At 41.6% G+C, this 72,089-nt stretch overlaps 3 long non-coding RNA genes and 1 pseudogene across 3 annotated transcripts; 2 read left to right on the top strand and 2 right to left on the bottom strand.

Annotated features, from left to right (window-relative positions):
- The first annotated feature begins 6,647 nt into the window (after nucleotides 1-6,647).
- Nucleotides 6,648-10,116, top strand: LOC125357579 (annotated as a pseudogene).
- An 18,767-nt stretch (nucleotides 10,117-28,883) lies between these two features.
- LOC125357223 lies at nucleotides 28,884-54,797 on the bottom strand. Its single transcript, XR_007212093.1, has 3 exons — nucleotides 54,485-54,797; nucleotides 30,464-30,473; nucleotides 28,884-28,898 (listed from the first exon to the last, which is right to left on the bottom strand). It is a non-coding gene; the product is annotated as an uncharacterized LOC125357223 (long non-coding RNA).
- LOC125357222 lies at nucleotides 40,839-53,927 on the bottom strand. The gene is made up of 3 exons (XR_007212092.1): nucleotides 53,775-53,927; nucleotides 43,098-43,100; nucleotides 40,839-40,849 (listed from the first exon to the last, which is right to left on the bottom strand). It is a non-coding gene; the product is annotated as an uncharacterized LOC125357222 (long non-coding RNA).
- LOC125357224 lies at nucleotides 40,893-56,778 on the top strand. Its single transcript, XR_007212094.1, has 3 exons — nucleotides 40,893-40,904; nucleotides 41,809-41,814; nucleotides 56,663-56,778. It is a non-coding gene; the product is annotated as an uncharacterized LOC125357224 (long non-coding RNA).
- The last annotated feature ends 15,311 nt before the right edge of the window (nucleotides 56,779-72,089 follow it).

Genomic DNA, 72,089 nt, shown 5'->3' with positions numbered 1-72,089 from the left:
AAATCAAAACAGACACCTTGAAAACACTAAAGGAAGGAGTAGGAGAAACACTTGGGCTCCTTGGCACAGGATGGAACTTCCTTAACAAAGACCCAGAAAGGCTACAAATCAAAGAAAGTTTGGACAAATGGGACTGCATCAAACTTCAGAGCTTCTGCATGGCAAAGGACATAGCTCACAAGATAAACAGAAAGCCCACAGACTGCAAGAAGATCTTTACTGGCCATTCAACGGACAAAGGCCTCATCTCTAAAATATATGCAGAAATAAAAAAATTACCTTCTTCCAAAACGAAACCACAAAGAACCATTAGCCCCCTCATCAAGTGGGCTAAAGACTTACAAAGAGACTTCTCTGATGAGGAAATGAGAATGGCCAAGAGACATATGAAAAAATGCTCTACATCACTGGCCATAAAAGAAATGCAAATCAAAACAACATTGAGATTCCATCTCACCCCAGTAAGAATGTCATATATCAAGAAAACCAACGATAACAATTGTTGGAGGGGATGTGGCCAAAAGGGAACCCTACTTCATTGTTGGTGGCAATGTAAACTGGTTCAGCCACTCTGGCAAGCAGTATGGAGATTCCTCAGAAGGCTAAATGTAGAACTCCCCTATAACCCAGCAGCCCCACTTTTGGGTATCTATCCAAAAGACCACAAACAAAATCACAGTAATGCCACCAGTACAACAATGTTCATCGCAGCACAATTTGTCATAGCTAGAATCTGGAACCAGCCCAGATGCCCCTCAGCAGACGAATGGATCAAGAAAATGTGGTACATATGCACAATGGAATTTTATGCCTCTATCAGAAAGAATGACATTGCCCCATTTGTAAGGAAATGGAAGGACTTAGAAAAAATTATACTAAGTGAAGTTAGCCAGACCCAAAGAAACATGGACTCTATGGTCTCCCTTATTGGGAATAATTAGTACAGGTTTAGGCAGGTCATAGCAGAGCATCACAAGAGCCCAATAGCTATATCCCTATGAACACATAAGATGATGCTAAGTGAAATGAACTCCATGTTACAGAAACGATTGTTGTATCACAGTTGTAACTACTTTCAACGTACCATCTGTATCTGTAGCTTCTATTATTGATGATATTCTTGAATCACCTTCCAGTGGTTGTACCTACACTATCTCTGTAATCTTATCTGAGTATATTGGAAACCGTGTATACTGGTAATAGAAGTAGGAAATTGAAAGGGAATACCAAAATTGAGAGACACAGGGTAAAAAACAACAACCAACTACAAAAGCAATACTTCCAAAACTGTTTGGTGAAAGTGAACTGAACACCTTGGGGGGGAAAGGGAAAGTGGGAGGAGGGAGGCGGGTATGAGGGACAAGGTAACCAACAGTACAAGAAATGTATTCAATGCTTATTGTATGAAAATGTAACCTCTCTGTACATCAGTTTGATAATAAAAATTTGAAAATTGTTTTTTTAAAGAATTGTATTCATTTCTGTACTTATGCAACAGCAACCCCTCTATACATCACCTTTATAATAAAAAGTAAAATTGCTATCACCATAAAGCAATTTAGTGTATATCCTACAAAATTAAGAAAAGTGAGTTAAGGGGTAGGTTGAGAGCAATACATAAAAATGTTGAAAGTGGTGACATTGATCACAATGCACTATATTCATAAGCTGTTGAATGAAAATTCCTTTGTACAACTACTTCAAAATTAAAAAAAAAATAGGAAATGCTGGCCAGATCCAACAATAGAATTTGAAAGTGAGGGACTCAGAACAGCATAGGCAAGGCATGTAGAGCGAATATATGTGGTCCTTAACTGGGTTTCATTAAAACAAAACAAAACTCCTGTCCTCATTTTCCTTGGCCTACATGAAGGAAGAGAATTTGGATCTACTGAATAGCAGTTGTTTTAGAAATAAGGGTCGTTATTTCATTTTCTAAAACAAACAAAATGTCTATGTTTATAGACACTTAATTCATTTATGTCTGTCTAGCATACGATACAAATAGATTTTTCCATGTGTCTCAGTTTGACAGAAAGTTGTTTCATATAATTTCATTGTAAATGCTGATTTATAATTGTAAACCCTTATGGGGCCCAAAATGATATTAAGATTTATTAATATAAAATACAATAATTACCTCAAGCTAATTAAAATATCTGTAAACTCAAACTTGTCTTGAGAGAACATGCATTCTCTTAGAAATATGCAATTCACTACAATTAACTATATCTACATCAGTGCACAATTAATAGATCTTTTAAAAATCCATGTATCTCCTGTCTAGAAGATATTTATACTCTAGTTTTAATTTACATTTCTAAACTGATCAGTGATATTGAATTTTTTTTTCATACATCCATTAGCCATTTCTCTTCTTTTGAGACATATCTGCTTAGATTACTTGCCTTGTTTGCTTGTTTGTTTGTTTGGTCCTAAAGATTGAATACAGGGCCTGGGCACTGTCCTTGAGCCTCACTGTGCTCAAGGCTAGCACTCTACCATGTGAGCCACAGCACTACTTACAGCTTTTTCTGAGTAGTTTATTGGAGATAAGAGTTTCATGGACTTTTTGCCCCAGCTGGCTTTGAACAGTGGTCCTTTGAACCAATGACTGTCTGGAATACCTTTTTTAAAAAATAGGTATAATGTGACTACTGTAATAGTGCAGAAAAGAAATTATATCTATACAAGCATATCTAGAGTGAACTACATTTGGATCTATTGGGTACACATCCAGAACTCATATAGCTGAATCATAGGGTAGATCTGCTTTTATATTTTAAGGAACTTCCATACTGATTTTCATAATGGCTGAATTCATTAACATTCATATCTACTTAAGCCACACTTTCAATTCTGGTTTCTTGCAGGATAATTAGAAATTAGATTCTCACAGACTGTCTCCTACCTGGGGCTGGCTTCAAGCTACCTTCCTTAGACCTTAACCTCCTGAGTAGCTAGGATTACAGGCCTCAGCCACTAGCTACTGGTTGTACTACCTATTTTTTTTTTATATCAGGTATACCACATGGTTTGAGAATAGACCACAAGTAACAGTCTTTTGTTGTTTTTCAGTGGTAGGGAAAAGAAAATAATATATTATTCCACACTAGGACCAGATTCTAGCTGTAAAGATTACCCACAGAAATTAAAATTTAAAAAAAAAATAGGCTAAAAAATGAATGACAGACAACTGTTATGTGTCTCTAGTTATGTTTTACTTCTCTTTGCTGGCATCCCTTTCTTAATTTATCTTTACAGTGTTGAAAATTGCTTACTTATACCTGATATGAACAAATCCAAACTTCTTATCACTAACCCAATAGTGCAGAAAACTGAAATCATGATGCATCTATTTCATTGCAAGTACTTATAGAAAGCAAGGTTCTGCTACCCATGGTGCTGCTTGGCTCCTGGGCTCCATGGATCCTTGGCTCCTTGGCTTCTTGGCTCCTTGATATCACTAAAATAATAGGGGAGAAAACTGGAATGATACATCTATTTCCTTACAAGTCCTTGATAGAAAGCAAGATTCTCCTACTCATGGTGCATCTTTAAAACTGGAACGATGTGCGTATTTCATTTTTTTCCACAAAACATTCTTATGTTTTAAGATGTCATGGAGTCTGGACTGGCAAGTCCTTGATAGAATGCAAAGATCTGCTATGCATTCTGCTCCTTGGCTCCTTGGCTTCTTGGCTCCTTCATATACCTAACACAATAGTGCAGAAAACTGGAATGATGCATCTATTTCATTAAAAGTCCTTGATAGAAACAAGATTCAGTTACACATGGTGCATCCTTAAAACTGGAATGATGTATCCATTTAATTACAAGACCTTGATAGAAAGCAAGGTCAGGCTACACATGGTGGTGCTCCTTGGCTCCTTGGCTCATTGACTTCTTGGCTCCTTCAAAGCACTAATGCAATAGTGCAGAAAACTGGAATGATGCATTTTTTCATTACAAGTCCTTGAAAGAAAGCAAGGTTCTGCTAACCATGGTCCATCCTTAAAGCTGGAATGATGCATCTATTTTAGTACAAGTCCTTGAGAGAAAGCAAGGTTATTCCACACATGGTGCTCCTTGACTACTTGGCTCCTTGGCTCCTTGACTACTTCATATAACTAACACAATAGTGCAGAAAACTGGAGTGATGCATTGATTTCATTTAAGTTCTTGATAGAGAGCAAGGTTCTACTAACCACGGTGCATCCTTAAAACTGGAATGATGCACCTATTTCCTTATAATTCCTTGATTGAAAGCAAGGTTCTGATACCCAGTATGTGCTCCATGGCTCCTTGGCACATTGGTTCCGTGGCTGCTTAGACCATTGGCACCTTGGCTCATTGGCTCCCTGGCTCCTTGGCTCCTTCACATCACTAACACAGTAGTGCATAAAACTGGAATGATGCACGTATTTCATTAAAATTCCATGATAGAAGCAAGGGTCAGCTATTAATGGTGCAGCCTTAAAACTGAAAAGATGCGTATATTTTATTACAAGACCTTGATAGAAAGCAAGGTTTTGCTACTGATGGTGCACTCCTTGGCTCCTGGGCTCCTTGGCTACTTGACATCTTGGGTCCTTGGCTCCTTCATATCACTAACACAATAGTGCAGAAAACTGGAATCTTGCATCTATTTCATTACAAGTCTTTAATAGAAAGCAAGGTTCTGCTACCCATGGTGCCTCCTTAAACCTGGAATGATGCATCTGTTTCATTGCAAGGCTTTGTAAGAAAGCAAGATTCTGCTACCCATGGTGCTTCTGGGATCCTTGAATCCTTGGCTCCTTGGCTTCTTCATATCACTAACCCAGTAGTGCACAAACCTGGAATGCTACATCTATATAATTAGAAGCCTTGGATAGAAAGCAGGGTTCTGCTAAGCACGGTATATCCTTAGAACAGGAATGATGTATCTATTTCATTATAAGTCCTTGATAGATAGCAAGGTTCTGCTACACTACATGCTCCTTGGCTCCTTAGCTGCTTGGCTCATTGACTCCTTGGCTCCATGTATCCTTGGATTGTTCATATCACTAACCCAATAGTTTAGAAAACTGGAATGATGCGTCTATTTCTTTACAAGTCCTTGATAGTACACAAGGTTCTGCTACCAATGGTTCACATTGACTCTTTGTCTTGTTTCTCCTTGGCTCCTGGGCTCCTTCATAACACTAAACCAATAGTGCAGAAAACTGGAATGATGCATCTATTTCATTACAAGTCCTTGATAGAAAACAAGGTTCTGCTATCCATGTTGCTCCTTGCTTCCTTGGCTCCTTAGGTTCCTCATTGCACTAAGCCAATAGTGCAGAAAACTGGAATGATGAATCTATTTCATTCCAAGTCTTTGATAGAAAGTTTCTGCTACCCATGGTGCACTTGGTGGCTCCTTGGCTTGTTGGCTCCTTGTCTCCATGGCTCCTTGTCTCCTTCATATCACTAAGACAATTGTGCAGAAATCCAGAATGATGCATCTATTTATTACAAGTCCTTGATAGAATGCAAGTTTCTGCTACCCATGGTGGTCCTTGGTTCCTTGCCTCCTTAGCCCCTTGGCTCCTGCATGTCACTGACCCGATAGTGCAGAAAACTGGAATGATGCATCTATTTCATTACAAATCCTTCTAGAAAACAAGATTCTGATACCCATGGTGCATCCTACAAATTGTAATGTTGCATCTATTTCATTACGAGTCCTTGAAAGAGTGCAAGGTGCAGCTAGCCATGGTGCTTCTCAGCTCCTTGGCTCCAAGACTCTTTGGCTCATTCATATCACTAACCCCATAGTGCAGAAAACTGGAATAATAGACCTATTTCATGACAAGTCCTTAGTAGAAAGCAAGGTTCTGCTAAAAAATGGTGCATCCTTAAACCTGGAATGATGAATCTATTTCATTACAAGTCCTTCATAGGAAGAAAGGTTCTGATACCCATTGCGTGCTCCTTGGTTTATTTGCTCCTACGCTCCTTGGATCCTGGGGTCCTTCATGTCAATAACGCAATAGTGCAGAAAACTGGAATGCTGCTGCTATATCATTACAAGTCATTGATAGAAAGCAGGGTTCTGCTCATCCTAGTGCATCCTTAAATCTGGAATGATGCATCTATTTCATTACAAGTCCTTGATAGAAAGTAAGTTTCTGCTACCCATGGTGCACTCCCTGGCTTCTTGTCTCCTTGGCACATTGGCTCCTTGGCTCCTTCATATAAGTAACACAATAATGCAGAAAACTGGAATGATTCATCTATTTCATTACAAGTACTTGATAGAAAGCATACTGTGCTACTCATGTTGCCCCATGGCTTCTTGGCTCGTTGGATCGTTGGCTCCTTGGTCCTTGGCTCCTTCATATCACTAACCCAATAGTGCATAAAATTGGAATGATGCATCTATTTCATACAAGTCCTTTATACTAATGAAGTTTCTGTACCCATGGTGCTCCTTGGATTCTTGGCTGCTTGGCTCCTTCATATGAGTAACACTATAATGCAGGACACTGGAATGATGCATCTATTTCATTACCATTACTTGATAGAAAGCAGGGTTCTGCTATCCATGGTGTATCCTTAAAACTGGAATGATTCATCTATTTCATTACAAGTACTAGATAGAAATGAAGGTTCTGTTACCCATGGCGCTCCTTGGCTCCTTGGCTTCTTGGCTCCTTCATAACACTAACCCAACAGTGCTAAAAATTCGAATGATGCATGTATTTCATTACAAGTCCTTGATAGAAAGTAAGGTTCTGCTACCCATTGTGAATACTTAAAACTGCAATGGTGCAAAGATTGCATTATAAGACCTTGATAGAAAGCAAGTTTCTGCTACCCCTGGTGCTCCTTGGCCCTTTGGGTTCTATGCTCCTTGGCTCCTGGGCTCCTTGGTTCTTTGGCTCCTTGGATCCTTCATAGCACTAACCCAATAGTGCAGAAAACTGTAATGATGCATGTATTTCATTACAAATCCCTGATAGAAAGCAAGGTTCTGTTACCCATGGTTCATTCTTCAAACTTGAATGATGCATCTCTTTCATTATAAGTCCTTGATAGAAAGCATGTTTCTGCTACCCATGGAGCTCCTTGGCTTTTTGGGTTCTAGGCTCCTTGGCTCCTGGGCTCCTTGGCTCCTTGGGTCTTTCATAGTACTAACCAAATAGTGCAGAAAACTGTAATGATGCATCTATTTTATTACAAGCCCTTGATGGGAAGCAAGGGTCTGCTACCCATAGTGCTCCTTGGCTCCTTGCCTATTTGGCTTCTCATTTCACTAACCCAATAGTGCAGAAAACTTAAACGATGCATCTATTTCGTTACAGTTCCTTGATAGAAACAAAGGTTTTGTTACCCATGGTGTTCCTTGACCCCTTGGCTCATTGGTTCGTTGGCTCCTTGGCTCGTTCATATCACTAACTCAATAGTGCTGAAAAGTGGACTATTTCAAGTCCTAGATAGAAACAAGGTTATGCTACCCATGGTTATCCTTAGTTCCTGGGCTCCAAGTCTCCTTGACTCATTGTCTCCTTCATATCACTAACCCAATAGTGTGGAAAACTGGAATGATGTAGCTATATCATCAAAAGTCCTCGATATAATGCAAGGTTCTTCTACCCATAGTCCATCCTAAACCTGGAATCATGCATCTGTTTCATTATAAGTCCTGTAAGAAAGCAAGATTCTGCTACCCAGGGTCCTCCTTGGCTCCTTCAATCCTTGGTTACTTGGCCCTTAATATCACTAACCCATTAGTGCAGAAAACTGGAATGATGCATCAGTATCATTACAAGTCTTGTAACAAAGCAAGATTCTGCTACTCATTGTGCTCCTTAACTCCTTGAATCCTTGGTTCCTTCATATCATTAACCCAATGGTGCAGAAAACTGGATTGATGCATCTATTTAATTAAAAGTCCTTGATATAAAGCAAGGTTCTGCTAAGCATGGTACATCCTTAAAACAGGAATGATGTATCTATTTCATTACAAATCCTTGATAGATAGCAAGGTTCTGCCACACTACATGCTCCTTGGCTCCTTAGCTGCTGTGCTCATTGACTCCTTGGCTCCATGTCTCCTTGGATCATTCATATCACTAACCCAGTAGTGCAGAAAACTGAAAAGATGCATCTATTTCATTACAAATCCTTCCTAGAAAACAAGGTTGTGATACCCATGGTGCATTCTTAAAACTGGAGTGATGCATCTATTTCATTACAAGTCCATCATAGAAAGCAAGGTTCTGCTACCCATGGTGTTCCTTGGCTCCTTGGCGTCTTCATATCACTAACCCAGTAGTGCAGAAAACTGGAAGGATGCATCTATTTCATTACAAGTCCTTGATAGAAAGCGTGGTTCGGTTACCCATGGTGCATATTTATAACTGTAATGATGCATCTATTCATTACAACTCCTTGATAGAAAGCAGGGTTCTGCTACCTATGGTGCTCCTTGGCTCCTTTGCTCCTAGGCTCCTTTCCCCCTTGGCTCCTTGGCTCCTTGGCTCCTCATATCTCTAACCCAATAGTGCAGAAAACTGGAATGATGCCTCTATTTCATTACAAGTCCTTGGTAGAAAGCAAGGTTCTGGTAACCATGGTGCATCCTTAAAATTGGAATGATGCATGTATTTCATTACAAGTCCTTGATAGAAAGCAAGGTTCTGCTACCCATGGTGCTCCTTGGCTCCTTGGCCCCATGGCTTGTTGGCTCCTTTCCTCCTTGTTTAATGTAATACATATGCAAATGGGACAATCATTTGTTGAATTTTTACTAGCTCAGATTCTTTCTCTAATGGACTTGCAAATTCATTTAATTTTTCATGCTCGTGGTCTACAATGCTTTCTTTGTTTTTAAAATAACTTATTTATTTATTGTCAAAATGCTGTACGAAGGGGTCACAGTGTCATATATAAGACAGTCTGTAGATTTCTTATCAAACTGGGTACCTCCTCCTTCATTTTTCTCCCACCTTCCCCTTTCCCCAGTTCCCTCCCCTCCCCTCTCTCAGTTGTACAGTTAGTTTATAGCATATTTTCTTCTGAGTATTGCTATTCCATTTATTCACCTTTGACCCTGTCTCTCCATTTTGATGTTCCTCTTCCCTTCCCTAGTTCTGATAAATATATATATATATATATATATATATATATATATATATATATATATATATATATATATATATATATATATATATATATATATATATACAATACCCAAGGTACCAAAATCAGTTACTGTGATATCAGGGGTAAAACCGTGGAGAAGAAAGGCAAAAGAAAAAGTCTGAGCCACTGCAGTACATTAAGCTCCATAGAGACAGCACAGGGGCAAGTGAGAGCCGGACGGGCACCGAGCGACTCTGTGCCTCGCGGAAGAAAAACTAAACACGGGCAAAGGAGATCCTAAAAAGCCTAGAGGCAAAATGTCATCATATGCATTCTTTGTGCAAACTTGCCGGGAGGAGCACAAGAAGAAGCACCTGGATGCCTCCGTCAACTTCTCAGAGTTTTCTAAGAAGTGCTCAGAGAGGTGGAAGACTATGTCTGCTAAAGAGAAAGGGAAATTTGAAGACATGGCCAAGACACGGCTCATTATGAAAGGGAAATGAAAACCTACATCCCCACTAAAGGGGAAACAAAAAAGAAGTTCAAAGATCCCAATGCGCCCACGAGGCCTCCTTCGGCCTCCTTCTTGTTCTGTTCTGAGTATCGCCCTAAAATCAAAGGGGAACACTCCGGCCTGTCTATTGGTGATGTTGCGAAAAAACTGGGAGAGATGTGGAACAACACTGCTGCAGATGAGAAGCAGCCTTATGAAAAGAAGGCTGCTAACCTGAAGGAAAAATATGAAAAGGATATTGCTGCCTGCCGAGCTAAAGGAAAACCTGATGCAGCCAAAAAGGGGGTTGTGAAGGCTGAAAGAGCAAGAAAAAGAAGGAAGAGGAGGAAGATGAGGAAGATGAAGAGGATGAGGATGAAGAGGATGATGATGAATAAGTTGGTTCTAGCGTAGTTTTTTCTTGTCTATAAAGCATTTAAACCCCCTGTACACAACTCACTCCTTTTAAAGAAAAAAAATTGAAATGTAAGGCTGTGTAAGATTTGTTTGTAAACTGTACAGTGTCTTTTTTTGTATAGTTAACACACTACCGAATGTGTCTTTACATAGCCCTGTCCTGATGGTATTTTCAATAGCCACTAACCTTGCCTGGTACAGTATGGGCGTTGTAAATTGGCATGGAAATTTAAAGCAGGTTCTTGTTGGTGCACAGCACAAATTAGTTATATATGGGGACGGTAGTTTTTTCATCTTCAGTTGTTTGACTCAGCTTATACGAAGTAATTGTTGTTCTGTTAACTGAATACCACTATGTAATTGCAAAAACAAGTTGCAGCTGTTTTGTTGACATTCTGAATGCTTCTAAGTAAATACAATTTTTTATTAGAAAAAAAAGAAAAATTCATAATTTTACATGGTATGTTGAAAATAACAACAACCATGATAAACCACTTATTTCAATAACTTGGATTTCATTTCTCTTAGAATCATCTTATGTCTACAATTCTTTAGTGGGTTACATATTGAAATACCTCCAGAAAACAGGTTATTGATTTGCAATTTATTTTTACCTTTTTTATTTATTAGTCACTTCTTACATGTTATTTGCTGTTTATTATTTTAAGAAGGTGGCTACTTGGAACCTCTGTGTGAGTAACATGTTTTTGTCAAAGCCACACTAGAAACTCTGTCAACATTATTGTTTGAGGTATTTGCAGTGTGTAGCTTGAGGAAAAAAGTTGAAAACTAAAGAAGCAATTAAGACAAATGAAAGTTTCAAGTTTCAGACTGAGAAGGAAGTTTTATTTGATCATGATATTGGAAAATACCATCTGAAAGTGCCTTGAGGAAATAGATGACCCAGTAAGATTTCACATAACAGATACCAGGTTCCCTTCTTGTATACTGGACCTTTGCTCTTGTTTTGAGTGCGCTTATTTCCTATCTGCTTAAGAGCCTACATCTCCTCTGTAGTCTCTCCTATGAACAAATGTCCAGGGTAATGCATTAAACCTCCAGCCTTGGTGGCTTGTAGAATGTAAGTATCACTTCTGGTTGGTGATTCTACAATTAAATTCTCAAGTTTCTTCACAAGCTTTGGATACATTTAAAAACATTGTATCTTTCTAATATCATTCTGTTGGATCTACAATATCAGCATGTTTATTATTATTTGATATAGTACTTTTTTTGCTGCAAGTCAACTTAAAAGTGACAATCTCCCTAGCTACTCAGGAGGCTGAGATCTGATGACTAAGGTTAAAAGTCCATCCAGGCAGAAAAGTCCATGAGACTCCTATGCAATAAATAAGCCAAACTAAAAAAAGACAAAAGTGGACCTGTGGCTCAAGTGATAGAGCACTAACCTTGAGCAACAAAGCTCAGGGACAGCGCTCAGGCCCTGAGGTCAAGCCCCAGAACTGCTTCCCTCAAAAAATAAAAATACTCTCTCTTCTTTGCTTTTTAATTCACTAACTGTGCTTTTTGTTTTATGATTATGAAAAGTCTCTCAGAAATTGAACCCAGTTGTAAAGTTTAAAAAAATATATTTTCATTCCTTGGTAATGTAGACTTTTACTCCCCTTTTATTCTCTTCTTTATAATGCTTCCCCACACCTACTTCTATGTCTCGTGCTTTTCTTTCATGGATATGTATTAATTTCAGGACTTTTGAGAAGCTTCATTAAGCAATGTTCAGGTTTGTTGGGATTTTAAAGGATTCCTATTCTAATGATGAATCATTTATACTTTATTTAAATTGATCATTCAGTATCATACAATTATTATTGCTGCTTTTTCAATATCATGTAGTTTTTGGTTCAGAGCAGCTGACTTTTCCAGTTCATGTTGCCAAGTGTCTAAGTGTGAAGCCATCCACAGAAATTCTGTTAGTTTCTTCTTTTAATTTTTTTTTCTATTTTTGGTGCCAATACTTGAGCTCTTTATTGACATTTTCTGCTTAAGGCTGGTGCTGTATCACTTGAGCTACAACTTCATTTCCGGTGTTTTGCTGATTCATTGGAGATAAGAGTCTCAGAGACTTTCTGCCTGAGATGGCTTTGAACAATGGTCCTCAGATCTCAGTCTCCTAAGGTTGCAGGCATGAGCCACTGCTGCCTGGCTTATTAGTTCTTTCTTTGTCCTGCAAGTTTCTTCTGGTATATATCTGTCTCCATTTCATGTGGCTCAATATTAGCTTCCTGTTTTTAATAATGTATAACTTTTCATGAGAATTTTTCACTCATCAAATTCCTTTGGTTTTCCTTATACCTTCAAAACTCTGCAATACCCATTATATTAATCTCTTGCATATTTCTTTCCATAGAAAACTTTAGGGGCAAAACTTCACACATGGACACGGGTATTTTTTATTATTAATTAACTAATTTTTTTGTGCCCATCCTGGGGACTGAACTCATGGCCTAGGAGCTTTCTTGAGCTTTTATTGTCCAAGCCTACTGCTCTTCCACTTGAGCCACAATTCCACTTCTGGCTTTTTTTTTTTTTTGCTGGTTAATTTGAGATAAGAATTTCACAGACTTTCCTGCCCCGGATGTTTTCAAACTATGATCCTCAGATCTCAGCCTCCACAGTAGCTAGATGCCTCCCGAAGGTGCCTGGCTGACAAAGATATTATTAAAGAAAGCATATCTGAAGAGAATAGGTATAATTATGATGACTATTAATATTAGAATAGATCATGTAAATGTTAAAAAAGAAAATCCCTTAAAAATAATATGTGTATGAACAGTAACTTTTGGTAAAGTGAATATAGCTGGGTATGTCTGCTTGCTAATTCATGTAGGATCATGCTACGATAAAAATTTAAAGTTCTGACTTGCAAGGAATAAATTATTTTTCCTACATCTATAGAAAAAGAATCATAGAATCTTAGTTGTATTATTCAGAAAGAAACGAGTAATAGGGAGGGCAATGGTTGAAACATTTATTAATATTTTTGCCTTTATTATTTCCTAAGGGAACAGAAATATCTTATGGAGGAAAACCAGAGAGATGCCACACTTTTATTTTCCTGCAAGCAAGCTAAAATACAATGACATTATTTTTTAAAGACTTTGTGTGTTCATGCTTGACATTATGAAGTTATGAAGAAAACTAAGCCTTTCGTTGTTTAAAAGTATAAGAAATGATGGTTAAGGAACCCCCAATATTTTCTAGTGCTGACTTTTATGAGCCTTTAGAAAAATACTTAATAAAAATGATAGAAATAAATTCTCTTTAGTGGTCTTTGTAACAACATATTTTTAGTTTGAAATGATAAATTTTATTTCTGTAAGGAATAGCAGTGCAGTACAAGTAACCAAAGAAAATCCTTGAGTGTTCCTCCTGAACCAAATTTTTCTCTGAGGATTTTTTAAATTTAATGATATAAAGACTGACTCCTTCAATAAATAGCTTTTTTCCCTTGGGTCCGGGCATTAAAAATGGGATATCCTATAAGTTGATGATGAGGTTCTAAAACTGAGATTTAATGGTTGAAAAGCACATGTTTCTTTTTTTTCTACAGGAATTCATTATGAATTTGTGGTGTGTGTGTGTGTATGTGTGTGTGTGTGTGTGCGCGCGCGCGTGCATGTATGCAGGCTCTGTGGCATGATTTCAGGGCTGTCCCTTATCTTTTATGCTCAAGACTGGCACTCTGGCATTCTAACCACAGCTCTACTTCTGGATTTTTCATGGTTAATTGGAAATAAGAGTCTCATGAGATTTTCTACCTGGATGGGCTTTGAACCTAAGTCCTCAGATCTCATTCTTCAGAGTAGCTAGGATTACAGGCATGAGTCACCAACACCTATCAATTTCTGTGATTTTTATCTACAAAAATGTCTGCCAACACATCAACTAAATCAACCCTATCAATAAAACCTGCAAAATAAAGAAAACTTGGAGTTTAAACCCATATTTATTGATTCAATAAAACCTTACTAGGGAGAAAGATGGAAGAAGATGGTGGAGGAGCAGCAGAGCCCTATCTAAGCTAGCTCCAAGAACCCAGTTTTTCTTCTATAGGGAAACTTCTAACCCTAAAGACATTGCCCAAGCCAGGCATAACAGTACACAGATTCAAGTTAGGAAGGAAATAAACAAGAGAGCAGATCCAAGAATCCAGATTTCAGCTGCAGGCAGTGGCGCCATTGCCAGCCGGCCTCTTTTTTATTTTTTTTGCCAGTCCTAGGCCTTGGACTCAGGGACTGAGCACTGTCCCTGGCTTCTTTTTGCTCAAGGCTAGCACTCTGCCACTTGAGCCACAGTGCCACTTCTGGCAGTTTTCTGTATATGTGGTGCTGGGGAATCGAACCCAGGGTTTCATGTATTAGAGGCAAGCACTCTTGACACTAGGCCATATCCCCAGCCCAGCCAGCCCTCCTCTTACTCTGAGGAATCAAATCCACTCCCACCTCCGGCATGCACCAGCAACAAGGAAAGAAATCCGCCAGATGGCAGCAGACAGACGCAGTCCACAAGCAGAGCAGGAAAGGTCTGGAGAACCAGAGGAAGTGTGAGTACTCCACAAAAGACAAGTCTCACTTGAGTCTGCACACGCAGAATGCCATTAAGAAAGGAGCCCTTCCCCCCCATCCAGCATAGTGAATCTCCGTGTTTGTCCCTGGCATAGACAACCAGAGCAAACCTTAAATAAAGCATGCCAGGGGAAAGTAAGGTCAAAGGGGCCATCTTTGAAAAGGGCAAAGGTGCTGGAGTATCAAACCTAGGCTCCACCCAGGGGAAGTTCCTGCCAAGGGGTTGAGCAGTCCTCCAAGTGGCCCTGCAACACCAGTAAACACAACAAGAGGCCCATCTCCAGGCCACCATCACTGCTGCTATTGCTGAGACAGCAAAAGACTGGTTTCCCAGGCCAAACATTGTCCACCATTATCTGGGGACAGCCAGCCTCTTCCAGAAAACCCCAGTGAACAACACAGCCAGCCCCTACCAGGAGGGAGGAACTTCGCTGCAGGCAGATACATCCTCCTAACCAGAGCCCGCTGCCTTGCCCTTCAGCAGTCCTAAGGTACCACCCAGAGCCTGCCACAGGCAGTCTAGGAGTCACAGCACTGGCTTGGCAGGTGCAATTCAGGAGTTGCAGCCTGGCCTTGGCAGGCAATTCAGAAATTGAAGCCCCTGTGCCACAGGCAATTCGGAAGTAGCATCCTGGGTGCCACAGGCAATTCAGGAGTTGCAGCTCCTGCACTGCAGGCAATTCTGGAGCCACAGCCTGGCCTTAGAAGCCAATTCAGGAGCCACAGCCTGGGTGCCACAAGCAATTCGAGAGTAGCAGCCCCTGCACCACAGCCAATAGGGAGCCACAGGCTGAGTGCCACAGGGAATTCTGGAGTCACATCCTAGGTGCCACAGGCAATTTTGGAGTCACAGCCCCCATTCCGCAGGCAATTCAGGAGCAGCAGCCCCGCCTTGGCAGGCAATTAGGGAGTCGCTGCCTGGGTGCCACAGGCAATTTGGGAATTGCAACCGGCTTTGGCAGGCAATTCAGGAGTCACAGCCCTGGTGCCACAGGCAATTCAGGAGTTGCAGCCCAGGCACTGCAAACAAGTCAGGAGTCAAACTCAGGGCCCTGCAGGCAGTTTGGAGTTCTGGGCCGGGTCTCCACAGGCAATTCGGGGGCCTACCCAGAGCTCCGCAGGCAGTTCAGGGGTCTGAGTAGGAGCTCTATGGGCAGGTCACGGGTCCCACCCAGGGCTCTGTCCACAGTTCGGGGGTCCAACACAGGGCTCCACCCCACAGTTCGAGGGTCCCACCCGGGGTGCCCCAGGCAACTCAGTGGTCTCAGCCGGAGTCCACCACCCATGGTCACTAGCACAGGGGTTTTAGCCAGGGCTGCCAAAGGCAGCTCAGGGGTCTGAGCAGAGTCTGATGCTCACTGTCGCCAGCCCAGAGATCCCAGCTGGGACCACCGCAGGGAGCACAAGGGTCACAGCCAAAGCCCACTGCCTGCCTTTGGCAGCCCAGGGGTCCCATCCAGGACCCACTGCAGGCAGCTCAGGAGGCCTAGCCAGAACCCGCCACCTGCCCTCAGCAGCCCAGAGATATCAGCCGAGCACCACAGTCCCCACTGCCTCCAAGGTAGAACGCTGTTGCTGGCAATGACTCAGGAGCAATAGACTGGTTCTCCAGGTCGACCACAATCCCCCAATTACTGAGGACACCCAACTTCTACCCACAATACTCAGAGAACCGCAGAGGCACCATTTCCCAGGACCTCCAGAATCCACTGAGCCCAAGTTAATGGTGGGAAAGATAATAGGCATCTGTGGTCAATCAGAGTGAATTAAAGGTGTTCCTAGAGCAATTGTATCAAGATTGTAGCTATATACAATATGGCTACTGTATTCCTGGCTCAGGGGTGTTTTTTACTTCCAAAGTGTAATTTGTGGGTACACCATATCTGCTGCTATACCCCCAAAAAGAGAGGGAACTTACCTGTCTAGGTCTGTGTACCTATAAGAATAGCAAAACAGCACCTAATAAGGTCTGGTTCAGGTCCTAAACAGTGCCAAAGGGGGTTAGCAGACTAGCATTCCAAATCCAAATGGGCAGAAGAAACACAAAAATTATGGCAAGACAGGGAAACTCATCACCCACTCAAAACAAACAGGAAACAGAGCATTCAATTGAAATCCCAGAGGAGAGCCCTCAAAATGCTCTACCAACTATGCTGATAAAAACGATAAATGAAAAGTTTGAGTCCCTCCATACAAGAATCCTAGAGTGTGAGGAGGCAAACCAGAAAATAACTCGTGAATGTGATGAATCCATTCGTAAGTTAATAGTGGACTTCATGACCTCCACAAACAAAATGATACATGAACTCCAACAGAAAGAAAAAGAGTCCTATGAAAAGATAACTACTCAGCTAAAAGAGATTAGAGACAGCACCCAGAACCAAATTAATGAAGTAAGGAAGTCCAAACAGGACCTAGGAAAGAGTTATAGCAAAGACATGGAAGCCATCAAGAAAGATCAATCCGAAGGTAGGGAGATAAGAAACCAAGTTGTAAGTTTAGGGAGCAGACTGGACAATGTGGAAGATCAAATCTCAGAAATTGAAGACAGCCTAGACATTATGGAGAAAGAACAAAAAATATATAAAATCAACCCCAAAAGCAAGACAGATCACTTCAGGAGCTTCAAGACACAATCAGGAAGCCAATACAGGGCTAATAGGTATTGAAGAAAACCTAGAAAAAGAATTCAATGGAATAGGCAGTTTATTTAAGAGAATATTAGCTGAGAACTTCCCAAACATTCAGAAGGACAGGCTATCCAGATACAAGAAGCATTTAGGAAGCCAAACAGACCAGACCAGAACAGGACTTCCCATTGACACATAGCAATTAAAACAGGTTCAATAGAGGCCAGAGATAGAATTCCTAAAGCCACTAGGGAAAAGAGAACAATCACATATAAAGGAAAACCAATCAGAATTACCCCAGATTTCTCAGCGGAGACCATGAAAGCTAGGAGAGTCTGGAATGATGTTTGCCATATTCTAAAGAAAAATAACTTCCAACCAAAAATCTGTACCCAGCTAAAGTCTCATTCATAGCCAAAGGTCAAATAAAAGTATTCCATAGCAAGGAAAAATTGAACCAATATATCTCAACCAAACCAGCATTACAGAATATCCTCAGAGATGTCCTCCACATCGAAAATCACCAAGACCATAATCCAGACAGGGAAAGCATCCCTAAATAAAACTCCAGATTAGTAAAGCAAAAAGGGAAGACACAGCCCCTACAAAGATAGATACGATGAAAGGAACAAGCAATTACCTCTCAATCCTAACTCTCAATATTAATGGACTTAACTCTCTAATTAAACGACATAGATTGACAAGTTGGATCAAAAAACAAGATCTGCTGCCTTTCTGCTACCTCCGAGAGACTCACCTTGCCAGCAAAAGCAAACATATTCTAAAAGTGAAAGGCTGGAATAAAAATTTATCAATCAAATGCCCCCCTCAAACAGGCCGGTGTTGTAATCTTAGTATCAGATAAAATTGATTTCAAACTAAAAACAGTAAAAAGAGACAAAAAAGGTTACTACATACTAATAAAGGGATCTTTCCTACAGGAAGACATAACCATCCTTTCTTCCCCCAATTTTTATTATCAAACTGATGTACAGAGAGGTTACAGTTTCATACGTTAGGCATTGGATACATTTCTTGTACTGTTGGTTACCTTGTCCCTCATACCCCCCTCCCCCCCTCACCCTTTTCCCCCCTGAGGTGTTCAGTTCACTTACACCAAACAGTTTTGCAAGTATTGCTTTTGTAGTTGTTTGCCTTTTTTTACCCTGTGTCTCTCAATTTTGGTATTCCCTTTCAATTTCCTATTTCCAATACCAGTATACACGGTTTCCAATATACTCAGATAAGATTACAGAGATAGTGTAGGTACAACCACAGGATAGTGATACAAGAACATCATCAATAATAGAAGCTACAGATACACATGGGACGTTGAAAGTAGTTACAACTGTGATATAACAATTGTCTCCATAACATGGAGTTCATTTCACTTAGCATCATCTTATGTGTTCATAAGGGCCATCCTAAACATTTACACACCAAACACAGGATCTCCCAACTTCATCAAACATATACTACTGACTCTGAAAACTCTCATAGACCCAAACACATTGATTGTCAGAGACTTTAACACAACACTCTCACCTCTGGACAGATCAACACGCCAAAAACTGAGGCAAAGAAACCTCAGAACTAAACAACTGCATAGACCATCTAGACTTAACCGGCATCTACAGAATATTCCACCCAACACCACCAGAATATATGTTCTTCTCCGCATCACATGGAGCATTCTCCAAAATAGATCACATATTAGGGCACAAAGCAAACCTGTACAAATTCAGAATCATTGAAATCATCCCTTGCACTCTCTCAGACCACAATGGAATAAAACTAGAGCTCAACACCAAAGGCCACCAAAGAAAACTCCACAACTCATGGAGACTCAAAAATACATTGCTGAACCAGCAATGGATCATCGAGAAAATCAGAACAGAACTTCAAATGTTTATGGAACTAAACCAAAACTAACACACAAATTACCACCTCCTCTGGGACACAGCAAAGGCAGTACTCAGAGGAAATTGTATAGCCCTGAGTGCCCACATAAACAAATTGGAGAAATCACAATTCAACAACCTAACAAAGCAACTCAAACTCCCTTAAAGCAAGCACCAAGCCAAACCCCAAGCCAATAGACGGAAGCAAATAATTACAGTTACAGCAGAATTAAATGACTTGGAATCCAGAAAAACCATAGAAAGAATCAACAAAACAAAGAGTAGGTTCTTTGAAAAAAATTAACAAGATAGACAAACACCTAGCAAACCTGACTAAAAAACATAGACAGCACACCCAAATAAACAAGATCAGAGATGAAACAGGTAACATCACCACAAAGACAACAAAATTCTAGAATATAATAAGGGACTATTTTGCAAGCCTATACGCCAAAAAAATTGAGAACCTGGAAGAAATGGACAAATTCTTAACAAAACCTGATATGCACAAAATTAACCAAGAGGACATAAATCTACTGAACAGACCCATATCCAGCAATGAAATTGAAACTGCAATAAGTGATCTACCTTCCAAGAAAAGCCCAGATCCTGATGTATTCACAATGGAATTCTACAAGGCTTTCAAAAGAAATCTCACACCAATACTACTCAAACTCTTCAATGAAATAGAGAGTAAATTCTCACTACCAAACACATTCTACGATGCTAGTAATGTAATCCCCAAACCAGATAGGGACACATCAAGGAAAGAGAACTATAGACCCATCTCCTTGATGAACATTGATGCAAAGCTCCTCAACAAAATTCTGGCCAACCAACTTCAACAAGTCATCAAAAAAATCATACACCATGATCAAACTGGATTCATCCAAGGGATGCAAAGTTGGTTCAACACATGCAAGTCAATTAATATAATCCACCACATCAACCTGAGCAAGATAAAGAATCACCTGGTTATATCCCTAGATGCGGAAAAGGTGTTTGATAAAATCCAACACCCAGTTATGATAAAAGCCCTGGAAAAACTGGGATTCCAGGGAACACTCCTGAATATAATTAAGGTAGTCTATGAAAAACCAACAGCATGCATAATTCTAATTGGTGAAAAGCTAAATGCATTCCCTTTAAAATCAGGAGCAGTCAGGTATGTCTGCTGTCTCCCCTCCTCTACAACATAGTACTAGAATTCCTAGCCAGAGCAATTAGGCAAGAAGAAAACATAAAGGGGATCCAAATAGGAAAAGATGAAGCTAAACTTTCTCTCTTCACAGATGACATGATCCTATACATAAAGACACCCCTAGACTCTGTTCCCAAGCTAGTAGAGCTGATCCAAATCTTTGGCAAAGTAGCAGGATATAAAATAAACCCTCAAAGATCAACGGCCTTTCTATATGCCAATGACCCAAAGACTGAGGCCAAAATCAGGGAAAAAACTCCTTTTGCAATAGCCTCAAAAAGCATAAAATACCTAGGAATAACCTTAAATGAAGAAGTGGAAGATCTCTATGATGAGAACTTTAAAAAAATGAAAAATGAAATTAAGGCAGAACTAAGGAAATGGAAAAACCTCCAGGCTCCTTCCTGGATTGGGATGATTAATATAGTAAAATTGGCAATATTGCCAAATATTCAAATTCAATGCATTAGCCATTAATATCGCAACACCATTTTTAAATGAAATAGAGGAAGCAATCCAGAAATTCATATAGAACAATAAAAGGCCCAGAATTGCATAAACAATCCTAAGCAGAAAGAACAGTGCTGGAGGAATTATAATACCCAACTTCAAGCTGTATTATAAAGCTATGGTAACAAAAACAGCTTGGTATTAGCACTGGAACAGGCCTGAAGACAAATGGAACAGAACTGAACACCCAGAAATGAGCCTGCAAAACTATGCCTACTCAATCTTTGATAAAGGAGCCAAAAAAATCATATGGAAGAATGATAGCCTCTTTAACAAATGGTGCTGGCAAAACTGGTTCAACACATGCAACAAACTAAAACTAGATTCTTATATATCATCCTGCACCAAAATGAATTCCAAATGGATCAAAGACCTCAAAATAAAAACATATACCCGGAAAACACTACAAGGAGTAGGAGAAACACTTGGTCTCCTTGGCACAGGACGGAACTTCCTTAATAAAGGCCCAGAAATGCTACAAATTAAAGAAAGGTTGGACAAATGGGACTGCATCAAACTGCAGAGCTTCTGCGGGGCAAAGAACATAGCTCACAAGATAAACAGAAAGCCCACAGATTGGGAAATGATCTTTACCATCAATACAACAGACAAAGGCCTCATATCCAAAATATATGCAGAACTAAAAAAATTAAATTCCTACAAAACAAAACTGCAAAGAACCAACAGCCCCCTCAACAAGTAGGCTAAAGACTTAAAAAGAGACTTCTCTGATGAGGAAAAGAGAATGACTAGGAGACAAATGAAAAAGTGATCTACATCACTGGCTATAAAAGAAATGCAAATCAAAACAACATTGAGATTCCACTTCACACCAATAAGAATGTCCTTTATCAAGAAAACTAACAATAACAAATGTTGGAAGGGATGTGGCAAAAAGAGAACCCTACTTCATTGTTGGTGGGAATGTAAACTGGTTCAGCCACTCTAGCAAGCGGTATGGAGATTCCTCAGAAGGCTAAACATAGAGCTCCCCTATGACCCAGCAGCCCCACTTTTGGGTATCTACCCAAAAAAACCACAAACAAGAACCCACTATAGCCACCAGCACAACAATGTTCATCGCAGCACAATTTGTCATAGTTAAAATGTGGAACCAACCCAGATGCCCCTCAGTAGACGAATGGATCAGGAAAATGTGGTACATATACACAATGGAATTTTATACCTCTATCAGAAAGAATGACATTGCCCCATTCATAAGGAAATGGAAGAACTTGGAAAAATATATACTAAGTGAAGTGAGCCAGACCCAAAGAAACATGGACTCTGTGGTTTCCCTCATAGGAAATAATTAGCTCAGGTTTAGGCTAGTCATATCAGAGCATCACAAGAGCCTAATAGCTGTGCCCCTATGAACGCATAAGATGATGTTAAGTGAAATGAACTCCATGTTCTGGAAACCAGTGTTATATCACTGTCATAATTACTTTCAACACACCATGTGGAACTCTAACTTCTTTTGTTGATGATCCTCTTGTATCCCTTCCTGTGGTTGTACTCATGCTATTACTGTATCTCTTCTGAATACACTGGATACTGTTTATACTGGTATTAGAACTGGGGACTTGAAAGGGAATTTCAAAATCGAGAGACAAAGGATAAAAAGACAAACGACTCCAAAAGCAATACTTGCAAAACCATTTGGTGTAAACCAACTGAACAACTCATGGGGGGAAAAGGGAGAGAAGGAGGTGGGAATGAGGGAGGAGGTTACAAACCTTACAAGAAATGTATCCAAGGCCTTAAGTAGGAAACTAAAACCTCTCTGTACATCAATTTGACAATAAAATAAAAATCAAAAATGAATGCAAAGTTGATATAGAACACAAAAATTTCTAAGATTTCAATGCAAATTTACTTCAAACTCCACTATTAGCCTACTATAAATGTAGAAGACAGGAAATTAGGATTAGAGGAAGGTACTAAGGGTTAATATGGTACCTTTTTCTAGTTCAGGTATTTTGCAAATAGAAGAACTGTTTCTTTTATCAAAACTTATTTATTTAGTAGACTCTTTAGAGAAGATTGAAGCTCATCATTTTCTCAATAGAGAGTTACTTGTCATGTATAGTTGATGCAGCTGAGGGAAACAACCATGGGGTCGATATAGGAAGAAATATGTACATATACCTTTCCATAAGAAGTATGAAAAATTGTCTGGACAAAAGACTCCTATCTTGATTGATTTGTGGATGCAATTTTCAGGTTTCTAAGACAGCAACCTTCTTTATTTCTTTTGTAAAAACAATTTTCAGCTTTTTTGCAGGAAGTTTTTCTCCTTTTTGGTGATTTTTATGCCAAGTCCAGTTGGGGACTCCTCCTGTATTTGTCCTGCAGACCAGTCTCTGTCATACAGCGAGAAGGTTTGATTCGTCCTCAGTGGTAATTCTTCACTTCTCATAGCAGGCTGACACCACACCTTCATGCTCATGGAATACAATGTCTGTTATTTCTAGTTTTAATAAGAACAGTGCTTCTACTTTTCTTTCTTATCAAACCAGGACTCCCTGTAGAATATAAAGGGAATTGCCTGTGATTCATTGTCACAGATTAGAGACCCACAGCTTCTTCCTTTATCTCCTTTACTCACATCCTCTGCAATTCTGTGTAGGCACATATCTATATTCTTGTTTCTAGAGCAACAAAGAGGCTGCAGACTTAAAATTTTCTATTAATTCATATAGGTTTTCATTGAACAATGGAGTAGAGCTGGTCTTGATGCTCTTCTTTTTCAGAGAATCAACTTGATTCTAGACTCTGGATAATAAGGTGATGAGTTAAGATATTAATAAGTTTGATTTATGCAAGCTAAGCCCTGACAATGAGTATATTGTGCATTATGCAATCCAGAGGCAATGTACTGCAGAACCAGTCACTTAAAATCTTAATTGCAAAGGTTATACATCTGAGTTCCCAGTAGTGACAATGCCCCACATTAAACATTCATCTTCAGAGCTGTCAAATAGTAACTGTAGTCTGAATAGAAAAAAAAGGTTAAAAAAACTAAAGAGATCAAAACACATAAATTGTTAGGAGCTTCCACATATTTCTTGATTTAACAAATGTGAGAAGTGGTAGAAGATAGCTGAGCACAGTTGACATGTGCCTTTCTGCTTCATGACTCAATCTACATGCCTAACAAAGAGATAACCTTTTCTGTTATAATACACTGGGGACTGAGGAATCCAATAGTGCACAGATGTTAGCTTATGTGTAATAAATAGATTTGGAAGAAAGCATCCCCTGTTAGGCTAAACTGTTGCCCTTTTGGTGAAACAGCAGTGGAGTTTGCTGCAACAATAGTAATGATAATAATTCCCCATATTTACTTGGTGACGTGGAGTTTGTAGATCTGACATTTAGAAGAGCAATGGCTATCATGTCTTCATTGCTACGTGTACTTTTGTCCACTTCCCAAATCTGATATGTACTCACAGCATAATGTAAGTCTGACCACACCCTCAAGAGGTAGCCAACATTTTTCAAATGAAAAAAAAACAAAAAAACTACTTTTGAAAGAAACTTACTGGAGATAGAAGTAGTTAGAGTTGAGAGCAGTGTGACTAAATATTATCACACACACACACACACACACACACACACACACACACACACACACACACACACGGGGGCAGGTTCCTGGGACTTGAACTCAGGGCCTGAACTTAGGGCTTGTGTGCTTGAGCTTTTTTTGCTCAAGGCTAGTGCTCCACTACTTGAGCCATGACCCAACTTCTGGCTTTTGGGTGGTTAATTGCAGCTACGAATCTCAAGACTTTCCCTCCAACGCTGGTTTCCAACCACAATACTCAGCCTCGTGAGTAGTTAGGATTACAGGTGTGAGCTACTGGCACCTGGCACCAAATATGTTTTGTTTGCTACTCACAATAAATATATTCTAACATTAAATGAATATAGCATATCCCTGCCCTGCTCTAAACGTGTTATTAATTGTTACATTTGGAAAAATAATATGTTTATGTAAAGGAACAAATAGAAAAGGTTGTTACTTGGTACATTTTTTCCTCTTCATTTCTTATGGACCTTTGTCTGCTTCATACCCCCAGATACACTCTCCTTCAGAACCTGAAAACCTTTAGTCAGACCAGGCCACTGTTCACTAGTCTGGAAATCCTCCTGGCTACGCAGGGGGACCATCACAAAGGGTCCCATCCTTTATGTGTGTGTGTGGGGGGGGGGTAGTGGTTGAGGTGGGGGTGATTAGATACAGAATTCTGATTAAAAGATTAAGTACAAGAATGGAGGAGATAGCTTAAGTCGCAGAGGTCCTACCAAGCAAGAATGAGGCACTTAGTTGAAATCCCAGTATGATAAGTCAATGAACTAATCAATCAGACTATCAGTTAAAGATCACATACAAAGGGAGAAATCAGTTTTTCTTGTTGGCAGCAGTGGTAGCTCCCATGCACTATCCCTGATTATTTTCCAAGTTATGCAGGGGTATTCACATTAAGTTACTGTCTCATTGATTCAATGGCTAATTCTGAGGTATCTCCTTATAGCAGGCCTTGTGCTAGAATGTGGAAACCCATTGAGAAATAGAAATATTTTCTTTATCTTCATGGAACTTATGCCTCAGCTCAGAAATAGATAGTATCCACTACAAAATAGTTTGAAGGAGGTTTGGGAAATGTTAAGTCTAAATCAAAGAACAGCAAAGAACAAAGTGGCTTTTTTGTTGTAGGAATACGAAGCTTTTTGGATAGAGAACCCATGCCTCTAAGTTCCTTTTGCTTCTATCTTTGTTGGAGCAAATGAATTAGTATATCACCAAGCACGTCTCAATTTGTGTTTCATTCTCTGGAGGTCACTATTGTTTGTCTTTCCACCATTTCCCCATTCAACCTTACTTGTGTGTGAGGCTGGTTTACCTATTGGTGAGTTTGGGAGGAGAAACCTGGCACAGGTCATCCAATTCCCCTTCTTGATAGGAACATGGATGTTCCTATCGACTTTTTTGTGCTGCTAAATTGTTCCAGGTTGGCTCTTCATCTGAATTTCAACACTTTCTTAGTCTTGGTAGATGATTCTATTTAATCATGGGATACAGTATTAAAAACACAAGGTCACCATAACTGAAAAGAATAATGAAGGTGACTATATAACCCCAATATGCCATAACTTTTCTGTGTTTTTTTTTTTATGAATGCCTCTGAGAGTCATTTGGGTGGTGAGAGAATGGTGTAAATTACCAACTTCACATGCATTCCAGTGGTAGCCAAAGAAAGTACTGATTATAATAATTACCTTTAAACACCCGTGCTTCCGAAAGGATGAGGAAAATTATAGGATTATTCTTATAACTCAATTGTCAGTGTGATCACTGCCTATTATTTTATTTCCTGCAGCAAAGCCATTAGACTAAAAATGGGATTGGAATGAAAAGTGAAGAAATTTTTCTATGTTCAATTATTGGTATCTAATTTGTCTTTGACCTTTACTACCTACATAATTATTAGTGGTAAATTTAACTTGTGGTCTCTTGTGAGTGAGTTTTCTTTTTTATGATAACATGTAGCCACAGAGGTTCATTTAGCTTGTTTTCATGATGGAATGTACATACAAAAAATCCTTATAAGATACAAACACCCAAATGCCATTGAATTGTCACTCAACATTGACTCCTCCCTGTATGAATTGTGACAAGGAAATTGGTATGATGGATTTGCATTTACATTGTTGGTTTCTTCAGATGTCAGTAGTGGGAGCTTTGACAGCAGTTCTCATCTTGGTTCTTTTTTCTTAGCAGTGTAGCAACCATAATGCAGATGATCATGAGGACACCTCTCAATATGGGAACTGTCTCTTACTGATCTCATGGGTGCTATTGAGACTGTAGCTTCCTTTTACCTCTCTGAGTGTCTCTTTGCCAGGGTCATTCCAAATATGTGGACATGCAGAGAAATGTTACAGAGAGACTATCAATTGGGGAGACTGTTGCATGTCCTTAGGGACTTAAGAAGGCCAAAAGGAAAAAAAGAAATATTTAATCACCATTTCTTTCTTTTTTCTTTTTCTTCATTTTGAATGATATGATAGATATATCTTCCAATCTATTCAACTTTGAGCAACATGCAGGTTTGTCTGGTTAACTCTAATCTTCAGACAATCAAACCACTCACAGACACATGTAATTTTGATCATAGGAACCGGTATTTTCTAATATGCTAATTTGTGTTCACTCAGTCACTTTATCCTTTATTAGGTCTTTTCTGGGTCCTGAGAATGCAAAAGTGAATAAGAAAAAGAAGTACAACAGAGCTATAAGCTATAGAGTAGATGTAGAAACTACATCTAGGGACACAGAAGGGCAAAGTGTTTAATTTGTATTGGAGGTATTAGAGCATCAAGATAAAGGTGAGAGCTGGTGGTCATCAGAAATCGAGACCAACCTGTCAGGTTCCAGTGGCTCATGCCTACAATCCTAGCTATGCAGGAGGTTGAAATTCAGAGAATGGTGGTTCCAGGTCTTTAACTGAAACAGCAAAAAGCAGGATCAGAAACAGGTGAAAGTGGTGGAGTACCAGCTTAGCCCTGAGATCATACCTTACCAGCAGAAAAAATAAAAAGAAAAGAAAATTGAGGCAAATTCTCTGTTTCTCTCTCTTGTTGTTGCTTCCTGCTTCATTCTTCATTCTCTCTGTGGTATGACCTTCAACATCTATGCAGGCATATTGTAGCAAGTGGTTTATTCTCTAATTCTTATAGATCCTCAGTTTTGGTGTTTAGAATTACTGTATCTCAATTATGAATTTCTGGAAGAGAGATCTATATGACTTTCTAACCTAAGGTAAGGTGTATTCCCTTGTTTCAGTCATTTGTCACTGCAGGGGACAGGCGCTGAGAAGCTAAAATGAGTAGGTTCTAGAGGATCAAGTGAAGTTGTTGGGGAAAAGATGTTAATTTCACGTGTGCGCACGCACGTGTGTGTGTGTGTAGAGTATGCAGACAAATTTAATTTGTAAATTTTAATTGAAGTGAATTTAATGCTTTTAGAATGAAGAAGTCAAGAAAAACAAAGCTATACTTTAAATTGTTGGTGCATAATTTACCTTATCATAGTTCAAACTATTAGCACAACCTTTATTAATATGAGAGGATTGGAAATTTTCTCAAGTAGTAGAGTAATACCCATTGCATTTCACTTCTAGAACAAGCACAAGGCCCTGAGTTCAAACCTTAGTGCTGCTACAAAGAGACAGAGACAGAGACAGATAGAGACAGAGAGACAGACGCAGCAAGACAAACACACAGAAAAACAGATACAGAGACAAAGAGAAGAAGGGCGAGAGACATAGAGACACAGAGCCATAAAGAAAGAGGAGAGAGAGAATGCTGCTAGCTGAATTATTTAGACAATTGGGGTACTCTCTCTGATGAGACTACTACCAAAACAGTTCTTGTTCTTTGATTAAAAGAATTGCACAGAACAGTAAAATCACTAAACATCACCCTACCCTTAACCATAATTCTAACCATAGTCCTAACCCAAACTTTAGCCATAAACTAGACTAGACCTATCACTATCCCTAACTACACAATTAACCGTAAATATAAAACTAGCCGAGGCCTATCACTGACCATATCCCTAACCCTAGCCAGAACCCTAAACCTAACCCTAGCCCTACCGCTAAAACTAACCCCAAATCTACCTGAAACCTAACCCATACACTAGGTCTAACCTTAAACCTAACCTTAGCCTTAGCCTCAAACATAACCCTAACACTAACATTGGCCCTAACCCATGATGAAACCCTAGCTCAAAACCTAATCCTAGCCCTAACACTAAGTTGTGGACTAACACTAATCCGAACCTTAGCCCTAACACGAAATATTAACCGAAGCCTAATTTTATCCTTAAGACTAGCACTAACCCTAACCCAAACACCACCCCTAACATTAACGATAAACATAACCCCAGATCTAAACATACCCTATCCCTAAGAACAACCATATCCCTAACACTAAAACTAACCCTAGCCCTAGGGGATAACCCTAGCACTACTCCTAACCAGAACCCTAGACCAAAACCAAAACCAAGCACTAAACATAAACTCAGCCCTCATGCTAACCCTAGCCATATGGTAACCCAAACTCCAATGGTAGGGCTAACTCTAAGGCTAAACATCACTTTAACCCTAACCCTAACACTAGCCCTAACCACAAAATTAGCCTTAAAATTAACCCTAGCTGTAAGGTTTACCCAAGACACAACATGAACCTTAACTCTATCTGTAACAATAGGCCTAACCAGAACTCTAACATTAGCTCTAGCTCTAAACTAAACCCGAGCACTAAACCAAATCCTACTCCTCAAAAACCAAAGCCTAGCCCTACTGTAAACCCTAAAAGTAACTGTAAACATATCTAAAAGTCAAGACCTAATGCTAACCCTAACCCTAAACCTAAACCTAGCTGAAGCCCTAACCAGAAATCTAACCCTAGCCCTTGTCGTCAACCTAACCCTATCACTAAAAGTAAACCTAACCCTATGTCGAACGCGAAATCTAGCCCTAACCTTCACTCTAACCCTAACCATAGCTAAAGTCTAAAAGTAGCCATAAACCTAAGCCTAACCCTAGCAATAGCCTTAATCCAAACCATAGCTATAAAGCTAATCATAACTCAAGACCAAACCCTAACATAGCCCTCACCCTAAACCTAAAACTAACCTGAACCATAACTGTTATCATAGCCCTAAAACTTACCCTAGGACCACCCTAATGCTAACCCTAACTCTATCTCTAATGGTAACCTAAACCTATTACTAGGCACAAATCTAGAGTAAGAGCTAAACCTAGCCCTAACACAAACTCTAACAGTAACACCATGCTTAACCCTAACAGCAGCTTTAAACCTAAGCCTAATCCTAGCACTATCGCCATAGCCTTAAGCCTAAACCTAGCATTAAGCGTAAACCTGACTCTAAAACTATCCCAATACAAGAGCCTAATTCTAACTCTAGCCCTAAACCTAAACCAAGTCCTAGCACTAAACCTAACCCATCACTATTCCTAACCATAGTACCATAGCCCTAACATTACTCCTAACCCTAATGCTAGTCTTAAACCTAGATTAGCAAGGGGCTTAAACCTAGCCCTAAAACTAGCCCTAACCCAAATCCTAGCCATACACCTAACCCTAACCATAGCCCCAAAGCTAATCCGTACGATAAACCTATCCCTAAAGCTAACCTAACCCTAGCCCCAAACAAAAAATAACCAAAATGCTAAGGCTAGCCCTAAAACAAAACCTACCCTAAATCTGACCTTAAACCTACCCCTAACACTAGCCCTAACCCTAGCCCTAGTACTAACACTAACCTAATCCTAACCCTAGACATAAACCGAACCCTAGAAATAACCATCATTTTAGCCCAAGCAATAAACATAACCCTAGCTCGAACCCTCGCCCGAACTCTAGAGCAAAACACAAACCTTATCTTGATCATAGCCTTAACTCTAAGCCTAACCCCAAACCTAACCAAAAAGCTAACACCAGACATAACCCCAACCCTAATCATAGCCCTAACTCTGATCATAGCACTAAACCTAAACCTAACCCAAAACATAGGACTAACTCTAACACTAAGCCAATCCCTAAAGCTAACCCTAATCCTAATTAAAGCCCTAACCGAATCCTAAACCTAATCCTGGTCCTATCCATACTACTAAATCTAGTCCTAGAGTCAACGCTAAAAATAACCCTAGACCTTGGGCTAATGACTTACAAAGAGACTTCTCTGATGAGAAAATGAGAATGGCCAAGAGACATATGAAAAAGTGCTCTACATCACTGGCCATAAAGGAAATGCAAATAAAAACAACATTGAGATTCCATCTCATCCCAGTAAGAATGTCATATATCAAGAAAACTAACAATAACAATTGTTGGAGGGGATATGGCCAAAAGGGAACACTACTTCATTGTTGGTGGCAATGTAAACTGGTCCAGCCACTCTGGCAAGCAGTATGGAGATTCCTCAGAAGGCTAAACATAGAACTCCCCTATGACCCAGCAGGCCCACTTTTGGGTATCTATCCAAAAAACCACAAACAAAATCACAGTAAAGCCACCAGCACAACAATGTTCATCACAGCACAATTTGTCATAGCTAGAATCTGGAGCCAACCCAGATGCCCCTCAGTAGACGAATGGATCAGGAAAATGTGGTACATATACACAATAAAATTTTATGCCTCTATCAGAAAGAATGACATTGCCCCATTTGTAAGGAAATGGAAGGACTTGGAAAAAATTATACTAAGTGAAGTGAGCCAGACCTAAAGAAACATGGACTTTATGGTCTCACTTATTGGGAATAATTAGCACAGGTTTAGGCAAGTCACAGCAGAGGATCACAAGAGCCCAATAGCTATACCCTTATGATCACATAAGATGATGCTAAGTGAAATGAACTCCATGTTATGGAAACAATTGTTATATCACAGTTGTAACTACTTTCAATGTTCCATGTGTATCTGTAGCTCCTATTATTGATGATGTTCTTGTGTCAACTTCCTGTCACTGTATCTACACTATCTCTGTAATCTTATCTGAGTATATTGGAAACCGTGTATACTGGTATTAGATCTAGGAAATTGGAAGGGAATACCAAAATTGAGAGACACAAGGTAAAAAAAGACGAACAACTAAAAAAGCAATACTTGCAAAACTGTTTGGTGTAAGTGAACTGAATACCTCATGGGGGAGAAAAAGGGGGAGGAGAGAGGGGGAAATGAGGGACGAAGTAACAAACAGTACAAGAAATGTATCCAATGCCTAATGTATGGAAATGTAACCTCTCCTTACATCAGTTTGATAATAAAAATTTGAAAAAAAATTACCCTAGACCTAACCCTAACACTAGCTCTAACCCTATTCCTAAACCTAACCCTAATATTAAACCAAGACCTAAACCTAAATCTAAGCCAAAAAGTAGCCCTAAACTTAACCCTAAACATAGCCCTAACCATAGCAATAACAGAAAGCCAAACAATAGCCATAGACCCAACCCTAACTCTAAACCAAACACTAAACCTAAACATAGCCATATCCATGACCCTAGTCCTAAACCTGCCCTATGCCTAATATTAGCCCTATCCTTAATCCTAATTCTAACCCTAACCCGATTGATAGCACTAATTTGAACCCAAACACAAAACCAAGACTCAACTTCAAATTTAACTATAACCCTAACATCATCATTAAAACTAACCCAAACAACAACCAAACCCTAACCCTAACCAAGCCTCAACCAACCGTAAATCAACCCACACGCCGCAACCTAAGCCTAACCTTGACCCAAAATCAAACCAGTGCTATAAGCAAGATTCTAACCCTGGCCTTAACCCTTAACTTAACCCTAAACCCAGGGCTAAACCTAACCCTAGACCTAAAACAAAACCTAGCCCAAACCCTAACACTAGTCCTAAACCGGACCATTAACCTAGGCATAGTCCTATCTCTAACGTAAATGTGCAGGCTCAACGTAATCCTACCCCAATTACAAACCCTAGTACTTACCCTAATCGTAACTCTAACTTAGCCATAACCCTAATACAAGCCCAAGATTAGCCTGAAAAATAATTCTGAACCAAACATAATACAAAGCCGAGCCCCAACACTAACCCAAACCAAAATTATAGGCCGAAACCTTGCCTAAAACAGAAAAATGGCCCAATTAAAAACCTAACCTTAGTCCAAACCCAAAACCCAAGCCCATAAGTTAATCCTAACCCAAGCATTAACTCGAATTCTAACGCCTAATGTTAACCCTAAACCTGACTCTATCACCCCTAACTGTAATTTGAGTCCTAAACATAACCCTAGCCCTAATCCTCACTGTACCATAATCCAAACCGTAACAATAATCTTAGCAATAACCCTAACCCTAACCCTAGCCCTCACCATAGCCCTAATTGTAAACCTAACTCTGGCCATCATCCTAAACCTAATTTTAAACTGACTCTAACCCTAACCATAAACCTAGCCCTAACCCTAACCCTAGGACTAATCTTAAACCTAACCCTAGCCTTAACCCTCTCCCTAACCCTAGACCTAATCATAACCCTAGTAGTCGACCTAATTCTAACCCCAAACCTTGCCCTAAACCTAACCGTAACCCTACCCCAACCCCTAACACTAACCATAGTCTTAAGGATAACCCTAACCTTAACACTTGATCTTATCATAGCCCTAACACTAACCCTGTGGGGAACGCCCCAGGGGAGCTAGCAGCTATCAGGGGAGAGCCACATATACTCGGAACTCTGCTGCAAACAGCAGAGTCACTACATGCTCTTGTGCAAACCCAATGGACAGTAAGGCATGAGTTGGCTCCGCCCCAAGCCTGCACATTCTGGAAAGTCCCTAGGCAAAAGAGTCCCTAAGTAAAGGTGTCTGTTACCTATTGACTGTTGATTACATCATATACTGGGTGATTCGCCTATATAGTCTTTGAAACTGAGCAATGAACTAGACCTGTACCTCGAATCTGGTCTCAGAAATCTGTCCCGCCTGGGCCTCCTCTTCTTCTGTGACTCCATCTCCACTTGTCTCCCCAAGGCACTGGCCAGCAGCTACTGCAGCAGCTGCAGCAATTGGCGCCAGAACAGGGACGCATGTAAGCAATTCGCGCGCATGCACGTAAGCAGGTAAGTGAACCACTCCAAGCGACATGGGAAACACTAACTCACAAAGAAAGGAAAGCCAGATTCGTGTTCTCAAAGGGATCTTGGAGAGTAGGCATATTCAATTTTCTGATAAGCAACTGGATACGTTATATGATACTGTTTTGGATCTTTGCCCCTGGATCCTTGCGATGGAGGTTTGGGACAATTCCACTTGGGAACGAGTGGCCCATCCGGCCCAAAGGGGTGACCATATTAAAAACTTGCCCCCTGATTTCTTTCCCGTTGTGTCTGCCATTATCAGCTGCCTCCAAGGCATCCCCGCAGCAGTCCCTGCAAATGCCACCACTACAGCTGTAAGCACTCCTGCCCCATGGGGTAGATAAAGGCGCAGAGGCCACTACAGCCATGGATCCCCCTGTCCGTCAGAGTGAGAACAACTCTGCCCCTGTAGATAAAGGCGCGGAGACCCCTTTATTTGAAGACGACTACACGACTGTTGGCAGCGCCGAGGCTAGCAGGTGGCTTTACCCCCCTCTTCCCAGTCCCAAAATAGAGGATATTACTCTTCCCCTTTATTTGGGGACCTTCCCAAGGCTCTCCCTTCAATTCCCACTGCTCCTTGTGGGCCCCCTCTCTGGGATGAACCAAGGCCTACAGTCATTTCCATGGCCTACCTGAATTGTATGGACATGACACTCTGGGGCTGTGTTGCTTTTCCTGTAATTGTTGCTCCTCAGGAAAATGGGGGAAATGCCCCACCTCATGGGAGCCCTTGTTCCCCTCTGTCCCTAGGTAGCAACCATGGTAATGGACAATAAAAAATGATCCTAGTCATAGACTATAGAAATAACCATAATAGTAGTAGAAATGCCATGGTAGCTGTTGGGTTGGTTTGCTTATGATTAAGTACTGGATTGTTCTGGCCCGCTCATGCTTGCTTAGTGGTAATGGGAAAATATGGTGGCAGTTGTTAAAATAAAGTTGGTACTAGGTCAGCCTGACCAAAATTTCTGCTTCTGTAAATGGCTTGCTTAACCCATTTGTGACTTGCTCTACCCCCTGCATTGTGTGACCACCTGCTGTCAGTTCCTGAGTAGGCATCTGAGTAACACAAAATCCTCCAGAGGTAAGATTCTGTCTGTCTGTTGTGGAGCTCCAGGTGTAGCCCACTAGGGAGAAAGTGGATGCAGTACAGATCCCAAGGCCGGAGTGGATGCAGGGACACCCCATCCCTTCACTGGGAGACCAAACAAGAAGAACTGGAAGTCCTCTTGAGTGGTCATTGCAGGAATTTTTGAGTGTGTTGTATGTATTGTCAATTTTATTTATTATCTAGAAAAGGGCTGTTGTAGAGAATTATCCTATGTATGAGTTATGTACTAAAAAAATTGGTTCCTCGTTTCTGTGTATGGTCGTGTCTGTGTTTGTCTTTGCTTTTGCTTTTGCTTACAGCGTTTGTAATCAAACTTACTTTACAGGAGGACATGGGACAAACAGCATCTGCCGAGGAATTTCCCCTAAACTTGGTCTGGCAACATTTTAAGGACCAAAACCTTGACAAGCTGGTGGTAGTGTCTGATACTGTCCTATTTCTGTGGGCTAGTTTGTCTCTTCTCTCCCTAGTGCCAAGCAGGGCATCTGGGTTCTTTGAAGCCTCTGGTGGGTGGCATCAGCAGGCTGATTGCTGGGGGATGGAAATCTCTACAGGGGAGGATTCCCCTGAGACTTTTCAGGGCCCCATAATCTTTCCATCACTCTGGTGTCCAGCTTGTTGATGCTGGACATGCCATCCAAGGCATAAAGTCTGTTTCTCTGTCCTGTTTTGTCATGATTGGTTCTGTCTTTGAGGTTGGTACCAATTTTAAATATAAAATTTTGTTTCTCATGTTTTTATTGTTCATTTGCACACCTTTGGGGGAAAATCAGAGTCTGCAATGTGTTGTGTCCCCTTCTGCAAGAAGGCAGTTGGGAAAGTGCAGGCTGCTGAGGACCTCTTTCAAACAGCTGGCTAATCTTAGTCTCAGAGTAAGTTAAAATTGTAAATGTGCTCCTGGCTAAAATAGGCAAACTACAGTCAGGCTGGTGGGCTAAGAGATCAGCTTCAGGTAACCACCTTCTTCCCCCAACTCAAAAGGTAAATTGATAATTTAATAATGCTCTAGTCAAAATTGGGCTAAAGACTAGAGTTGAGTACTGGGTGGGCTCCGTTTAGCTCCAGGGGACCCCCACCCAGCTTTCTTCCGAAAAAAAGTATTTGAGGTACTAAAATTCCTTGTTCAAACAAGAAAGCTTTGGAAAAATGAGGCCCTGCTAAAGTTCTTTGTTAAAAAAAGTTTTATCTTTAATCTTGGCAAGAGTACAATTGGCAAAAATATCTCTTGCCATACAAAAATGTATGGCCCAATGTTTATTTTATGTGCTTTAAGATCTCTTTGCAAAAGTACATGTGTATACATATAAATACAAACATATTCAAGATTAAAACTGTCATCATGATGTAAAAATGTGTGAGCTTAAGTTTAAACTCCAAAAAGGTCATGAGATTTAGACATTTTCAAAAGTCTCAAAGGATTATTGCATAGTTCAAAAAACAGTTAAAAGATATCTAAGGATTTTTTAATTTGCAGTTTTAAAAGTCTGGTATCTTAATGCATAAGGTTGTTTACAATGTAATCAAGTTATCAGGCTTAGCAAAAGGTATTAAGAACTTAAATTTTATTACTGTTAAAGTTTGGGACTAAATGTTAGAAATTTGGATATTAATGTTTGATTAAAGAACTGCTCGCGTTTCTCATTCAGAGATCACTAGAAAAAGACAAGAAAAACTTAGTACAAGCCTGTGTGCCTATCCTCAGGAGTGAGGGGTGATCTGGCAAAGGTGCAGCTTGGGCCGTCCAGCCATGATGGGACAGGCCCTGGGGGGAGTCCATGTATGATGTGACAGGCCCTGGGGGGAGTCCGCGCATGGTGGAAAAAGGGTAAGCTGGCACAGACAGTTCATCAAGCCCCAAGGAATAGGATGGGTATATGCCCGTTCTGTAGGAAGGGCAAATGGAGGTTTATTCTGGGACAGTTGATAACCATTTTCCCCAGCATAAGCTTTTTTTCATTTGCCCATGATGCCAGTGTCCCTACAATGGCCTTTAAAAACATGGCCTATAGCCAATGCTGCAGTGGATTTCACTGATTCCTCAAAGAGGGTATTTGGATATGCTTTATAGATTCCCCTTCACTGCAAATTTTTTGGCAAGACTACGAGGGATTGGTACAACTCGGGGAGTTTTTAGCCACTTTAGCCCTGCTGCATGATTGCCCGGATCCTCTTAACCTTTTTGGGGACAACCAATATGCTATAAATATTTCCAAATCCCTACCATTTTCTTTTTTAAAACCCACGTCAGGCCCATTACACGTGGCCATACAACAGCTTAAAATTCTTTTAGAACTCCATGGTCAACCCCTGTACTTACAACATATACAGTCTCACCTTAATCTATCAAGAAGTAACGAGGAGATCAATCAGTTGGTCTCCTCATTTCTTGCCTCTCCTATAGAGCAAGCCCGTGCCCTTCACTCCCGCTTTCACAATTCCTCGGACTCCCTTCATCATTTGATTCTAGGACTCACAAAACAGATCTGTAAACACCCTTTGCGCATGTGTTCCTATTGTTGCCACTGGGGCTGTTAACCCCTGCGGTCTTAAACCCAATGCACTTTGGCAGGTGGATGTTACAAATGTCCTAAGTTTTGGTAGACTAAAGTTTGTTCATGTTTGTGTTGACACCTTTTCCTCACTTGTCTTTGCGGTGGTCTACCCTAAAGAAAATGCACGCATGGCTATTGCCTCATTAAAACAGGCAGTGCTAGTTATGGGAGTTCCATTCTCCTTCAAGACAGGTAATGGTCCCGCCTACTCAAGCTCTTTTTTCCACCTTTTGTGCGGACATCAAGCACACAACTGGTATCCCCGTTAACCCTCAAGGACAGGGCATTGTTGAGCACACACATGCTACCCTTAAAATCAATTAAAGAGGGGACCACCAGTAGGGGTACATGGGCAGCCTCAGGATAGCCTAGTAGAAGCATTATTTACATTAAAGTTTTTAACCTTTGATGACCAGGGCCTTTCCCCCTCCCACAAACATTGGGGCGCGAGGTTGCTGCGTCCCACACCCCTGCCTCTTTTCTGCTAGAAGGATTTGGTCTCTGGCACCTGGCAGGACCCTGCACCTTTATTAACTATGGAAGAGGTTTTGCTTGTATATTTCCAGAAGGAGCTGACAAACCAGAGTGGGTTCCTTCCAGATATGTCTGACCACCCACCCCAGGAAGGGACGAGCCTGTTAATGGAGCCAATGAGGAAGAAAATGCAAAAAAATGACCCCGGAGCAAGTACAAGGAGATGGAACTTGTCTTGTTTCACACCATCAGAAGGCTTCTTTACCCTATGTAAAACCTCCATTACGGCCTCAAATAATACCTACTATGCCCCACACCCTGACGGGTTGTGGGCCTGCTCTTTTGGCCTCACCCCCTGCGTGTTTGGGACCGTGCTTAATTGGAGTCCAGCCTTTTGCCTACTTGTACAATTGTTTCTCTGTATTGCCTATGTTACAGAAGAAAAGATGGATGTGTCCTTTTCTAATCGCCTTTGATCAAGGAGAGCCATAGGTGCTGTGGGAGTACTTGTCTCCTCACTGGTGGGAATTGGACTTGTAGGAAGCATAGGGGTCAGCAAAACTGTCTATGTATTACAGGACAAGAATTATAAACATCTGAAGGAGGCTATCAACACTGATCTCAAAGACATAGAAGCCTCCATCTCCCACCTGGATAAAGCATTGGACTCCCTTTCTGAGGTGGCCCTACAAAATCACAGGGCCTGGACCTCTTGCTTTTACAGCAGGGAGGACTTTGCTTGGCATTAGGTGAACAATGTTGCTTTTATTCTAACCATTCTGGAGTCATCAGAGATTCCATGGCTCAATTGCTGAAGCTCATTTGTGAAAGGGAATTACATGACCAACAACGCTCTCCAAGGTACAAGTCTTGGTTTGATTGGTCCCCTTGGCTTACCAGCCTTATTTCTGCATTAATGGGATATTTATTAATTATTTTTTGGCTTTAATGATAGGATCTTGTGTTAAAAATAGATTTATAAGGTTCATTAACACTTGCCTAGAGACAATACAGCTAGTGTATATTTGTGCCCAGTATTAATGTCTTGATGAGATAAGACCAGGTCGTAAGTAACTAAAAAGTGTAACATACTGCAGGTTTTAAAACTACAGACCTAAATGGTCAGATGTGATTTTATATATTCAATACCATGCATATACTAAAAAATCCTCCAGATAAACTGACTCACCATTTTTGCTCAGACCCAGATCCATCATGTCTCAGAAGGTGAAATACAGAGTCCAGTGAGTCTCCTGATTACATGAGGTACCTAGCGGAATAGCTTAATTATCCATGGCTGAGGTTGGCCAGTACTTTACTTGTAGCCTTAATTTCTAAAACCTACACTAATCCCATCTTCCACAGTCTGGGAATGAGAAGCCACCATCTACTCAATTGCTCAAACCTGAATTCTCAAGTCATCAACCATAGCTCTTGCCTCTTGGTCTTCCTCTGTCTTTAACAGAAAATTGTCATCAGTAGATCTAATTGTAGAGTTAGGAATCTGTGTTTCCATATCAACTATTCTGGGTCCAACAACCCAGAATCTCTTATCTGAATACTTTACTAGCCTCTTAGCGATTCTTTATTTGTTTGGGCTTCTTCTTAGTATCCATGCTTCAGCCAAAGTGATATTTCTTTCTTTCTTTACTTACTTATTCAGCTATTCTATCAGTATGGGGACTTCAACTGAGGACCTAGTTCTTGCTAGGCAGATACTCTACTCTTGACTCACACCTCCAGCCTTGTCTTGCAACATAGTTAAAAAATATTTCTTTGTTCATTTTTTTTTACAGCACCAGGAGATGAACTCAAAGCCTTGTGTTCTTGATCATTCTCTACAACTCAAGTCACATCTACAACCCAGGTTTTTACTGGTCAACCGGAGTCTTATGGTCTTTTTGCCCCAATCTAGTTTTAAGCCTTGATCTACTAGGTCTCAGCTTCCATGGTAGTTAGAACTCAGAGGTTTGAATCACAGTACCCATATAGATCTTTATGCTAATACACATTTGTAATACAAGTGGAATCCATTGTATACTTTGAACAAAATCATGCTTTTCTGGGTGCTGGTTAATTTTAAGGTAGGGTCTCAAGGCAGAGAATGTGGTTTAGTGGTAGAGTGCTTGCCTAACATGCACTAAGCCCTGGATTCGATTCCTCAGTACCATATAAACAACAAATGCAGAACTGGCACTGTGGTGCAAATGGTAAAGTGCTAGCCTTGAGTAAAAATGCTCAGGGATATAACCTAGACCCTGAGTTCAAACACCAGGAGCAGCCAAAGATAAAGAAATAAATATAAACAATAAATGGTCTCTCTTCTTGTCTATGTGTGCCACCAGATTGGGAGTCACTGAGTTTTGACTTATTCTTGTAGTTGCAATGACAGGCACATGGCCACAGGCCAAGCTCCTATCTGATGAGATAGAATCTTCATGATTTGTCTGCCTCTGAAGGTCTTTAACCAAATCCCTCCTCTTTGGATTCTCCAAGATTGGGAGGATTACAGGTGTGTGCCACTGGTGCCTGGTAATTTTGAAGATGTTAAAATTCTGTCTCAGTTTCTATCACTGCCCTCTCCACACCTCTCACTCACTTAATGGCTTTGGATTATACTTGGGATAAACACAAAACCTTGACAGGACCTATGAAACACTGCAGTGAAAGAGCCTATCTACCTCTAGACTTTTCTCATCACTTTCCTCTTTGCCTTCTTCAGCTACATTCTCTGTGCTCTGACCTGTCCGTAAACTCCATATAGTTTATACCACTCAATTTAGTCTTTTGTTTTTGTGCCAGTATTGGGACTTGAACTCTAGTTCAACTATTAAGTCAGTATTGGGGCTTGCTTTCACTTGAGTTTTTCATTCAAAGCTAGCATTCCACCACTTGAGCTACACCTCTACTTCTGGCTAGAGAAAGTGGAGTCTAATATTTTTTCAGCTGAGGCTAACATTGAACTGTAATCTACATATCTCAGCCTCTTATTAGCTAGCATTACATGCATGAACCACCAGGGCCCAGCCAATTTAATATTTAGTTGTTGCTACTTTACATTATTATCTGTAGCTTTTATGTAACAGAGTCAGCTGAATTTCCTATAACTTAGAAACTCAGGCTTATTTTTTATTTTAATCTCTAGATGGCGCTGGGACCAATGTTTATGTAAGCTCAGTGGAAGTCTGATCTCTAGGTCATGTGCTCATTAGCATTGTAGAAAAGGGAAAAAGAGCCAATTCCATGAGTTTTATAAAAGAGAGCTCTCTTCAAAAAACTTTGGTCACTACAATAACTACTGAATTAGAATTTTTCAAAATATTTCTGTTTGGTTTTGATTTTCTTACTGCATATTATTTGTGTATTTATTTTCATTTTGACTGTTGGTTGACACAGGATTTTATTATGTAACTCAGGCCCAAGGCTGATCATTTGATACCATCCATGATTTCAAACCTCATGACACGGGTCCTGCATTTGTTTATACAGAAAGTATCACTTCATTCCTGTTGTATTTGCGTTCACTGTTCTTCATGTCTTGAAAGCCATTTTCATTATTTAGTGAATATTAAATAAATAATGGGTTTTATTATGACATTTTCATGAATGTACCCAGTGTAGACTGCTCATTGCTCCACCTGTCTCTCTGTGGCCAACCTGAGTTACTGTTTCCAATTCCCCAGTAGTTTACTATCTACTTTTTTTGTTGTTTGTTTGTTTGTTTGTTTGTTTGCAGTTTTTGGGCTTGGACTCAGGGCCTGAGGGCTGTCCCTGGCTTCTTTTTGCTCAACATAAACACTCTACCTCTTGAGCCACAGCGCCAATTTCCAGCTTTTTCTGTTTATGTGGTGCTGAGGAATTGATCCCAGGGCTTAATGTATGCCAAAGAAGCACTCTTCCCCTAAGCCACATTCCCAGGCTGTCACCTACTCTTATGTATCTTTTTCTTTTTTAAAATGTATCTCCTTCTTCTCCTCCTCCTCCTGCATTTTTTTCATTCTTCCGGTCTTAGAGCTGGAAGTCCGGACGTGGGCACCATCCCTAGGCTTATGTTGCTCAAGGTTACTGCTCTATCACTTAAGCCACAGCTCTACTTGGAGCTTTTGGTTGATTAATTGGACATAAGAGTCATGGATTTTCCTGCCCAATCTGGCTTTAAAACAGGAATCACAGGGCTGGGAATGTGCTTAGTGGTAGAGTGCTTGCCTACCATGCATGAAGCCCTAGGTTCAATTCTGCAGCACCACAGGAAAAGCTGGAAGTTGTGCTGTGGCTCAAGTGGCAGAGTGCTAGCCTTGAGCAAAAGGAAGCCAGGTACAATGCTCAGGCCCTGAGTCCAAGCCCCAGGACTGACAAAAAACAAACAAAAAAACAAACCCAGGAGTAACAGATCTTGGCCTCTTGTGTAGCTAGGTTTATAGGCTTGATAAACTGCCATCTAGCGTTATATCTGTCTTTAAATAAAATCAATCTCAATTTCCCAAAGTAGACAAAACACGGTAGGTTGTATCTGAGTCTGGATTACTTAAGGAAACACAATGTTTACCAATTCAATCCATTATACTGAAAATGATGTGAATTACATATTTATGGATTTTAACAGTCATAAAGATTTAAATATAGAGTAAATATAGAGTAAAATTAGTACCGCTAATGTAACCTCCTATGAATTTTGAAAAACACAGACACTAAACAGAAGTGAAGGACAACTATTTTCTCAGGAGGGTCTCCTTCAGTATGAATATCAGCATATTTTCATCTAATTCCAACAGTCATGAATCTACACTGAACCAGAACTGAACTTCAGTGGATAAGAAACCATTCAGATGGGACTATTTCCGGTGTGGGCCAGGGCAGGCTGGAGCTCGTCTCCTTGGGACTCACCTGGCCCTAAACTGCTTGCCTAGCGGTTTGTCCTGAGGCAGGGAGGCTTTTCTGAAAGTGTGTGTACTAGCACCTGTGACCACAGGCCTCAGCTCCACTGCAGTTGGGCACCCCGGATCCAGGTGCTCACTGCTTGCTGACGCTGGCTGCTCTGTGTCTGGGCAAAGCATTGGGAAAAGGCCCTGGAAGAAGTGGCATTGTGGCTCAAACTGTAGAGTGCTAGCTTTGAGCAAAAGAAGCTAAGGGACATGGCACAGACCCTGAATTCAAGCCCCAGGATTGTTAAAACACACACACACACACACACACACACACACACATATACACACATATATGTATATATGTGTGTGTGTTTCGGATTCCTCTGATGCCTGGCCAAAGCTCCATCACAACATCAAAAAAGCACTTACTAAATCCTGTAAAGCCTCTCATTTAGTCAGGAATTTAGAATCCTAATGTTTAGGACTGACCAGGATTTTTATTTTCTGAATACCTCCATATGGACTCCCTGCTAGACCTTTATATGAAGCCTAGAGTTGGAGCATCTGGAAAATTCACCAAAGGCCTTTTCATCTCTTCAGAACACCCTCATTCTAGCTTCTGCTTACTGTACACAATCTTAAATTCTTTCTACTTTGTACACAAGAAAGGAAAAGAATACCCTAGCAAAGGGAATGCTAGAATAAAGAACAGGACCAGACTAGGGCCACAGCTCATCTAAGATGCTTGGTGATACTGCCCCAGGTTGAACCCATGCTTTCAATATTGAATCACAGTGGTCCTTCCCACCACAGAAGCTAGTAATGTATTCTAGGGACAACCTGTTCAATTACTGAGACCTCAGCAGGTCTTAGGTGTCCTAAGTCATAGAGCACATGACATTTTTTCCATAATAATCATATTACAGAATACCAAACCCTTCTCCTGGACAAGCTCTCTATCTGCTCGGTTCTCAATGCAACTATCTTATTTCCAGTCCTCCAACAGCCACTGCTGCTTAGACCACTCACATGGAGAAACACTCAAACAGTCCAGTACAGTGAGACGTGAACTACCAGGTGTTCCTCACACCTCTTTATACTTTGGGTGTGGAGGGCAGTGGCTTAGCACTTGAGGAGAAATTTCATAAGCTAGGCTGTAGTGTTTACCACACACGTCATAGAAACTTCCAGTATCTCAGCCCACAAGGCAGTGTGGCTTTACCTTACTTAAGACCCACAATACTCAATTCAAGAGGCTAAAGCTTTATGCAAACTCAAAACACATGTAGCATGTCTTATGTACAGTTTTCTCAGGGGTCTCCAATTTGACATTTTCCCTTCACACTATATCATGTATCCTCTACATCCTGTGTGTTCTCTTTGCTTATCCATGGAATGGGCACCACTGCGTGGGTCACAATGACACCCATTCTCAGAATCCATAGCCAAGAAGGCAGACCAGGTAGCCACAAGGCTTCATACTCCTACATTGAACTTCCATACACCTGTAGCCAGTCACCTGCTCTACCCTATTTTCAATATCCTAAGCCCTGATTACAACCCCTAGGTAACCACACACTCACTCCCCTATCCCTGGGGGCAATGTGGAAGATACTGCAGATGCTCCTGCAAGTAAAATAGCATGCTGCATAACAACAATCTAGACACCCATAAGGTCAGCAACAATTCCTTACATACAAAGAAGAAACTATTAAAACCCCTATAACAAGATATTAATTCTGATTTTTTGGATTATCTCCTATCTCAGACTTAGCACTGCTCTGTATAGAATTAAATTAACCCTTGGGGGCAACTGTGATCCATTCCTCACTGCTCACACACCAATTAGGAGTAACCCTCCATGTGAAGGGTAGTAAAAGATGTCACATTCCTGCTCCTCCCTCCTCCAGTGCGATAAGTATGTCTAAACATCGACTCCTTTACTGGATGGATAGAGACCTTGCCTGCCACCTCTGAAGAGTCAGCTGAAGTAACCAGAGTCCTACTATAATCTATCATTTCCCAGCTCTGGGCTCCTCATTTCCCTGACCAGTGACTGAGTGAGCCTTCACTTCAAAAATCACCCAGCAGAAGGAGAATATCTTAAGAAATTCCAGGCAGAATGAAACTCAAAAGTGGTACCTAAAAGTTTAGATAGAAAATTCCCATCCTCATAAAAAGACAGCTTACCAAGCTCTGTAGGGAACCCCATCATGATGGAGGAAAGTGATTTCCACTGCCTCTCACTACTACCCTCAGAATCCCTCTTTTCCTCATCTCCTTGAACTGAGATTGAGATGTCATGACCACAAATAAATATCCTAGCATCTCCCTTCCCTGGGCTCCCACCTGCCTACTACTGACCTCACTCACTTGTTTCTCAGGAGATATTCAGAACAAATCTCCCAACCTGCTGGCTCTTCTTCTGAAACATCTTCTTCAACCTGAAGATTGATTGCTTCTATAGGACCTCTGAGGACAAAACATGAAAACAGAAGCAAAACAGTTCTTCAGCCCCTTTCAAGCAATTCTAATATCTCCGTAGTGACAAAACTGCTGAGAATTCCTTCTTGACTTGGGCCTTAAGATTTCTGTTCCCCTCCCCTACTTGATACCCATACACTGACACAAACTCACTTTGCCTAGGACCTCCCTGTGTTCAGGAGACCGTTGCCTGATCCTCAGAGGAAACCCAGGTGGGACCAATATCATTACAAGACTTTGAGGATTAAATGGAGGAAACATTCATGTCCCGACTAATCTACAACATAGTCTATGGCCAGGCCACCTTTCCCGTGATGTTTATTGCATGAAGCTGAAACTCAGATCATCTCTGTGTGAAAAATATCTCATCACCAGACACATTCTCTCTAGTCTGTACATCACTCAAATTCTGTCTGTACAAAGACTTATTTCAAACTGTGTGCCATTTTAATGAAATCTTTCCAATGTTCTCATCTCTCAGTAACTCAAACCTGGCCAAGACATACTCCTTTTGTCAAACAGAGAGAACCTTCTCTATTTACAGATAGAGTCATTTTACCACTGACTGGAAATATAATTGTATTCAACTACCATTCCTTGCTCCTGAGGGCCTATTCCCAACCCTCTCCTCATCTGACTGTCCCTATGAAAATACAGTTTATTTTACCAGTCCTTAAGGATGTGTCAAAAATTTAAGTTATACAGGAATCAAAACAAATCAGAATCAATATAGAACAGTACCACAAGAGGGTATCAGGCTAACCTTCATACAGCTGAATCACTAACAACTCACCAGGGAAAGGGCTATTTCACAAAGACTGGAGCATCAAGCTCAAATGTTTTCATGTGTGGCCATTTTTTCTGCCCCTGTCTAGAAATGCCTTTGAACTCTATTTTATTCCAGACTTATGCATCCTATTTTTAATCCAATTATTCAAAACTTTGGACATTCTATACAAATGCCAACTGTAACCTAACCTTCTAGAACAGGACCCACCTACCTCATTTATCCTAACCTGGTCTTCTCTCAAGAATGGCCATAGGGAGGAGAGAGAAGATGGCACTAACACAATAGGAAGGCACCCCATTCCCACAAATGAGAAATCCTCACTGGCAGAGACCCAAAACCAGACATAGAGCTCATCACAAGGTGACAAAGAAACTAGAGCTCCCTCCCTCCCCCTCCCCACCCCAAGGGAACAGAAGAGCCCCATATCTTGTGGCTCTAGGACCCTACAGCTCCTGGGAGAAAACAGGAGCTAGTAGTGGGCAGAGTAACTCTCAACAAGTGGCCAGGGAGACACATTAGGCCAATGTTGCCCAAAAGCCCAGCTCGTGAGCCTGAAAGTGTGTGTTCTAGCCCCCCAGCAGGGACATGGTGGGCATCTGACCTCTGCTTCAGGTGCTTGGGTTTACACGGACTTTTTGAACAACAGTCACACATGCGCTTGTGTGCAATAACCAGCTCAGCAGGGTCAAGTGGGTCCGAGCACATGGCCCTCTCACAGCAGAGGTGAAGAGAGGCCATGGGCACCAACCCATTCCCAGACACTTGAACCTGCTTGGTTCCACGCATACCGCCATACCCCAGAATCATGAGAGGGCACAAGCCTCCAACAATCCAGGGCAGCATTCCCCCACCCCAAAAGAAGCAAGGGATCCCACAGGCACGCGCCCCCCAGAGGGCTCGCATGGGTCAGCATTTTAGCCCTCCAGCAGGAAGGTCCCATATCCACTCACCCATAGGAGTGCACAGTTGTGCAAGCTGACCCTCAAAGGCAACACCCGCTCTGATAGGCGCTCCCCACACATGTGGTAGGCCCCCCCTCACTGGCAACACCTGCTCTGACAGGGAAATCCACACGGGTGGGAGAGCCACCCCTCATCAGTAACACTCACTCTAAGAGGCAAGCACTCTTGACCCACAGCAACTAGAGGGGAAAAACACAAAAGAGAGAAAAGTCTCCATGCCATGCTGAATCAGCGATCCGCGAACCCCCAACCAGGGTTCACAAGACTCGGCACTACATGGCAGAAGGGCATGGACCTGTAGAGAAAGCAACAGAACAAACCCACCCCTAACTGTGGCAAGGGTAACCGCGTTGGCTCCAACCGAGATGGTCACACTCACCCATAGGCCAGTAAGGTTCAACACCAGAACTCAGGACACAAACAAGTGTCCACTGGTGGACCAGTGGGAAAACAGCACAAAACCATGCCAAGGGCACCACCTACAGGCCCCTGAAAGGAAGAGCAGGAGGGAATCAAGAATCCATAACTTCTTCATCCCAGATGCATAAATCACAAAGAAATATCACAAATTTTATGAAAGGTCAAGCCAACTTGCCAGCTCCAAAAAACAGTACGACCGAAAGGAGTTGGAGAATAAAAAACACTGGAGGCTAAAATAGCAGAAATGATCGAGAGCCTCAGGAATGAATTCAAAAATCAATTCCAGGAATTTAGAATGGAATTCTCGAAGGATCTTCAGGAAGTCAAGAAAGAAATGAAAGCAAAAATAGATACAGTCCACTCCTCATTTAAAGAAGACCTTAGCATCCTGAGAAACGAAATGCATGAAAAAATGGAATCAAAATAAACTCATTAAAAGAAGAAATTACGGGCTGGGGATATGGCCCAGTGGCAAGAGAGCTTGTCTCGTATACATGAGGCCCTGGGTTCGATTCCCCAGCACCACATATACAGAAAACGGCCACAAGTGGCGCTGTGGCTCAAGTGGCAGAGTGCTAGCCTTGAGCTAAAGGAAGCCAGGGACAGTGCTCAGGCCCTGAGTCCAAGGCCCAGGACTGGCCAAAAAAAAAAAAAGAAGAAATTACCACAATGAGAGCTGATCTGGCAACCATAAACAGCTCACTTGCCTCACTGTAAACCACACTCGAAGCCACATCACAAAGAATTGATCATCTTGAATCTCAAGTCTGTGTTTTGGATGATGGTTCAGCTGATAAGGACCAGAAGATTATCGCACTGCAAGAAACTGTCAAACTCCAGGGCAGACTAATCCAGGAGATAGTGGACAGGGAGAAGAGATATAATCTGCCTATAATTGGAATAGATGAAGAAGAGGAGTATCAGAGGAGAGGAATACAATACATATTCAATAGAATTATTACAGAGAATTTCCCCAGTCTCAAAATGGAAAACCTCACCCAAATAACAGAAGCATATAGAACACATAGCCGACCAGACCCTAGAAGAAACACCCCCAGACACATCATAGTCAAGGCTTCAGATTTTAACAAGGAACATATTCTGAATGTAGTGAAAACAAAGAAAGAACTATACTTCAACGGAAAAAAGATCAGACTCATGGCAGACCTCTCCACACAAACTTACAATGCATGAATAGCCTGGAAGCACAACATCCAACTCCTGAAGGCCAACAACTGCCAACCCAGATTTAGATACCCAGAAAAATTATAATTTACTTTTGAGGGAAAAACCAAATCTTTCCATAGCAAAGAGAAACGAAAGGAATATGTGAACAAAAACCCAGCCTTACAGAGAATCCTAAGAGGAGAAAAACACCCAACAGAAAATGTACAGGACCTCCAAACAGAAATAGAAAGAAATTACAATAGCCAGAGCCCAATAGGAAAAACAGCTCAATAGAGACAAGTAAGAAAGGAAAGGAAAGAAGCAAAACAGCCTAACAGGAAAATGGAAGGGGAAAAACCACACCTAGGCATGACCTCTTTAAATATAAATGGATTGGACTCTCCAATAAAAAAGAAAAGATTGGCAGAGTGGATTCACAGACTAAATATAGCTATCTATTGTCTTCAAGAGACCCATCTTACAGCAAAGGACAAAAACAGGCTCCGAATGAAAGGATGGAGCAAGATCTTCCAAGCAAATGTGCCTACCAAAACAGGGGTAGCCATCCTGATTTCAGACAAGCTAGACTTCTCATCAAAATCAGTTCAAAAAGATAAAGAAGGACACTTCATATTTATACAAGGAAAAATCCAGAAACAAGACATCACCGTGATAAATTTATACTCACCAAACAAAAGAGGCTCTAAATATGTCCAACAAATTCTTTCAGAACTACAAAACAAGATAGACCCAAATACAATCATAGTGGGAAATTTTTAATACTGCACTCTATCCAAGAGACAGATACAACACACAGAGGATTAGCAAGGGAGCCGAAGACCTAAGTAACACCATATCCCATATGCATCTGACAGATCTGTACAGAGTTTTTCACCCTACAAAGACTCAATACACATTCTTCTCAGCAGCCCATGGAACATACTCCAAAATAATTCATATCATAGTCCACACAAAGAACTCAGCAAATACAAAAATATTGACATTATCCTATGTATTCCATCTGATCACAGTGGAATCAAGGTAGCCCTCAATAACAAAGGATACCACAGAAACTACGCAAATACGTGGAGGTTAAACTCATCACTGTTATCTAACATTTGGGTCACAGAGAAAATTAAGGATGAAATTAAGAGTTCATAGTGACAATGAAAATGAAATTGCATCACAAAGAAACCTATGGGATACAGAAAAGGCAGTGCTGAGGGGCAAGATCATTGCCCTTAGCGCACACATTAAGAGAATGGAATCAGAACAGGTAAATAACAACATGATGCAGTTAAAACGAATGGAGAAACAAGAAAAAATTAAATCTAAAACTACTAGGAGAAGAGAGATGACAAAGATTAAAGAAGATATAAACCTAAATGGGAATAAAAACGCCATCCAACAAATAAAACTAAAAGCTGGTTCTTTGAGAAAATAAATAAAATTGACAGACCCCTTGCAAGACTTACAAAAAAAAAAGAAGAGAAGAGACTCATATCCGTAAGATCAGGAACTCCACAGGAAAAATTACAACAAATACACAGGATATTCAAACAATTATAAGGAACTATTTCCAGAACCTTTACTCACTAAAGAAAGTACATTTTACAGAAATGGATCAATCCTTAGAGAAGTATAAACTGCCCAAACTGAACCAAGAAGAAATAAATTAACGAAGTAAACCAATAATCAAAAGTGAGATATAGGATGTAATCAAGAGGGGCGTGAGCGGGGACGCGTGGTTGCCAGGGAGAAAAGAAAGACGCTCCAGTTTCTGGGTCAGGCGCTGCTGCTCCCGCCTTCCTCAGGCTTGGCCATGGCAAGCGGCAGCGGTGCCGGGGCGGCAGCTGCGGCGAACCTGAATGCAGTGAGGGATACCATGACGTTCTTCTTGAGATTTCAAGAATTTTGAATACTGGCTTAGATATGGAAACCCTGTCTATTTGTGTACGGCTTTGTGAACAAGGAATTAACCCAGAAGCCTTATCATCAGTTATTAAAGAACTTCGCAAGGCTACTGAAAATATGACAAGCTGATTTTCTGGAGAAATTCTGATGAGATTTCAGCTCTTGAAGATAATTTGAAGATTACAATGTAGTCAAAAATGTCCAGTTAGATTACTACATGAAGCTGTGTAGCAATTTTTTTCCTTCTTAAAAGAATTATAGAACCATAGCTTTATAAATCATTGGAAAGTTGCTTACATGATGAACTATCATATGTGTTCATATCACATCTTATTAACTTGTTTTAATGGTCTCTCTGCTTTGGCATTGCTATGTTCATATTTATGTATTCCTTATTTATAGCTCTGATAGCTTTAATTTTCTAAGCAATCTGTCTATCAGATGTGCACATCTGCTGTGCCTGTTTGTAGTGGAACCCATCTCTAGTAATGTGTAGTAGTTACGACTTGTTGACATTTCCATTATAAACTTTAATTTTGAATTGTTTATGCATAATAACTGGATTTATGTTTTGTCAAGCTGAAAGTTGACATGATTTCAGCCACCTCTTGTGAGTTTTGATTTATACTCTTTATGTGTTAGCCAGTCTTGTTTTTAAAAATCAGAGCATAGAAGACATTTCTTGTAATCTGTAATTAAACAGAGAATATTTAGTTTTATAAACAGTTGATAATAGTGTGAATCAGATCTTTTTTTTTTTTTTTTTTTTTTTTTTGGCCAGTCCTGGGCCTTGGACTCAGGGCCTGAGCACTGTCCCTGGCTTCTTCCCGCTCAAGGCTAGCACTCTGCCACGTGAGCCACAGCGCCGCTTCTGGCCGTTTTTTCTGTATATGTGGTGCTGGGGAATCGAACCTAGGGCCTCGTGTATCCGAGGCAGGCACTCTTGCCACTAGGCTATATCCCCAGCCCGAATCAGATCATTTTTGCATTGAGCAAAGTATAAAACGTCTAGACACTTAGATTTTTAGAAGCAATATAAGTGTTTAACTTAGTATTTGCAATTTGAATAATTTAAAATGAATGAGAATATTAGTTGGAGATATTTTTCTTTCCAAGTTTTATACTCTACAAAGGCCTACAGAATTATGTATTAAATAAAAAATATCCAATATGCAAAATTCCTTTTTACTTTTATTGTTAGAAAAGTAATTGGAATGCTTACCTAATAAATCTTGAGTAGTTATTTAACAAATCACTACATAGGTGATGTGTTTAGCAGTTATATATTTCCTAAAGGATGGTTTGAAGTCATTAAAAAAATAATAAAGTGTGTATCAGGAATTTTAAGTATGGTTTTCTAGAATAATTTTCTGTGTTGTCATTTTTACCCTTTAAGTTTTAATTCAGCAGAGGATGGTTAAAAAAAAATTTCTAGGAAATTGAAGATATTATTGGTTCTGCTCCTGTAGCAGAATCTCAGTGGAATTGTTTTGCAAGGCTAACATGGATTTAATATGATTATTATTTTTATTTAGCTTTTTTAGATACCATTTAAATGATGGTACAAGTATTCCTTCTTCCATGGCATGTTTCTTTGTTCAAATACATGGAAGTGGTTTTAGTAAGATTTATTGATTTCACCTTTTTTTTTGGCCAGTTCAGGGCCATGAACTCAGGGCCTGAGCACTGTCCCTGGCTTCTTTTTGCTCAAGGCTAACACTCTGCCACTTGAGCCACAGCGCCACTTCTGGACGTTTTCTATATATGTGGTGCTGAGGAATCGAACCCAGGGCTTCGTGTGTATGAAGCAATCACTCTTGCCACTGGGCCATATTCCCAGCCCAGATCTACTGATTTTTAAATAACTATTTTCTGTTTTTAAAAACAAAAATGCTATTTTGTCTGGGCACAGTGGTACAAGCCTGTAGTTCCATTTACTCAGCAGGCTGAGATACAAAAATCACGAGTCTGAAGCTGCCTTTACTACATAGTGAGAACCTACCTGAAAAATAACACATAATCTCAGCTTTTAACCATTTTTTTTTGCCAAACAAGATGGAAAATCATAGAACTTTTGATATGTTTTATTGATAATAACCATTTCAAATACTGCACTACATGTTACTGATACAAAGAGAATACTTTTCTCAAACTCCTAAATTTGTTTGTACTTGTAGGCCATGAGAATTGATAGGCATATTTATGATTTTGTAGATTATTTCTGTATGAAACAAAGTAGGAAAATATATTGAGAATGGATTGTTTATAGAAGACTTCTTATATTGTGTCACATTTCTTAAATATAAACATATTTTTAATGCATACCTAAGTAATATTTAAGAAACCAACAAAACCATATAATTGAAATGTCATGCATGTTGTCAGTGACAGAAATAAAATCATTTTGGTAGTATTGGCAAAAACAAACAAACAAACAAACAAACAAAAAAGATGTAATCAAGAGCCTTCAAACAAAGGAAAGCTCCTTGGCTCCTTGGCTCCTTGCATTCTCTACCTCTAGTCAATTAGGCTTAGTAATGGTAACCCTAGGTATTAATCAACCGAATCTGTCGTTCCTCCATATCTGTGCACATGCGCTCTTCAAAGACATACTATTTATATGTTCCGGTTCAATCATCCACAGTCTAAACGATGAGCAAGGTATTCGAAAAATAGGAGGAATCACCTCATGCCTCCCCTTAACAACATCCACACTAATTGTAGTCAGTCTAGCTCTAACTGGCACACCCTTCCTTACCGGATTTTACTCAAAACACCTAATCATTGAAGGTATATATATATATATATATATATATATATATATATATATATATATATACATATATATGTATATATATATACATATATGTATATATATATATATTACACTAATGCCTGAGCTTTAACTCTAACCCTCATCGCGACCTCCTTTACAGATATTTATAGTTCATAAATTATTTTCTTCATCTTAATAGGACACCCCTGATTCTCACTAATTAATTCTATTAATGAGAATAACCCAAATATTAATCCTATCAAATGCCTTCTAATAGGAAACATTTTTGCTGGTTTTTTATTTTCCAGCCTTATTAGTCTCACTCACACCCAAGCTATAATTATACCTACCACAATTAAATTGACGGCCCTAACAGTAACTATTCTAGGGTTTATTACTGCAATAGAACTAAACATAATACCATCTCACTTTAAAATATACCCAAAATCATATTCATTCAATTTCTCCAACTCACTAGGGTTCTTTTCAACTATAACTCATCATCTCATTCCTAAACTGGCCCCTTAATTCAGCTAAAAACTAGCCACATCCATCCTTGGCTCCATGTGAACTGAAAAAAGTATGACAAAAACTTTATCCTCTATTTACATATCTGCCTCCAGCTCAGTATCCAATCACAAAGGTCTATTAAAGATTAATTTCTCATCCTTCATTTTATCTACTGTACTCATAATTATTAATTAAACACCCAAGTAATTTCAATAATAATATATACAGCCATAAACAGAGTTCAACCACCAACTACCATAATTCAACTACCATAACTATAAATAGCGGCTATCACAATTGAATCTTCTCAGACTAATAATACTTTATCTTCACCAAATGCTATCATATTATCCAGATCATATAATCCACCAAAACTTTCCAACCCTTCACAATGCAATACAGTGATGACTAAAACAACTTTTTTTTTTTTTGGCCAGTCCTGGGCCTTGGACTCAGGGCCTGAGCACTGTCCCTGGCTTCTTTTTGCTAGCACTCTGCCACTTGAGCCACAGCGCCGCTTCTGGCCGTTTTCTGTATATGTGGTGCTGGGGAATCGAACCCAGGGCCTTGTGTATCCGAGGCAGGCACTCTTGCCACTAGGCCATATCCCCAGCCCCTAAAACAACTTCTAATAAGATCCTAGATAATAATAAAAAATCATAATCATAAATTTGAGCCTCATGTTTCAGGATATTCATCAGTTGCTATAGCAGTTGTGTAACCAAACACCACTAACATTCCTCCCAAGTAAATTAAAAATACCATTATACCCACATAAGAACTACCATTTAAAACCATTAAACCACACCCTACAGCCCCACTAACAATTAACCCAACATCAGCAAAAATAGGTGAAGGCTTAACAGCCACCCCAAGAAAACCTAAAACCATTAAAATTAAAGTTAAATAAAGTAAATTTGTCATAATTTTTACATGGACTTAAACCATGACCCATGACATGAAAAATCATCGTTGTTAATTCAGCTATAAAAATTATATATAATGACAATCATACGCAAATCCCATCCTCTTATAAAAATAGTAAATCATGCTTTTATTGACCTTCCAGCCCCTTCAAACATCTCAGGATGGTGAAACTTTGGATCCCTTATTGGAGTATGCCTAATTCTCCAAATTTCCATAGGCCTATTTCTAGCCATACACTATACATCTGACACACTCACAGCATTTTCTTCAGTAGCGAGATGTTAATTATGGGTGATTAATTCGATTTATACACACTAATGGAGCATCTTTATTTCTTATTTGCCTTTATCTACATATCAGCCAAGGAATCTACTAGGGCTCTTACCTCTGTAAAGAAACCTGAAATACTGGAATTATCCTTCTATTCCTAGTAATAGCTATAGCTTTCATAGGATATGTTCTTGCATGAGGACAAATATCACTTTGAGGGGCCACCGTAATTACCAGTACTATCAGCAATCCCTTATATCGGCTCAGATTTAGTTGAATGAATTTGAGAGGGATTTTCAGTTGATAAAGCTACATTAACTTGTTTCTTCGCTTTCCATTTTATCCTACACTAACCTATGTTCTATTCCTAATAAATTAGGTGGAGTAATTGCCCTAGTCCTTTCTATCCTAGTCCTAGACTTATTTCCACTCCTTCAGACAGCTAACCAGTGTGGACTAATATTCCAACCTATTAGCCAAATTCTATTTTGAATCCTAGTATCAGGCCTATTTATTCTAACCTGAATTGGAGGTCCACCAGTAGAACCACCATTCATCATCATTGGCCAATTTGCATCTATTCACTATTTTTCTATTATCTTACTCCTGCTCCCAATCACCGGATTAATAGAAAATAAAATACTTAAATGAAGACTGCTTTAATAGTATAAAATTATATAGACCTTGTAAACCTAAGATGAAGATCTTCTTAAAGCACCAGGGAAAGAACACAATCCTACCTCCAACCCCCAAAGCTGGAATTCTTAATTAGACTATTCCCTGTATTGGGAGACTTAATAACTTTTAAACTGTTATGTCAGGCTTAGCCATAACCTTTGCCAAAACTTATTTTCCACAAAAAGGCCTATGCATACTATGATTAATCGTCCATAAACCATAACATGTTGTTCCACATATAATTAACATACACCATGCTTATAAGCATGTGATAACACCCCCAAAAAGTACATTTACATCTTATGTTTTATTCACATTACATGACTTACAATACAAATATTGTCCAGTTCTTAAAGTCAATGCTTGTCAATAATAATCTCATTTCCACATTAGTCCATCCTATTTCGTTAGTCCTTGAACACATAGATAGCCCCTGCTATTTTGTGTCCCTTAATCTACCATCCTCCGTGAAACCATCAACACCCCCCCCCCACACTCGGCCTACCCTTCTTGCTGCGGGCCCATGAACCTTGGGGGTAGCTATTGTGAAACTATACCTGGCATCTGGTTCTTACCTCATGGCCATAAAATTAAGATTGCCCACACATTCCCCTTCAATAAGACATCTCGATGGATTAGTTACTAATCAGCCCATGGTCAACATAACTGCTCTGTCATACCCCTGGTATTTTTTTATTTTCGGTATTCTGTGACTCAGCTAAGCCGTCAAGGCATGGATGCAGCCAATTGATCTGTAGCTGGACTTCTCGACTAATATTCTTCAGCCTCATAATATTAAGCTTAGACCATATTAATTAATACTTTGGGACATAAAAATTTTAAATACTAAAAAAATACTCTAATTCACATTACCCCAGAATAATTATTATTTCCACTCTTAGGAGATTAGCGCTTTATTAACACCTATTCTCCTAAATATTAATAATTACCAACCCTAATATAGCCCTAATCTGAATGAAAGTCTGACTAAGTTATACTGACATAGGGTTGGTAAACTTCGTGCCAGCCACCGTGATCATACGAATGACGCAAGTAAATAACCCAAGGATATTTTACCTAGTTCAAACACTAAAACTATACCCAAACTGGGATTAGATACCTCAATATGTATAGTTGTAAACATTAATAGGTTTAAAACAGGCCTGTTCGCCGGAGAACTATGAGGCACAGCTTAAAACTCAAAGGACTTGGTGGAGATTATATCGATCTAGAGGAGCCTGTTCTGTAATCGATAAACCCCGATATACCTCACCATTTCTTGCTAATTCAGTCTATATACCGCCATCAGCAAACCCTAGAAAAGGCCCACAGGCAAGCTCAATTATATTATATAAAAAAGTTAGGTCAAGGTGTAACTCATGGAGTGGGAAAAATTGGGCTACGTTTTCTGGCCCAGAATATCTCTCTCTCTCTCTCTCTCTCTCTCTCTCTCTCTCTCTCTCTCTCTCTCTCTCTCTCTCTCTCTCTCTCTCTCTCTCTCTCTCTCTCTCGGCTCGCTCTTGGCTCTCCAGAACTGTCCTGTCCTGTCTTATCCTATCCTATCCTGGCTTGTCCTGTCCTATCCTCTCCTCTCCTGCCCTAGCCCCAGCCTAGCTCTAGCCTAGCTCTTGTCCCAACTGAGGAATAGAACCCTTAACCTCAGGAATTCTATGCAACTGCTCTACCCCTGAGCTAATTCATTGCTCTGACTTTGGTTTTGTCTTTGAACCTACTTCTCCTCCTTCCTCTCTGTGCCATCACCACTTTCCTTCCCCGACCATTCTCCCTCTCCTACAGCTGCTCCCTCTCTTCATTGTTGAAGAATCCAGGGCTTTGGGATTTACAGGCACTAATCCTGCCTTTAATTTCCACTCCCAGCCCAGACAGCTTCTCCGAAATGTGATTTTATTTCAATTCTATTCAAAGTACTTTGTGTGAAAGTGAGATATTTTTGGGAAGTTGACCTCTGACCTCCAAAATTTGACAAGCCAAATGAAAATACAATATTTTAAAATGATATAATAATAGCAGATAGAGAAGCCTCATTAATCCAACTCAAGTGGATAATGATGTTTTTATTCATGTCATCGGACCAGGAATGGCTATAATGGGGCAGTTGGAAGGGTACAGTCTGCTTAGGGCCTGGTTCAAACTGTTGGCAACTCTTAGTCTCAGGATAAATTGAAATTGTAAATGACTCGTGGCTTAAATTGGAAAAAATCAGTCTGGCCACCTGGTGGGCTAAGAGATTAGACCAAATCTGGTTGGCTTGGGGCTAGGGGTTCTCTAAAATTGGTCTGACAACATCCAGGGTGGTCAACATATCTGGAACGTTCCCAAACTGGTTGGGCCATCCAGGAAATGGTTTATTATGGCCGGTTGGTTTATTCTTAGCTTAACACAAACAACAAGATGGTTGCAGTTTCAAGATGGAATCGTCCTAGTCTTTCATTCCCCCCTGGACTTATGGACATGAAGCACATTCCTCTGTTTCAGGCTGTAAACTAAATTCCAGTACTCTCTATCTGGAAGAGGTATATACCTGCTTTGCTGTCCCAGTAAAGTAGATATTAAGGTAGTAAGCCATGGGGAATAATTTCCTCTTCCTTTTTTACAGTGGGGCCATGACCTCACGACTCCAGTAAGAGCAATAATAGTGGCCAAGGGAGTTACAGGAGCTCGGGCTGAAGGCCGGGGAAGATATATAAATCCTGGTGCCCACTATTCTATCATCCCCAAGCTGCTGACCACCCATAGGTAGGGTTTACGGGTCTAGACTCTCTCCCTAGCTACCAAAGCACCAACCATACATAACAGGCCTAGCAAGGTAAAGTTAGCCATGTCCATCTTTTGGTACATGGCCTCTGTTGTGGCTAATCCGCCACCGGGGTGGAATGTCCTCTCTCACTGCGAATGAGTCCACTGGCTCCAGTCTCTTCAGGGGTGTGGGTGAAGAGAATCCAGGTCACAGACCTGTCCACTCTGAGTGTGGTGGGAGCTGTCAGCGGCAGGATGTAGGGTCCCTTCCAACGTGGTTCTCTTGATGGACCTGCTATAAGGCTCTGAGGGGGGATAAAAGCTCATAACAAATGTGATTCCAAGTTAGGAATTATGGGAGGGATCCCAAATCTGACCCTAAGGCTACACATGAGCAAATCCAGGCTTTACCTACAAAACTATCTCAGCGAGGGAATCAAGCAGTTAAAGATATATGATATCTTTCTGGTTAACATTTAGATGACATCACACAAGTCCCTTAGCCCTGCAGATTCAGGTACAGATAGTTTCACACCGAAGCCCCAATTCTGACCCTATTTACCTATTTATATTATAGCCAATTTGATTACATACCAACTTTACACATTAGATCTAATTTTAAGACATACTGATATCATTTGCTACATAGTCAAACTTCCTAGGGATTGTCATTCTTACTTTTAACATGCAAAACCTTTTAATATAAAGGAAACATTTTTGCTTCCCCAATTCTCTTTCTAAAGTCTTTCCTTATACAGTTTAAAATGTAACATATCCCCACTCACACCATCTTTTACTTCCTCACGCCAGTAGCGACTTACTGGAACATTCTGTGACACTTGACTTTTTAAATCCCTTTCTTATTCTCTAAGGCTTACTATACTAACTTTCCTCTTTTCAGTTTCTGGGGCTTCTTTGCTGCTAGAGTTTTAAACTGTCTACATTTTCTTTTCCTCTGGTTTGTAGAATCCGGTTTATCTCAACTACATCAAGGCAATTTACTGTGACTCTACCCACAGGCTGTTGGGGAAAACAAAGGTGGGGCAAGGGTCAGCCTGATGGGGACTGCTGCTCCTAAAAAGCCAGACCAGAGCCAACTATCATGAGTTACTATTTTAGAATGGATTTCTCCAGTTTCCAGTGCCTCTAACTGCCTAAGGTTGGCCAGTGGCATCTGTAAGATCCTCCCTCAGGAGGGCTCCATGAAAATGCCCCCAGCCAGTTTAAATATCTGTCCAGTTACCTTGGTACCTGGCATACCTGATGGCAGTTCCCTCCCTTTCTTCTGAGGTCACACCCATCTGGACACATTTTAATACTCTTGGAGGTAGTTAACTCCAGTCAACTCAAAATGTCCCAAAATTTTAGTTTTAGCAGATCCAAAGCAACCTAAAGCCTAACTTTAGTCAAATTTCCTTGTATTTCCCTGATTCCTTCTTAAGCACATTAGCTTTTGTAAGCTGGCACATCACTGAATGTCAAGACAGCTTTAGACAATCAATGGACCTTGGGTCATTTTGCCAGGGCAATAAGTTTAAATCAGATATTTAAAACCAACATAGAAGGCTTGGCCTGTAACCATTTCTCACAAGTGCAGTTTCTGTACACTGTTACCTCTGTTTTCCATGCCCCTAGTTTATCCTGTCTCATCTTCCCAAAAACAACTCTGGTCCCTTGGTCCTAAAGGGGGACTGATGGGCGAAGATCATCCATCTTCTGTAACTTCTTCAGGCTGACTCAGGGGCATTGGCCTTACCTAGCCAGGAACCTATAACCTTCATCTACTTTACCAAGTTGCTGCAGGGTCAGATGTCCATTAGGAGCTTTACTCCAAACTGGAAATTACATTCAACATTTAACTTAACTATACAGACCTTTTGGGCTACCACGGTGTAGCCTTTCAACATTCTAGTTTATAAAAGCTGTTTCCTGACTGGCTGGGGAACTGATCTCTGGTGGCCTAAAAAAATGCCTACATTACCTGTGCAGGCCTTTAACAGATCTCAATAAGGACACAATCTCAGGTCTACAAGCTTGCTTTCCTGAACAGATGTACCAGCTCAAAATTCACTGCTAGTTAGGGCTTTGAGCAGATGCAGGGGGTTGGAATTTTTAAACTATCCCCTATTTAACAAACTTAGCTTTACTACCCACTACTACAGATGACTGGCAAGTTCCTGCCCAGCTACAAAGTAAATAAACATGGGCAATAAAAGGCAAGCTTACGAACTATTCTTCTAGGACCTCCCAGCTCTGATTAACTTTTGAAATGCCAAACAGGAGTGACTCTAGGATCTGACAAGTTCTCTGTCATCGAAGCAGTGGCTTACTGCCTCTGGATGCGCAATCACTCTGTCCCAAGAGTAACTTTTCCATGCTGGTATAAATGCACCTTTGGCATTTCTCTTGGTCAGTCACTGGACTTGGACTCAGGGCCTGAGTGCTGTCCCTCAGCTCTCCAGCTCAAGACTAGCACCCTACCACTTTGAGCCTTAAAGCGACTCACGACTCTGTTCCCAGCACTTCTGCTGGTCAGCTGGACACAAAGACTCCCACAGGGACCTTTCTCTGCCCGGGCTGGCTTCCAAGCGCAGATTTCAGATCAATGAGTCTTACAAGAGGCCACTTTACTCCAATTAAAAGCAACAAGGTGGTCCACAAAGAAATAGTTGTCTTTTTTTTTTTTTTTTGGCCAGTCCTGGGCCTTGGACTCAGGGCCTGAGCACTGTCCCTGGCTTCTTCCCGCTCAAGGCTAGCACTCTGCCACTTGAGCCACAGCGCCGCTTCTGGCCGTTTTCTGTATATGTGGTGCTGGGGAATCGAACCTAGGGCCTCGTGTATCCGAGGCAGGCACTCTTGCCACTAGGCTATATCCCCAGCCCCACAGAAATAGTTTTTAAGCATACTCTCACCTGGAGCTTATTAAGGGCCAATGTTACATCTTGACAAACTTGTAGGGATATCTATCCTTCTCTGTGGGCCTGCTGGAAACTGTTACAAAAAAAAAACCCTACAAACATACTGGAATGGCAATTAAACACTCATTTTGGTAGCCATAATTTTCCTTTTCTCACTTTGCAATAATCATTTAGGACAATTTTACTTCCAGATTTCTTATCTAGAAATGAAATCTTGATTTGCAAGGCCTTTTACTAACCTCTGTTTAACACTAACACTTTAGCTCTTACCTGCATTGGAAAAACTCTGAAGCTTACAGGCACTCTGAAACTGGTACCGCCCTTTGCCTTTGGGCTGCCTGTTTTAAAAGAGCCTTTTTTCTTTTTTCTTTTTTTTTTTCTTCAGTCCCAGTTAACTCATGGAATGAAGACCTTTGGACTCAAATGACAATTTTTCCTTAATGCAAGAATTACAATTACAAAATTAGAAATAGTTATCCATTCAGCTTTCCAATAAATTAGTGAGAAATGTTATCCCATTTTGCCATTTCTTCCTACATACAGAGAGTTAATAAGAGTTTACTTCTATACTTGCCTCATTATATGTAACTTGAGATAGTTATGAGTTTTACTATTACATCACATAAAATTCAGTACCTGAATCATTAAACTGATATCCAAAACAATTATAACAAAAGTACTTTTAACAGTGTTCACCAGAATTACAAACAAGAAATCCAATCTCAGCATCTTTACTTTTTCTTTTTTTGTTTTTGTTTTTGTTTTTGTTTTTTTTGTTTGTGTTTTGCCAGTCCTGGGCCTTGGATTCAGGGCCTGAGCACTGTCCCTGGCTTCTGTTTTGCTCAAGGCTAGCACTCTGCCACTTGAGCCACAGCGTCACTTCTGGCTGTTTTCTGTATATGTGGTGCTGGGGAATTGAACCCAGGGCCTCATGTATACGAGGCAAGTACTCTTGCCACTAGGCCATATCTCCAGCCCAGCATCTTTACTTTTTCAATACATCCAAATTGCAAAAATAGCACAGGAATCAAATTGCATCAGATAAATAAACTTTGTAACCATTTAAAAAACTTTTCCAATTCTTAGTACCTCAAGGGGCAATTTTAGAAATTCCAGCCAAATCATTCATTTTTACCACCAGGTTTCCAAAGTTCAGCTGGAAACAAAAGAGACAAAAGAGAGGCCTCCATTGGCCTGTCCTACCAAACAGCCTATCTCTATCCTACTCCTCAGAGCTCGATGAACTGTCTTGGTGCTGGCTTGTCCTCTTCCACCATGAATGGACACCCCATTACGGCTGTCCCACCACGTGGATTCCCTCCAGGGCCTGTGCCACCACGTGGGCTGGCTAAGCTGCACCATTGCCAGATCACCCATCACTCCTGAGGATAGGCACACAGGCCTATCCTAGGTTTATTTTTTTTGTGTGTGCTTTCCTATTTGTCTCTGACTGAGAAACCCAAGCAGTTTTTTTCTTTTTTTTAACAGTGATAAACCTTTACATCAAAATTTCTGACACTTAACCCTGATTTTTTAATTAAAGAAACAATTTTTTAACTCTAGTTCCTTTCTAAAACAGTGCGATAATACTTTAAAGCATTTGGTAATGCCCGAACTTGATGACCATTTGGATTTTAAACTTAAACTCACTCAATTTTACATCATGCTAACAGTCTTGAACATGTTTACATTTACACATGCACACACACACACACACACACACACACACACACACATATTCAAAAGATCTTAAAGCGCACAAAATAAACATCGGCCGTACATTTTCCAGTGGCAAGAGATATTTTTGCCAATCTTACTCCAGCAACACCCAAATTTTAAGACAAATCTTTGAACAAATGATTTTTAGCATTCTCCAGCCTCATTTTCCAGGGCTTGATAGTTTTAACAAAACATTTTAGCACACGAAATAATTTTCTGCTGAAGAAGGCTGGGTGGGTGTCACCCAGAGTTCATTTTGTGGACACTCACACTCTGATTGTGAGCTGTCGCCTGTACATCTTTCCAATGACTTAAACATAAATCCAGGGGGGTAGAGGGAGTCTGTCCCATTTCATCTGTCAGTCAGGAGATACACAAAACAAAGAAGAACAGTGCAGACCAGCCCTATAATAATACAAACAATTTATTTTGCCTTTTTCTGCAACACAATCTTTTCTAGTATCTGATTGGATTTACTATTATTTTCTTTATAATTCACTACCAGACCTAATCTGCTCAGTACTCAATCTTGTCCTAGGCCCTTCTGTATTCTTTTCTTTTTTGTTTGGGGGGGTGGTGGGCCAGTCCTGGGCCTTGGACACAGGGCCTGAGCACCATCGCTGGCTTCTTCCCACTCAAGGCTAGCACTCTGCCACCTGAGCCACAGCACCCCTTCTGGCCATTTTCCATATATGTGGTCCTGGGGAATCGAACTGAGAGCTTCATGTGTAGGAGGCAAGCACTCTTGCTACTAGGTCATATTCCCAGCCCCTAGGCCCTTCTGTTTTCAATTTCACTTTCTCTTTTTCATCAAAGTCCAATTAACCACATCATTCAGACTAGTCCATAAAATAACAAAAGGCAATACTATTCCAATAAGACAGAAAAGACAATACATACAGGAACTAAACATGCCATAAACAATCTACTAATTTATAAACTGATGGCGCCAACAAACACAGGATAAGGTAACAAAACAGGTTATGCAGGTTTGACACAAAAGAGACTGCCAGACTCACAAATAACACAGAGACAGAGCTGTGCGGTGGGGTCACTCCCCGCTACCTGCGAGTGGCTTGGGCTGACTGTTTAGAACTAGAAGGGTCCTTGCAGTGGGCTAGGGTCAAGTCTAGGGGGCTAGATGGTACATTACCCATGGCTCTGGTCAGGTGTTCAATCCAGACAGCTACAAAAAACACAACAATTACTACAACAGAAAAGGTACCAAACACACAGGCCTGAGAAAAAAACAAGTTACAAGTTACTAGTATGAGTTGGAGATCTCCCAAGTCGGCCCCCATCCTCCTGCGAGGGTGCAAAAGGAGTGGACCCAAGTTCAAGTCGGCCCCCAACCTCCTGTGAGGGTGCAGAAGAAGTGGAACCAAGTTCAAAGTGGGCAGGTTGAGCCTCTGTGAGTGTCGGGCTCGTTCACCTCTCCCGGCGTGGGGATCAAGGCTCTGCTAGGTTTCTCGCCACCCCCTTTTCTCATCCTCTCTCCTGGACACCCAGCCGGCAGATAGCTAGGATGGGACGGTGGGGTCAGGGCCAACCTCACTCGCACACGGTCTAACGAGAAAGCATGCCCGCCTCCTTACCAGTAAATAAAGTCAGGCATACGCAAGTCTCGGAGAAAGCTTCTAGAGCCAACTGATTTATTAAGGCGGGTGTAAGGGGAATTGATAGCGAGAGAAGGCGATCGGCCAGGACACCGATAGGCTGAAAGCTGTCACATGATCCCCTTGAGCTAACGTCACTCGAAAGCGCCGAGCCAGGGCAAGACTGGTAGGCGCCTGAGCTGGCAGGAGAGTTGGGGGCTGGGTGCAAAGCCAGTTCTTCTGGTTCTGGACCCAGAGAACCGTAGCCTGCTTCCGCATTCCCCAGGGCTGGGGGAAGGGCGTCAAGCACCCCCGCCAAGTCTAAAGGCCAGATCCCAACATCTGCCTCTTTTATATTTATTTTTTTTCTTTGAACAGCAGGAGGTGCCCTACTTGAGAGCGCGCTGTGTCTTAGGTTGCCCCCCCCATGGGGGTCATACCCATCTTGGGCTAACGCCCTAGCTCTTCAGGCTGACCTTCCTGCCGGACTGGCGGGCCCGACGAGAGGACTCGGGGAGAGTGGGATTGGCACTCGAAAGAAAGCCCTGATAATTTTCTCTCATGCCAGCGGACCTCAGCGAGCAGGAGGTCCTAGGGGTCAAGTGACGAGCCTCATGGGGTTCCTATATGGCTAAAAGGCCAAAGTCCACTTGGTACCCAGACAGCTCTGGCCTATCGCTTACAATATGAGAGACCCATGTGTCTAGCACAGGGCAGTGTAAACATAATGTAAATGGGAGCATAAAGCAGACATGAGCATAAGCAATCGTAATACAAGGCAAATGCAAACATGAGCAACTGTAACACATGAGCAATTACAACACAGGCACAAAGCAATGGAGGGTCTCTTATCTGGCTCAGTCCATAGGAAATAGAGGAATCCTGGTCCATTCTGGTGTCACTCAAGGTAGCGCAGATGGCTCTTCCTTCCCTCAATGGTGAGATAGAGCTGGGTTCAGGTCCTGGCGATGTGGCAGCCAGGGTGCTGGTAACTTAACAACTGAGGTTAGTAAACACTTTATAGTAAACATTGCAGCAAGGTGTCAATCCCTTGCTTATTGTAAACATTTATCATAAAACATTAAGGTGTCCAAGTCCTTTAGCTCCTATTTCCCTCCAATGGGGACCCCTAAGATAAGCAGCAAAGGGGGGAGCAAAGGGAGGAACAACAGTGTGTAAAATTTCCCTTTGGTCCTTGTGCAAGGCTGTGGGCCACGCTGCCACAGCGGACATTACCCCAAAGGGCGTCAGGTAAGGTCCAGGGAAGAAACAGGCTGACACTGGGTCCATCGCTGGTACAGGCAGGCTTTCCCATTTCTCCAGGGAAAATTCCACCAAGGTCTTTGCTTTCCTGAGAGGAAACAAGGGGAGACATCCCTCAAGGGCAGGTGCCCTTGGGTGGCTATTCTGATGAACAATATTTTACGTCTCTAGCTGGTATCCAGATTGGGTTCGGTTCCCCAGTTGGAAAAACGCAGGCGAAGCCCCTTCCGGCACTGATACGTGGGACTGGGCCTCGCCATGCCCCTGTAAGGGGATCCTTCCAACGGACTTCCACCTTTAAGTAGGGTGTTTGGCTTGACCAGTGTCTCTGGAAAGCCGACAGAGGTTGGTCCTTTGAGAAATTTAAAAGAATCAATGTAAACATTGCTGTCCTCAGCTGTTCATGGGGGCTTCCCCCCCCTTTTTGTTTTAATAATTGATCCTTTAGGGTCTTATTATGCCTCTCAATTATGGCTTGACCCTTTGGGTTATATGGTATTCCAGTGGTATGTTTAATATTCCACATTTGGAGAAATGCCTGTAAAGGCTTACTGGTGAGACAAGGTCCATTATCTGTTTTAACCTGTAAAGGCAGCCCTAGGATAGCAAAACATTGTAAGAAGTTGCTTTCAGCATGCCGTGCTCTTTCCCCCAGATGCAGAGAGGCTCAACACGCACCAGAGCATGTGTCAATAGACATAAATATATATTTTAGCCTTCCAAAAGGAGCGTAGTGGGTAACATCAGTCTGCCAAATTAGGTTTGAGACCTCTTTGGTTCACCCCTGGAGATTGCAGGGGAGGGACTTGCACGAAAGGCATACACGATTTGCAAGTCCTTAGAATCTTTTTTAAGTCTTTTATAGGAATTGAAGGAAATCTCTGATGTAACCCTCTCCAATTTAAATGAGTACGCTCATGGAGTCCTTTGGCCATTTGAAGGTTTTGAGGTTGTACAATGGCCAGAGCTATAATGGTTCCATTAGTGGCCAGCTGGTCAGCCATATGATTACCTTGTGCCTGGTCCCCAGGCAGTCCTTGGTGTCCACGAAGGTGCTGTAAAAATATAGTCTCACCCCACTCTTTTAACAGAGACCTGACTTGGATCATCAGAGGGGTGATTGGGTTTTCATCTAATTTGATGTATGAACATACCAGGTTGGGTAGCAAATTAACCACATACAGACTATCAGAAAACAAGTTCATTGGCTGTTTAACATGGGTCAGTGCCAGGGCGATGTGTACAGTTCCTTAAACTGCGCAGATCCAGTAACTACTTCAAAGTAATGGGTGTTTTCTGCGTACAATTCTTTAAATTGTGCAGAGCCAGTGAGAGCTTCAAAGTAATGGGTGTTCTCTTTCCCACCGGCAGGGGGCGAGGTGGAGTGCACCACTACGGCAGAGCCTGCTCTTCCCCCATCTGTAAACACATTAGCAGCCTTGACAAGAGGCTTGGTAGAAAAAAGCACAGGGGGTGTCCATTGTAGCCTGGAAAATGAGGTCACCCATCTTGAAGTGCCATAGTGGCAATCGACCTTGCCCATAAAGCCCTCCAGGGCACTGGACACCCGTGCATTATTCTTCTGACCCATTCAAAATCTGACAACTGGTAAGGAATAGTTAGCACATCGGGATCTCGCCCATAATGTCTCAGGGAAGTATCCCTGCCCTTAATTACCAAGTCACCTAGCTGGTCTAGCTGGGAATAAATGCTGGGAGCTCCTCCCACTGATGCGTGCACCCATTGAAGGGCCTCACCTGATTGGGTAATTGCAGCTGAGGAAAGTTCTGACCCGGGGAGGATCCAAAGGCAAAGTGGGCACTCAGGCTTGTAACGTGCCAGCTGTGCCTTATTTAGGGCCAATTGGATTTTCTGGAAGGCTGTTTCAAGTGATGGAGTTATTGTAATAACATCAGTGGGCACTTTGCCCTTCAAAGAGTCATGGAGCGGAAGCAGCTCCTCTGTAGGCAGGTGAAGCCAGGGTCTTAGCCAATTAATTTCCCCTAACAGTCTTTGCATCTCCACCAGAGTGTAAGATGCCTGGAAGGATAACTGGGGCTTAAGTGGGCACACAGAGTCTAGTTTAAGCTCTGCCCCCAATATCTTAAAGGGGTATACTTTCTGAACCTTGTCACTGGCTATATGCAGCCCTCCTCTTTGTAGGAGTTTTTGTACCTTGCTATAGGCCAAGTCTAGCACTTGAACTTCTGCTGATCCAATAATAATATCATCCATGTAGACGAACAAAACAATATCTGACTGGTTCTGAAGGGGTTGGAGAACTTGTGACACATAATGTTAGCAGAAGGCAGGACTATTAACCATGCCCTGAGGTAATACTACCCACTCATACCTCTGATCAGGCCCCTGGTAGTTAACTGAGGTCACAGAGAAAGCAAACTTCTCGCAATCCTGGGGGTCCAGGGGAATGGAAAAGAAACAGTCCTTGATGACAAGTATAATAAGATTAAGATCCCGAGGAATAGAGGGGATCCATGGCAGCCCCCTTAAGGGGCTCATTAATTTTTCTTAGGTCCTGTACCATCCTCCATTTACCTGTGGCCTTTTGTACAACAAATATAGGGCTATTCCAAGGGCTCAGCGAGGGTCTAATATGCCCAAGGGACAGTTGTTCTAAAACTATTTCCTTCAACTTTTCTAATTTGTTTGAGGGAATAGGCCACTGTTCCACCCAAATCGGGGCGCCTGGGTGCCATCGAATGGCAGGGACAGTAGGAACAGTGGCCCTTAGGATTGGAGGTGAGGCCCTGTAGAAGAGTTAGGGGCCTCTTGCCCTGAGGCCTCAGAGGGAGGCGCCTTTTGGCCGTCGCTAGGGCTGATTGGCAGGTCCTGGCCTGTGATGACCGCAGCCTTAATCTTTCCCAAGATATCTCGTCCCAACAAGTTATCTGGTGAGTTGGTCATTATTAAGGGACGCACTACTCCCTTGCCACCATTCATATCATCCCAAGGGAGCCAGTCTCTGGTTGTTTCACTTTCAGCTGTGCCTCCTACCCCAGACATCTGGGGGCCGGGGATTAGGTCCCACCAAGGAGGCACTAGCTCCTTCTTTAATATGGTCTGGTCTGCTCTGGTGTCTATTAAGACTCAGAACTTTTTTCCAGCTATGATGATTTCAGTCTTTGGCCTCATCTCGGAGACAATGGGAACTGCCCAGAGGGTCTTAGCCTCAGGCTGTGTATTGGACCTGTCTCGGGATTGATCACCTTCTTTGGGTGACGGGGCTGGAGGGCACCCCATTAGTCGTTTAAAGGCCTTCCCTTGGCATCAAATCTGGACCTACACTCTCTCCGCCAATGAAATCCCTTTTGGCAGTGGGGGCAAAGTCTTTTGGGTACCTCCCTAGCTCTCCATCTTGGGGACTGTCCCCTCAGGGCACCAGATCTTACCGGGCTAGATCTTGGGGGTTAGAGGGACAGACCCTCTTAGTATGACCCCAGCCACTGCATGTGTAACAGCACTCCCTGCTTACCTCACCGGTGGGGGCCGGGGCAGGCTCCTCAGTAAGCAGAGTGGTCAGCGGTTGCGCCTGGCGGGCTCGTGCGTTGATGCCCTAACAAGCGTAGATCCAGCTATCCACTGATCTCTCCTTTACTCCTGCACAAGCCAATCTGCATTCTGATGTCATCCCTTCCCACACCAGAGTCCTTAGAAAATGATTTGCCTGGGGCCCCTGAGACTGTCGGCGGAGATTGTCCCTCACTCAGCCAACGAATGCAGCAAGGCTCTCATTGGTTTCTTGGATAGCTTTTATTGCCGGGGACTCTAGGGGCCAGTCCCACAGCCTTTACCTGCTCCTGGTAGGGGGCAGGGAAGGGATCCTGTTGGGGGCAGGTGGATCCAAACAGCATGCCAAAGGTTATGGGTTTTGGCGGATGGATGGCCTGATTTCTCTCTTCCTGAGCATAGCACTCATATCTGAAGAGGGCACACCACTCCTCATACATCGTTCTATCAAGCAGTGACTGGGCCAGGCTTCTCCACTCCTGAGCGGTAGGAAACCGGTGGGCCAGGTCCTCGAGTAGGCTCTCCCACCAGGGGGTGTTTGGCCCCCCTCCCTCGAGAACTATTTTCCTAAATTCTCTGAAATCTTGTATCTCCTGGGGTCACCACGAGGCTGAAATGGCCACCAGGTTGAGGTTTACTGAATCGTCTGAGTTAGGCAAAAGCGTGTAGCCCCCGGGCTGCTGGTGCCTCTCAGTCAGGCTCCTTGGATTTGCATATGTATGCAGCCAAGCTGGGCCTCCGGTGGGGGAGGGGCAGCAAGCCGGCAACGCCTGAGCAGCACCTGAATTGAGGTCCTGGGGACCTTCGTCCCTGGATCTCTCGGAGCAGGGCGTCGGGCCCCCCGCCGGACCAAAATTCCCTCTGGCCCCCCTCTCCTGAGTCCAGGGTTTCTCCCCTGGGTCCAAGGAGAAGCAAGCCTTGAGAGTTTTAATAGCCTGTAAGGCTACGAGTGGGAGTTCTTCTCCCCATTCTGTCTCCTCTACCTCCGGCTGCAGTCGGTCCCAAGTTTCCCATGAGAGTGGGTTGGCCTCAGTGAACCATGGGACCCTGTGGGTCAATTCCTCCCAGATTTGTAAAGCGCAGGGCTCTGAGATATTAATCCCCGCGTTTTGGAGGGTGAACTTTAGGATTTTAAGAGGCAAATTGCTTCGCCTACTTTGGACTTGTCCCACCCTCTTACCTGGAATGGGAGGACCGCGCGTCCCAGGGTTTCCACCCTAATTTAGTGAGGGTCGGTCGGGAGCCGGACTTGCTCGCGTGGGTTCATGAAACCACGTGGGCACCAAAATGTCAGGCTCGTTCGCCTCTCCCGGTGCGGGGATCAAGGCTCTGCTAGGTTTCTCGCCACCCCCTTTTCTCGTCCTCTCTCCTGGACACCCAGCCAGCAGATAGCTAGGATGGGACGGTGGGGTCAGGGCCGACCTCACTCGCACACGGTCTAACGAGAAAGCGTGCCCGCCTCCTTACCGGTAAATAAAGTCAGGCATACGCAAGTCTCGGAGAAAGCTTTTAGAGCCAACTGATTTATTAAGTCGGGTGTAAGGAGAATTGATAGCGAGAGAAGGCGATCGGCCAGGACGCCGATAGGCTGAAAGCTGTCACATGATCCCTTGAGCTAATGACACTTGAAAGCGCCGAGCCAGGGCGAGACTGGTAGGCGCCTGAGCTGGCAGGAGAGTTGGGGGCTGGGTGCAAAGCCAGTTCTTCTGGTTCCAGACCCAGAGAACCGTAGCCTGCTTCCGCATTCCCCAGGGCTGGGGGAAGGGCGTCAAGCCCCCCACCAAGTCTAAAGGCCGGATCCCAACAGGTGAGGAGACCCTCCCAGTCAGTGCTGGGTAGAAACCGGTCCGATTTGCGCCCTACAAGTATGAAGGCGGGGTTCCGGGGGTCCCCTTTCAAGGGTGGAGAGACTGGGACGTCCCCAATTCCTCCAGGGTTGTCTTATGAGCACGTCTGCTCTGACAATCCCTAAAAAAAAAAAAAATGGAACAACCTAGAATTGCCGTCTTCAAGAGAAAATGAAGGTAAACACACACACATAGACAGACAGGACAAGACAAATTAACAGCGCTGTTTCTCACCTACGGAGTCTGGGGTCTCAGGGTCTCTGGGGCTATCCCAGATGAGACCCCAAATGTTATGCCCATGTCACGAGTAGACTACCAAGAAGACCACCGAGAGCCAGACATTCCAAAATGCAAAAGCAAGGCTTTATTCAGGCGAGCTGCATCTCGGGCCTCGTCCTACCCACCGACACAGCGGAGTTTAGGAGGAAGGCCACGAGCAGAGTTTTACATGGGTATTTAAAGGAAAAAATAACAAAGTTACATAAACCAGGTGCAAGCAGGTTTGGGGTGCAAGGATAAATCTGATTGGCTTGGGGCTAGGGGTTCTCTAAAATTGGTCTGACGACATTCCAGGGTGGTCAACATATCTGGAATGTTCCCGAACCAGTTGGGCCATCCGGGAAATGGGTTTTTATGGCCTGTTGGTTTCGAGAAATGGGTTTTTATGGCTGGTTGGATTATTCTTAGGTTAACACTAACAACAAGATGGTTGCAGTTTCAAGATGGAGTCATCCTAGTCTTTCACACCTTCTTTCCCCAGGTGAATGTATTCAAAATGTAAAGTGAGAATTTTAAATTCTCTACTCAAAATTGGGCGAAAGACTTGAGTGAAGTACTGTGTGAGCTCAATTTAGCTCCAGGGGATCCCTACCCATCTTTCTTCTACCAAAAACTATTTGCCGTCCTAAAATGCCTTGCTACAGAAGCAAGCCCTCGTAAATGAGGCCATAGAATGCCAAAGTCATTTGTTAACAAAGTTTTGTCTTAAATC

The sequence above is a fragment of the Perognathus longimembris genome, chromosome 9 (assembly GCF_023159225.1).
Source record: "Perognathus longimembris pacificus isolate PPM17 chromosome 9, ASM2315922v1, whole genome shotgun sequence".
Classification (NCBI taxonomy): domain Eukaryota; kingdom Metazoa; phylum Chordata; class Mammalia; order Rodentia; family Heteromyidae; genus Perognathus; species Perognathus longimembris.
This window is presented reverse-complemented; position numbering and strand designations above follow the sequence as displayed.